A 60,948-nucleotide genomic window follows, 5' to 3' on the forward strand; every position below is an offset into this window, starting at 1 on the left:
GAGAACTTTAACATCCCCTCTATTACTAATTGACAAATACAGCAGGTAGAAAATCAGTATAATCAAATATAATTGAACTAAGAGCATCATCAATAAACCAGATCTAATTGACCTTTGTAGAATTCTTCAACAACAGCAGAATGCACATTGTTTTCAGGCTCACATGAAACATTCACTAAAACAGACTATATTCTGGGCCATAAAACACACTTCTAAATAACACATGGATCAAAGAATAAATCTCAAGAGAATTTGAAAAAATATTTTTAACTAAATGGAAATGGAAATACAACTTATCAAAATTTGGAGATGCAATGATATCAATGCATAGAGGGATATTTGTCACACTGAATGCATATGTTAGAAAAGAAGAAAAATCTAAAATTAATAATCTAAGTTTCTACCTTAGGAACCTAGAGAAAGAAGAGGAAATTAAATGCAAGTAAACAGAAAAAAAGATATTAAAAAATCAGAGCAAAAATCAAAGAAATTGAAAACAAGAAAACAATAGAGAAAATCAATGAAACCAAAAGGTGGTTATTTTGAAAGTATTGACAAAAGTAATAAGTATCTGTCCAGGCTAACCAAGAAAAAAAGAGAAGACACAAATTGCTACTATCAGAAATGAAAGGGGGCCATCATGGGGCACCTGGGTGGCTCAGTCAGTTAAGCATCCAACTTCGGCTCAGGTCATGATCTCACAGTTTGTGAGTTCAAGCCCCATGTTGGGCTCTGTGCTGACAGCTCAGAGCCTGAAGCCTGCTTTTGAGAATTCTTTCTCTCTCAAAAACTTAATAAACATTAAAAAAATTTTTGAGACAAAAAAAAGAAAGGGGGCCATCACTTCTGATTCCACTGACATTAAAAGGATAATAAAAGAATATTATGAACAACTCTATGGTCACAAATTTGATAACTTAGAAGCAATGGACCAATTCTTTGAAATACATAATCTAACAATACTCATAAAAAGAGAAATAGACTATATGAATAGGTCTATATCTATTTTAAAACTGAGCCAATAATTAGTAACCTTCCAAAACAGAAAGCAACAGGCACAAATGAGTTTACTGGGGCATTCTACCAAACATAATAAATGATACAAATTCTCTATAATCTGTTCTAGAAAATAGAAGCAGGGGGAATGCTTTCTAACTCATTCTATGAGATCAGCATCATCCTAATACTAAAACCAGACAATACATTACAAAAAAGGAAAACCAAAGACCCGTATCTCTTAATATAGATGCAAACACCATCAACCAAATATTGGCAGATCAAATACAAGTTATGAAAATAATTATATACTATGACCAACTGGGATTCATCTCAGGTACACAAGGCTGGTTCACACTCAAAAGTCAATTAATGTAATCCATCACATCAACAGGCTAAAGGAGAAAAAATGACATGATCCTATCATCAGATGCAGAAAAAAACACTTGACAAGGTCCAGCACCAATTCATGTTAAATACGCTCAGCAAACTAGGAACAAAAAGGAAGTTCCTCAACATGATAAAGGACATCTAGGGGCGCCTGGGTGGCTCAGTCGGTTGAACGGCCGACTTCGGCTCAGGTCATGATCTCACGGTCCGTGAGTTCGAGCCCCGTGTCGGGCTCTGTGCTGACCGCTCAGAGCCTGGAGCCCGTTTCAGATTCTGTGTCTCCCTCTCTCTCTGACCCTCCCCCGTTCATGCTCTGTCTCTCTCTGTCTCAAAAAAAAATAAACGTTAAAAAAAAAATTTAAAAAAAAGGACATCTATAAAAATGTCTACAGTTATCATACTTAGTGGTGAGAAATTAGATGCTTTCACCTTAAAATCAGGAAGAAAGCAGGGATGTCCCCTCTAACTACTATTATTGAACATCATACTGGTAGGCCTAACTAATGCAATAAGACAAAGTAAAATAAAAGGTATGTAGATGGGGAAGGTAGAAATAAAACTGTCTTTGTTCACAGATGACATGATTGTCTAGGTAGAAATTCCTAGGGGAATCTCCTAGGGGAGCCAGAGGGCTATAGAAAACAGGCTCCATTACTAAAGGGTCTGTGCGTGAACTCAGACCCAGCACAGAGGCAACAGTTTGAAAGGCACCTGGCCCTTACATGAAGGAGATTTATTGACTAATTTTAGGGGGTGTGCTGAGGGGCAGGAATCTGTAGGAACTTTCCTTAGGACAAAAGCACTGTAAGAGAAAATTAAAAAATAAGACAAATGAAAATGAAAATAACATTCCAAAATCTTTGGGACACAGCAAAAGCAGCTCTAGGAAGCAAGTTTATAACAATACAAGCCTACATCAAGAAACAAGAAAAATCTGAAATAATCTAACCTTACACCTAAAGGAACTAGAAAAACAACAAAGTCCAAAGTAATAAATATATAATAATAATAAGGAATAAATATCAGAGCAGAAATAAATGAAATAGAGACTAAAAAAGCAATACGAAAGGTAGTGAAATTAAGAGCTAGTTCTTTGAAAAGATAAACAAAATTGATAAATCTTTAGCCAGACTCATCAAGAAAAAAGAGAGGGGACTCAAGTGAGTAAAATCAGAAATGAAAGAGAAGTTACAAGTGACACCACAGAATCACAAAGCATCTTAAGGGAGTACTACAAAAAATATATATATGCCAAATGCCAACAAATTGGACAACCTGGAAGAATAATAAATTCCTAGAAACATACAAACCTCCAAGATTGAATCATGAATAAACAGAAAATCTGAACAGGCCACTTACTAGTAATAAAATTGAATCAATAGTCAAAAACTCTCAACAAACAAAAGTCCAGGACCAGATGGCTTCACGGGTAAATTATATTAGACACTTAAAGAGAGTCGACACCTATCCTTCTCAAACTATTTCAAAAACTTGAAGAGGAAAAAATGCTTTCAAATTCATTCCATGAGGCCAAAATTACCCTAATACCAAAACCAGAGATACTACAAAAAGGAAAATTACAGGTTAATATCCCTGATAAACATAGATGCAACAATCCTCAACAATATATTAGCGAATTAAATTCAACGATACATTAAATGGATCATACACCATGATCAAGTGGCATTTATTCCAGGGATGAAAGGATGGTTTAACATCCTTATCTCAATCAATGAGATACACCACATTAACAAAATGAAGGATAAAAATGATACGGTCATCTTCCTTAATTTTTAAGTGTTTATTTTTGAGAGAAAGAGAGCGAGCAGGGGAGGTGCAGAGAGAGAGGGACAGAGGATCCAAAGTGGCTCCACGCTGACAGCAGAGAGCCCAATGCGAGACTCGAACTCACAAACTGAGATCATGGCCTGAGACGAAGTCCTGAGCCAAAGTCTGACGCTCAACCGACTGAGCCACCCAGGCACCCATGATCATCTTAATAAATTAAGAAAAAGCATTTGACAGAATTCAAAATTCAGTTATGACAAAAACTCTCAACAAAGTGAGTATAGAGGGAACGTACCTTAACGTAATAAAGGCCACATGTGACATACTCATAGCTAGCACCATACTCAACTGTGAAAAGCCGAGAACTTAACTCTAAGATCAGGAACAAGACAAGGATGCCCATTCCCGTTCTTGCCAATTTTATTCAGCATAATACTGGAAGTTCTAGCTGTGGTGATTAACAAAAAAATAAAAATAAAAAAATAAATAAAAGGCATCCAAATTGGCAAGGAAGAAGAAAAACTGTCACTATTTGCAGGTGACATGATATACAATATATAGAAAACCCTAGACTCCACCAAAAAACTATTTGAACTAATAAATGAATTCAGTAAGTTGAAGGATACAAAATTAATACAAATAGGTTGCATTTTTCTTTTTTTTAAGCTTATTTTATTTATTTTGAGAGAGAGATAGAGAGAGTGCGCGCAGGGGAGGGGCAAAGACAGAGGGAGAGAGAGAATCCCAAATAGGCTCCACACTGTCAGCACAGAGCCCGACACAGGGCTTGACCTCATGACCTGAGCCGAAACCAAGAGTCAGACACTTAACCGACTGAGCCACCCAGGCGCCTCTCTGTTGCATTTTTCTACACTAATAACAGTCAGAAAAAGAAATTAAGAAAACAATCCCATACACAATTGCAGCAAAAAGAATAAAATACTTAGGAATAAATTTAAGGAGGTGAAAGACCTGTACTCTGAAAAGTATAAGACATTGATGAAAGAAATTGAAGATGATGCAAATATGTAGAAAAATATACTATGCTCATGGGTTAGAAAAATTAATATTCTTAAAATGTCCATACTACCCAAAGCAATCTGCAGATTCAATGCAATCCCAATCAAAATACCAATGGCATTTTTCACAGAACTGGAACAAATAATCCTAAAACTTGTATGAAATAACATGAGACCCTGAGCAGCCAAAGCAATCTTAGGAAAAAGAACAAAGCAGAAAGTATTACATTCTCAGATTTCAAACTATACTACAAAGCTGTAATAATCAAAACAGTGTGGTACGGACATAAAAATAGACAGACACATAGATCAGTAGAAGAGAATAGAGAGCCCAGAAATAAACCCACAGTTATATGGCCAATTAATCTATGCCAAAGGAGGTGAGAATATACAATGGAAAAAAGGCAGTCTCCTAAATAAATGGTATGGGGAACACTGGACAGCTACATGCAAAAGAATGAAACTGGACCACTGTTTTACACCATACACAAAAATAAACTCAAAATGGATTAAAAACCTAAATGTAAAACCTGAAACCACAAAACTCTTAAAAGAAAACATAGGCAGTGGGGTGCCTGGGTGACTCAGTCAGTTAGGTGTCCAACTTTTGATTTCAGCTCAGGTCATGAGCTCATGGTTCATGAGATCAAGCCTCACGTCAGGCCTTGCGCTGACAGCACGTAGCCTGCTTGGGATTCTCTGTTTCCCTCTGTCTCTCCGCCCCTCCCCCACTTGTGCACGTGCACTCTCTGTCTGTCTGTCTCTCTCTCAAAATAAATAAACATTAAAAAAAGAAAACTTAGGCAATAAACTCTTGAACATCAGTCTTAGCAATGTTTTTTGGACTTGTTTTCTCAGGCGAGGGCAAAAAAAGCAAAAATAAATGAATAGGACTACATCAAACTACAAAGCTTTTGCACAGCAAAGGAAGCCATCAACAAAATGAAAAGGAAATGTACTTAATGGAGAAGACGATTGCAAATGATATGTCTGATAAGGGGGTTAATATCCAGAATATCTAAGGAACCCATATAACTCAACACCAAAAAACCCCCCCCACATAACGATTTAAAAATGGGCAGAGTAGTGGAATAGACATTTTCCCAAAGAAGATACAGAGATGGCCAACAGACACATGAAAAGATACTCAACATCACCAGTTATCAGGGAAACGCAAAGCAAAACCACAGCGAGATGTGACTTTATACCTGTCAGAACGGCTAGAATCAAAAAGATAAGAAATAACAAATATTGGGAAGGATATCGAGAAAAGGGAACCCTGGTGCACTGTTGGCGTGAGTGTAAATTGGTGCAGCCACTACGGAAAACAGTATGGAGGTTCCTCAAAATGTTCAAAATAGAAATACCACACAATCCGGCAATTGCACTCCTGGGTGTTTACCCAAAGAAAACAAAAATACTAATTTGAAAAGAAATATGCACCCCATGTTTACTGTAGCAGTATTTACAATAGCTAAGATATGGAAACAACTCAAGTGTCCATCGATAGATGAGTGGATAAAGAAAATGTGGTAGGGGGCTTGGCTGGCTCAGTCGGTAGAGCATGTGACCCTTGATCTCATGGCTGTAAGTGTGAGCCCCATGTTGGGTGTAAAGAATACTTAAAAATAAAATCTTAGAGGGGCGCCTGGGTGGCTCAGTCGGTTGAGCGTCCGACTTCGGCTCAGGTCATGATCTCATGGTTTGTGGGTTCGAGCCCCGCATCGGGCTCTGTGCTGGCAGCTCGGAGCCTGAAGCCTGCTTCGGATTCTGTGTCTCCTCTCTCTGCCCCTCCCCCACTTGTGCTCTGTCTCTCAAAAATAAATAAATGTAAAAAAACAATAATAAAATCTTGGAAAAAATATGTGATATATCATCCACAAAAAAGAATGGTATCTTACCATTCATTCCCGACAAAATGGATGGACCTAGAGAGTATCATTGTAAGTTAAATAAGTTATCCATAGAAAGACAAATATTAGGGGCACCTGGATGGTTCAGTTGGTTAAGCATATGACTTTGGCTCAGGTCATGATCTCCCAGTTGGTGAGTTCAAGCCCTGCGTCAGACTCTATGCTGACAGCTCAGAGCCTGGAGCCTGCTTCAGATTCTGTGTCTCCCTCTCTCTCTGCCCCTCCTGCTGTGCTCGTGTGCTCTCTCTCTCTCTCTCTTTCTCTCTCTCTCTCAAAAATAAATAAATAAACATTTTTTAAAAAGAATGACAAATAGCATATGATTTCACTTATATGTAGACTCTTTTAAAAACCCCAACAAATGAAGAAACAAAACAAAATAGAAATAGACATAAATACAGAGGACAAACTGGTAGTTTCCAGAGGGGAGGGGGATGGGAGAACGGGTAAAATAGATGAAGGGGATTAAGAGGTACAAACTTCCAGTTATAAAATAAACAAGTCACAGGATGAAAAGTACAACATAGGGAATACAGTCAATAATATTGTAATAACTTTGTATGGTGACAGGCGGTAACTAGACTTCTTTTTAAATTTTTTCTTATTCTTTTAATGTTTATTTTTGAGAGAGAGAGAGAGAGAGAGAGAGAGAGAAAGGGAGACACAGAATTCGAAGCAGGCTCCAGGCTCTGAGCCTTCAGTACAGAGCCTGATGCAGAGCTGCAACTCACGAACTGCAAAATCATGGCCTGAGCTGAAGTCAGATGCTTAACCGACTGAGTCACCCAGGCACCCCTTTAATTTTTTTTTAAATTTTTTAATGTTTATTTATTTTTGAGAGACAGAGTGAGAGTGGGGAAGGTGCAGAGAGAGGGAGACAAAGAATCTGAAGCAGGCTCCAACTTCCGAGATGTTAGCACAGAGCCTGACGTGGGGCTCAAACTCATAAACTGTGAGAGCATGACCTGAGCCGAAGTCAGACACTCAACCAACTGAGCCACCCAGGCACCCCAAATTTTTTTTAATGTTTATTTATTTTCGAGAGAGAGAGAGCCCACGCATGAGCAGGGGGAAGGGCAGAGAGAAGGAGACAGAAGTTCAGAAGCAGGCTTCACATTGACAGCAGAGAGCCCTATGTGGGGCTCGAACTCATGGAGCCGTGAGATCATGACCCTAGCCAGAGGCTTAATCAACTTAGCCACCCACGCACCCCAGTAATTTGACTTCTCATGATGTTCATTTTGTAATGTATATAAATGTGTAATTACTATGTGGTACACCTGAAACTAATATAATATTGCATGTTGGGGAGCCTGGGTGGCTCAGTTGGTTAAGTGTCCAACTTTGGCTCAGGTCATGATCTCATGGTCTGTGAGTTGGAGCCCCATGTCAGGCTCTGTGCTGACAGCTCAGAGCCTGAAGCCTGCTTCAGATTCTGTGTCTCCCTCTCTCTCTGCCCCTCCCCTGCTCGTTCTCTCTCTCAAAAAATAAATAAACATTAAAAATATATATAATCTTGTATGTCAACTGTACTTTAATTTAAAAAATATTTACTTATGTTGATGGGGAAAAAAAAATGTGTGCCCTGCAAAAGACACTGTTAAAGAATGAAAAGACAAACCACAGACTGGGAAGAAAATGTGTGCAAAACACTTATCTGATAAAAGACTTGTGCCCACAATATAGAAAGAGCTCTTAAAACTCAACAATAAGAAAACAAACAATCCAGTTAAAAAGTAGGCAAAAGGTTTGAACAGAAACTTCACCAAAGAAGATGTAAAGTTGCTAAATAAGCATATGCAAAGATGCCTAACGTTATGTGTAATTTGGAAACAACAAGATACTGGGGCGCCTGGGTGGCTCAGTCAGTTAAATGTCTGACTCTTGATTTCAGCTCCGGTCATGATCCCACAGTTAGTGAGATTAAGCCCCACTGTGGGCTCTGCACTGACAGCACGGAGCCTGCTTGCGATTCTCTCTCCCTCTCTCTCTGCCCCTGTCCTGCTCACGCTCTCTCTCAAATTAAATAAACTAAAAGCTACAACAACAAGATACACTACCCACCTATTAGAATGGCTAAAATCCAAAACACTGACAACAGCAAATGCTGACAAGGATGTGGAGCACCAGGAACCCTCATTCCATGCTGGTGGGAATGCAAAAATGGTTCAGCCACATTGGAAGACAATTTGGCAGTTTCTTATGAAACTAAACATACTCTTATCATATGATCCAATAATCCCATCCCTAGGCATTCACCCAAGTAGCTTGACAGTATATATCTACACGAAACTTGCATGTGAATGTTTATAGTAGCTTTATTCATAATCATCGACACCTAGAAGCAACCAAGATATCCTTCAACAGGTGAATAGGTAAAGTGTGATACATTGGTACAACAGAATATTATTCAGCAATAAAAAGAAATGAGCTGTCAACCGAGGAAAAGACACAAAGGAAACTTAAGTACATATTGCTAAGCGGAAGAAGCCGGTCTGATTCCAACTATGTGACATTCTGGAAAAGGTACAGCGGTAGGAAAGTGGAAAGATCCGTGGTTTCCCAGGAAGGGGAAACCTTTTTTTTTTTTTTAGGAGGAGGGGAAGAGAGCAGGAAAGGAAGGATGAGTAGGTGGAGCACAGGGGATTTTTAGGGAAATGAAACTATTCTGTATATACAGTAGTGGTAGATACAGGACATTAAGCACTTGACAAAATTGATAGAAAACCCTACACAAAGAGTGAACCCTAATGTAAACAATAGACTTTAATTAAAATGTACCGATGCTGGTTTATCAATTGTAGCAAAGGTACCACACCCAATGCAAAATATAACAGGAACTCTCTGTACTTTCTGCTCAGTTTTTTTGTAAACCTAAAACTGCCCTAAGAAATAAAGCCTATTAATTTTTTTTTAAAAAAAGCAAGACAAGATCAAAACATGAATGCTGCTAACATCTCCATTCATATGAAGCCAATGTTTTCAAGATATGCCTATTCTAGGTTTTTGGTTTATTGGTCTGGTTTATCTGATAATAAAGAAGTACTTCATGTAGTGTTGGTTAAATTGTGCAAAACTGTGTTCTCAGGCACTCCTGTTCTTTGTTTTTTTTTTTTTTAATTCAGTGTTTATTTATTTTTGAGAAAAAGAGAGACAGAGCGTTAGCGGGGAAGGGGCAGAGAAAGAGAGAGGGAGACACAGAACCCCAGGCAGGCTCTAGGCTCTGAGCTGTCAGCACAGAGCCCGACGCGGGGCTTGAACCCACGAACAGTGAGATCATGACCTGAGCCGAAGTTGGACACTTAACTGACGGAGCCACCCAGGCGCCCTTGTTTTTTCATTTCTAAAGCAAAGGAAGGAGGAAGGAAGACCTGGGGAACTGGAGAAAGAGAACGAAGAGGAAGAGAAGAAAAAGGTGGCAGCCTGAGGAAATCAAATGCCACAGTTCCACACTTAACATTCTCTCTTAAAGAAATAGCACATGTGCAGCACGTTTCTCTCTTAATATCATCACAACAGAAGTTTTGTACTTTAAATGCCACAAATAAAGAACATCAGTGAACTGAAGGAAAGCAACGCAGGAGCAGAGGGCTGTATTATCTTTATCTCTGTATTAAACCTTCTTTCCCTTTCCTCATCTTTCATACATAGGTGTGAATCGACAGCTGTTCGATTTTCTTTGGAATCTGTGACACCATGGGCACTGGCTGCGCTTCGGGATCTGGGCTATTTGCCAAGTTCTGGAACTTCCTTACTCTCCACCCCTCTCAGATATTGACCGCGAGCTTCATTACACTCAGCATTAGCCACTGGCATAGTTGGCCAACATCGTAGTCCCATAGGGACCTAATGGGCAGCAAAGCACTCAAATTCTCCATCCAAGTCACACACTGGGCAGGGCGTCATTCACTCTTCCTTCTCCCTGTCTTGGGCCCGCGTGGGCGCGCGCACACACACCCCAGCAGAATCTTCACCTCAAATATACGCCGGAATGGTCATATCATTCCGTTTCATCCTGTGTTATTTTCAGTCATCAGAACACTCCCACAAGTCTGGCCACATTTCTACCTGTTGGCAGACACAGCTCCTCTCAGTGAGGTTAAATTAGAAATACTTGTCCATTGGTGGCTCAGTCTTTCCAATGTGAAATTCCTATGGGCTGATCCAAGAGTTGGAGAAATTTTCCATACATCTAGAGGTCTAATATCATCAAACCCCTTCCCATAAATGGAGCACCAATTCATCATCAAAGGAGAAACCCTAGTGAGCCACGAGTTTGAGGGACTGGCAAAGCCAGCACTAGAGATCACAAGTCTGTTTGAACCAGGAACAAGAAGTATTTGGGAAGAAAATTATTTTGTGAAAGTATTTAGTTCAAATCTGGGGTTGGCGTAACCATGGTGGCTCACGTCCTCTCCACTTGTGTCTATCAACTGTCCTCAGCCTTGACACCGCTGCCTGGGGGCTCTCACGCTGGCAGTGGCCTTGTCCCTCAGCATCACCCTGTGCGGCACAGGGACCTGGAGGAGGCCTGGGGCTCTGCAGCCCACCTCAGTGCTCCCGCAGGTCCCAGTTACACAAGTGTGCCACCCGCACAGTGATGCACTTTGACGTGGGAGGAAATCAAGGACCGTGTTCTTTACGTCTTGAAACTCTATGGCAAGATTGACCCAGAAAAGCTCTTGGTAAATTCCCACTTTATGAAAGACCTGGGCTTAGACAGTTTGGACAAGTGGAGATTATCATGGTCAGGGAGGATGAATTTGGGTTTGAAATTCCTGATACAGATGCGGAGAAGTTAATGTGTCCACAAGAAACTGTAGATTACATCGCAGAGAAGAAGGATGTATATGAATAAAATACTAGACCCCTTTTTTTCACTGAGAGCTCTCAAAGACTCAAAAGATGCTGGCGAGTGTCTGTAAGTGAGAACATGTTTTGGCATGATCGCTGCCTTTGACAGAGTAATTCTCTTTTTTTTTTTTTTTAATGTTTACTTTTGAGAGAGAAATGGAAAGTGTGAGTGAGGGAGGGGAAGAGAGAGAGGGAGACAGAGGATCCGAAGCGCTCTCTGTGCTGACAGCAGAGAGCCCGATGTGGGGCTCAAACTCATGAACTCTAAGATCATGACGTGAGCTGAAGTCCCACACTTAACTGACCGAGCCACCTAGGTGCCCCTTATTTTTAATTTTTTTAATGTTTATTTTATTTTTGAGAGAGAGAGAGAGAGACAGAGCTTGAGCGGGGGAGGGGCAGAGAGAGAGGGAGACACAGAATCTGAAGCAGGCTCCAGGCTCCCAGCTGTCAACACAGAGCCCAACGAGAGGCTTGAACTCGCGGACTGTGAGATCATGACCTGAGCCGAAGTCAGATGCTTAACAAACTGAGCCACCCATGTGCCTATAGACTTGTATTTAAATTATCTGTTCTGTCCTTTGAAAATAAATCTATACAACAAACAAAACAAGTATTTAGTTCAGGTTTTGAGCTCATAACTCCGTTCAAAAACAGATCGGAGATTAAAAACTTTGTTTTGGGGGCATCTGGATGGCTCAGTTGGTTAATCGTCTGACTTCAGCTCAGGTCATGATCCCCTGGCTCATGAGTTCCGGCGGCACCAGGCTCTCTGCCTGGAGCCTGCTTCAGATCCTCTGTCTCCCTCTCTCTGCCCCTCCCCCATGCTCGCTCGCGCGCTCTCTCTCTCTCTCTCTCAAAAATAAACATTAAGAAATTTTTAAAAACCCAAAACTTTGTTTCAGTCTTGCAACTTTTTTTCTTTTTCAGCTTACGTAAGTTTAAGTAATATCTACACCCAACGTGGGACTAGAACTCACGACCCCGAGATCAAGGGTCATATGTTTTTCCGACTGAGCCAGCCGGGCACCCCATAGTGCACCTTCTTTAACAATTATTGGTATAAAAGAGTCCCCCTGACTCCCACTACCTTAATGCCCATTTCCACAACCTAGTGGACTTTCATTTAAAAACAGTATAAAAGGGGCGCCTGGAAGGCTCAGTCCATTAAGCATTCGACTCTTGATTTCAGCTCAGGTCATGATCTCAAGATTGTGCGAGCGAGTCCTGAGTTGGGGTCTGCACTGATAGCACAGAGGCTGCTTGGGATTCTGTCTCCCTCTCTCTGCCCTTCCCCTCTCCCTCTCTCTCTCAAAATAAATAAGTAAGCATTAAAAAAAAAAACAGTATAAAATGAATAGAAAAAATGACCATTAACCATGTATTGCTGAGCTAGCATATGATGGGACTAGTTTATGGGGCCTGACAAGAAATGGGTTACAAATTCCTTTTGCTGGAGCACATTAGAGGAGATGAATTTCTGGGGACGAAATATGCAGTTTTCTCCAGGCTACAAACTTAACTATAGTGTATCAGGCTCAAGTAATTTTTTTTAAAAAATGTTTGTTTGTTTGTTTGTTTGTTTATCTATTTAGACAGAGAGAGAGAATGGGTGTGGGAGGGGCAGAGGGAGAGAGAGAGAGAGAGAGAGAATCCCAACTCAGGACCCGAACCGAAATCACGAGTAGGTGGCTCAACCCACTGAACCACCCGGGCACCCCCATGCTCAAGTTATTAACACAGAATTTGTGCCCTCTAAGCTAACTGGGCAAAATGGGGCTGACATCATAGCTTACCACCAATTTTGATAAACACTCCTTACTTTGTGTGAGATTAGAAAGAAAAAAACGCGTGTGGGGGTGAGTATACTCCTACATGCATGTACATAAACACAAACATATACATATAAAGTCATACTGGGTTTGTTATTCATACGGCTGCTCAGTGGACTGTCTCCTGGGGCCTCTCGCCCTTCCCTTCAAGTATTTCGATTTGAGGCTGAAGAAAGGACAAGGTCTCTAGGCCGGTTTAGATTTGAGCCGTTTCGCCCGGGACCGGAAGGATAGGTGGATCCGGTTGCCCCACCGGCTTCATTATACCTATACACACATCCTGTCCCGACGGCAGAACCACCTAGGTCGGGGGAAGGGATTTGCCGACGTACCCGGAACTGTTTCCAAGGTTTCCTCACATTCGGTGGTGGCGCGACGGCGGGCTCTGGGATCCGAAGCAACCGAGATCTCCCTTAGCTCGGGAGAGCTCTCCCTTCTCTAGCGGTTGAGGGGACCCGGCGGCTCGGGGAACCCGGCGGCGGCGATGGCTCCGGTGTCGCGTTCGCGCAGCCCGGACGGGGAGGCCTCGGGCTTTGGGGGGAAGCGTCGCAGTTTGTCCAAGAGCCCTAAGCCCAGCAAATCCGCCCGCTCCCCGCGGGGCCGCCGCTCCCGCTCGAGCTCTCGCTCGCACTCTTGCTCTCGGTCTGGGGACCGGAATGGTGTCAGCCATCAGCTAGGTGGCTTCAGCCAAGGGTCCCGAAACCAGTCTTACCGATCCCGCTCGCGGTCACGCTCCCGAGAGCGGCCCTCGGCGCCGCGGGGCAGCCTCTTCACTTCGGCCTCATCGACCGCGTATTATGGCGGCTACTCACGCCCCTACGGGAGCGACAAGCCGTGGCCTAGCCTTCTGGACAAGGAGAGGGAGGAGAGCCTGCGGCAAAAGTGAGTGACACGGGCACGCCTTCTCTTGCGGGAGCCCACCTGCCTCCGGAGTCGGACTTTCGGTTCGCCACCCCCCCTCCCCCTTCTGACTGTCCGCAGTTCGCTCTCTGCCTGCCTGGCGCCCGTTTCCGTCCCTTCTGTCCACCCACCACGACGCCTTTTTTCGCCCTTTTCTTCCCTTCGGTTTTCACCCCTCCCCGCGGCCCCTTCATTCAGCGCCCTGGTGTCTCCTACCTCTGGCTCCTGGCGTGCAGCGCTGCTGTGCAGAGCCTCAGACCTAACGGGATTACAGTATTTACTCGGTTTTGTCATTATTACGTGTAAAGCATGCTTTTTTTTTTTTTCTTTTGTAAATGTTTACTTCTGAGCCAGAGAGAAAGAGAGAGAGCGCGCGCGCGCGCGCGAGTGGAGGGAGGGGCAGAGACTGGGAGAAAGAGGACCTGAACGGGGCTCCGTGCGGGCTGACGGCAGGCGGCGGGATGCGTGGGGCTCGAACTCGCGAGCGGAGCCGAAGCCTTAACGGGCTGAGCCATCCAGGTGCCCCCGTGGAGCGGGCTTTCATTTGGCACTGGGTTGAGCTCATGGAATAGAACGGCCCCGTTTTGTTGATCACAAAGTTAGCAGAGTGCCTAGCACTTTGTAGGCGCAGAACCATTGCTCGTTGAATGATGGGACGGGTTGGAGGTGATAACGGGATGTGGAAGCGGAAACGTTTGGCGGAGAGGTGGGAAAGCTTTGAGGTCAAAGAGTTTATCTCGGAGAGGAGAAAAACCTCTGAGACTGAGACGATTGCATGTAGGGAAAGTGATCGGCGGAACTGTTGATTAGGCTGCACTGAAAAGGGTCTTGTTAAATGGTTTCTAGTTTGGCCATGAAAAACCGGGTCAGGGCGAAATCAAGTGTCCTCTCAGGAGAGTGAGTATTGGAGAGGGAAAGTGAATCGTTTGAGAAAGAGAAAGGAAAAAAGGTTATAATTATTGCTGTGTAAGTCTTCATAGCTGATGCTTATTGACTGTTAAGTTATGCCAGGCACTATATTAAGTGCTTTACCTGTACTGTGTTGGAAAGGAAATTGAAAAGTTTCACAGGCATTGAGGAGGAGGTTAAGGTTCCGACCGCGGGGAGAGGTCTCCATAAATCTTTTTCTTCCAAGAATGGGAAGTAATAAAGCATTGATGAAGAGGACAGGCTCCAGGATCAGTCTGCCTGAGTTTGAAGCTCTGCTTTATTATTATTATTATTATTATTATTATTATTATTATTAACTTTGATTATCTTTATAAGCAGTGTGCCCTTTTATCCACACACATTTTGGGGTTTTTTTTTTTTGAATTATTATTGAAGCCCCGTTTTGCTGCTTAATAGTTGTGTGACCTTGAGCACGTTTCTTAACTTCCCTGAGCTTTATTTCTTAACCATTTAAAAAAGGATAAAATTAGTGCCAAGGCTTTTAGAGTTGTTGTAATGATTTAGTGCCTGGAACCTAATAAATAGTCGTTGAGTGTTAGGTCTTAGAGCTTCCTGCATGGAAGCAGAAACGATAAAAACAGTACTGACTTAGGTTGGAGACCTACCTCTCCAAATTAAATTTGTCGGCAAGTTATCTCCTGGCTGTGTTAGTCAGAAAGCAACCAGCTTCTTACCGGACAACCCTCACCAAAAGATGTCAGAACTTCTTGGATGAAATTTGCATTTGTACACTTAGGAGATGAATAATTTATCTTAAGAGTACAGATGAAGCTGGTGGCAGTGGGGATAGAACTTGACTGTTCCTACAGCGTGTCATTCTTCCCCCTGTATGCGTATATTCCAAGTTGGTTTATATATGACCCTTTTAATTTTTTTTTTTAACGTTTATTCATTTCTGAGAGACAGAGTGAGCAGAGGAGGAGCAGAGAGAGAGGGAGACACAGAATCCGAAGTAGGCCCCAGGCTCTGAGCTGTCAGCACAGAGCCCGGTGCGGGGTTCAAACTCACTGACCGTGAGATCATGACTGAGCTGAAGTTGGATGCCCAACCGACTGAGCCACCCATGCGCCCCTAAGTATGACCCTTTTAGGCTGTTTCTTCAAAAGGGAAACCTGAGTCTAATTCTGCATGATTATAATACCTTTTCCCCTGAATAAAGATGTAAAAACTAGTATATTCAAGCAATCAAATCAATTTATTTTGTAAAAGTTTGTTTTTTGTCTTTTTTAACAAATGGAGTCACAAGCAGCTAAACTTTGAGGAATTGAGCCTTAGTTTTTTGGGTTTGTTTGTTTATGAGCAAAACTAAAAGGAACCACAACATAAAAATTTTTTTCATGTCCTCCAAGAGTAGATGGAGGATATATCCCTTTTCCAAAAAGGAACTAAAGGGAAAATAGAGAAAACAAACCCCGTATCGCATTGAGGACAGTTTTAGTCAAATAAAACTTTTCTTTCACTTTCAGAGCTCTCTTTATTTTCTACTTCTAATGCTTCATTTTTATTTTCTTTATTAATTCCTGAGTTTCTGAACATGGGTTTGATTAAATCAAAAGTAGAGACTGCTCTTTACTCTCATAAATGTGTATAAACAAAGAAGTTATTTCCAAATAGAAAACTGTTTGTGCCACTATTGCAGAAGATGAAATGAGCAGTTAGGAGCTGTGTCATACATGAGGTAGAACAGATGCACTTGACAGTCTTTTAGGCTGTCTGGCCTGGACTCTCAGGCTCTCTATAGTCTGTACCGTTTAATAGTACTGTCGAGAACATGAGATCATAAATGTTGAGTTTACACTTAATTTATTAATTTAAATTTTAAAACGTAAAGGGAAAATAGAACTTAACTGGACCCCTTTGAATTGGTTATCGATTTAGGAGACAGTTTGGCCATGGAGTTAATAATTTGTATGCCTGTATCTTCTAGGAGATTAAGTGAGAGAGAGAGGATTGGAGAATTGGGAGCTCCTGAAGTATGGGGACTTTCTCCAAAGAATCCAGAACCAGAGTAAGTGAGTTGAAAATATACTTTTAAACTGTAACATTTGTTTAAATCCAGAGACTATTGTAAAAATTTTTGTTAAGTGAAGAACTTGAAGTATAGCTCACATTTTTCATCTTGTGATTTATGCTATTCTACCCCTTAACATTTAAAAACATCGAACCTACCTAATGATTAAAATATGTTGTTAGTGGATCTTAACTTATTAATTGTTCTTTTTAAATTGTAATTCATGGGGGTGCTAAGTTCCTATTCACAGAAGGGCTCAGTATTAAAACAAATGTGTTTATATTATTTTGAATTATTTTTTCTCAGCCTAACAGCAGATTGCATGTCACATGTTAGCCTTACAAAGGGCTTTAAAAAATTTTTTTTTAATCTATTTGTGTATTTATTTATTTATTTTCAAGTTAGTTAGCATACTGTGTAGTCTTGGTTTCAGGAGTAGAACCCAGTGATTCATCACTTACATGTGACACCCAGTGCTCATCCCAACAAGTGCCCTCCTCAATGCCCATCACCCATTTACCCCACCCCCATCAACCCTCAGTTTATTCTCTTCATTTAAGAGCCTCTTATGATTTTCCTCCCTCTCTGTTTTTATCTTACTTTTCTTTCCCTTCCCCTATGATTATCTGTTAAGCTTCTCAAATTCCACTTATGAGTGAAATCATGTGATATCTGTCTTTCTAACTGACTTATTTCGTGTAACATAATACCTTCTAGTTCCATCCATGTTGTTGCAAATGGCAAGATTTCATTCTTTTCCATTGCTAAGTAGTAGTCCATTATATAAATACCACATCTTAATCCATTCATCAGTTGATGGGACATTTGGGCTCTTTCCATAATTTGGCTACTGTTGAAAGTGCTGCTATAAACATTGGGGTGCAAGTGCCCCTTCGATTCAGCACTCCTGTGTCCATTAGATAAATTCCTAGTAGTGCTATTGCTGGGTTGTAGGGTAGTTCTATTTATAATTAAAAAAATCTTTTGAACATTTATTTTTGAGAGAGAGACAGAGTGTGAGTGGGGGGGGCGGACAGAGAGAGAGGGAGACACAGAATCTGAAGCAGGCTCCAGGCTCTGAGCTGTCAGCACAGAGCCCGACATGGGGCTTGAACCCACGAATCATGAGATCATGACCTGAGCTGAAGTCGGATGCTTAACCTGCTGAGCCACGCAGGCCCCCCTCTATTTGTAATTTTTTAAAGAACCTCCACACTGTTTTTGAAAGTGGCTGCACACCAGTCTGCATTCCCACCAGCAGTGCAAGAGGGTTCCCCTTTCATCACATCCTCACCAGCATCTGTTGTTTCCTGAGTTGTTACTTTTAGCCATTCTGACAGGTGTGAGGTGATATCTCCCTGTGGTTTTGATTTGTATTTCCCTGATGATGAGTGATGTTGAGCATCTTTTCATTTGTCTGTTTGCCATCTGGATGTCTTCTTTGGAAAAATGTCTGTTCATGTCTTCTGCCCGTTTCTTCACTGGATTATTTATTTTTCGGGTGTTGAGTTTGATAAGTTCTTTATAGATTTTAGATACTACCCTTTATCCAATATGTCATTTGAAAATATCTTCTCCTATTCCATCAGATTGCCTTTTAGTTTAGTTGATTGTCCTTTGCCGAGCAGAAGTTTTTTATCTTGATGTGGTCCCAGTATTTCATTTTTGCTTTTATTTCCCTTGCCTTCTGTGACATGTCAAGTAAGAAGTTGCTGTGGCTGAGGTCAAAGAGGTGCTGCCTGTTTTCTCCTGTAGGATTTTGATGGTTTCCTGTCTCACATCTAGGTCTTTCATCCGTTTTGAATTTATTTTGGTGTATGGTGTAAGAAAAGTGGTCCAGTTTCATTCTTTTGCATGTTGCTGTCCAGTTCTCCCGGCACCATTTACTGAAGAGACTGTCTTTTTCCAGTTGGATACTCTTTTCTGCTTTGTTGTTTATCTGTCCTTCTCTTCTGAATGACAGCCTTGCTGGATGAAGGATTCTTGGCACATATTTTTCCTGTTCATCACATTGAATATTTCCTGCAACTCCCTTACGACCTGCCAAATCTCCATGGACAGGTCGGCTACTACCCTTATGTGTCTACCCTTGTAGGTTAAGGCCTGTTTGTCCCTAACTGCTTTCAGAATTCTCTAACTTTGTATTTTGCCAGATTGTCTATGATACGTCATGGTGTTTACCTGTTTTTGTTGATTTTGAAGGGAGTTCTCTGTGCCTCTTGGACTTGGATGCCTGTTCCCTTCCCCAGATTAGGGAAGTTCTCAGTTGTAATTTGTTCAATAAACCTTCTGCCCCTTTCTCTCACTCTTTTTCTTCTGGAACTCCTATGATAAGGATACTGTTTTGTTTTATGGAATCATTTAGCTCTCTAATTCTCCCCTTCATGATCTAGTAATTTCCTTTCCCTCTTTTTTTAGCTTCATCATTTTCTGTAATTTTATCTTCTTTTTCACCTATATTCTCCTCTACTCCTTCCATCCTCCATGTCACTGTATCTGGCTTCTTTTGCAACTCATGTATAGCATTTCTTAATTCATTGTAACTATTTGTTAGGTCTTTGATCTCTGCAGCAAGAGATTCTCTGCTGTCGTCTGTGTTTTTTCAAGCCCAGCTATAGTCTTAAGACTGTGATTCTAAATTCTTGTTCACATGTATTTTTTATATATGTTTTGGGCAATTCTCTGGCTGTGATTTCTTCCTGAATTTTCTTTTGAGGAGGATTCTTCTGTTTTGCCATTTTGGCTAAGTTTCTGTCTTTTGCATGTTTTTAATAGCTCATTATGTGCAAGAACTACTATATTAAAAAGGGGGTCATACACTGTCCAGGGCCTGGCATTTCACGAAGTGTTATGGAGTGTGTTGTGTGCACTCTGTTGTGTATTTCGCTGCTCTGTCCCACTGGTCAGTCCTCTGCAAAGCTCCTCCTTGCTTGTAGTGGTGGAATGTTTGGACCTTCCACCAGGTGTGTTTTCATTTGTTCATTGAAGTAACCCTGACAAAAAAGGAAAGGGGGGGAAGCCTGATCCCATTCAAAAAGAAGAATGAAAAGGGAAAAAAACCAAGCAAAGGAAAAAAACTATAAGGCTAAATCCTGAGAAAGAGAAAGGAAACTAAAGAAGAGATAGAAAAGGTGTAGAAAGAATAGAGTGAAAATGCCGGATTAAACAAACAAAACAAAAAAGTGTGTGTGTGTGTGTGTGTGTGTGTGTGTGTGTGTGTATAAAATAAGAATTGACCAAAAACAAATCAGAAACTATGAGCCTGATTCCAAAAGAAAAAAAGGAGAGGGTAGAAGGAAAAAAAGAGAAGAAAAGAACAAACAGACAAAAACAAACAAAAAAACAGTCGTCTTGTTGGTGCCTGGGACCAGTGGCTATGATGGCCTGGAAGAGAGGCCCTCTGGTTCACCCAGTGTCAGTGTTCCTCCAGTAGATAAGCAGTCACCAGACACAGAGGGGTGGGGTTTGGTGTAAGCGGGTCTCGCCTCCCCTGGGGGCCGTTGTGCTGCTCCCTGAAGCCCCAGCGTGTTGGTGTTGGGGAGAAAAATGGTGACACCCCAGTCTCTCCTCCCCAGACCCGGCGTCTCGAACCACGCTGTTCAGGCAGCCCTCACAGAGCGGCGCGGGCGGTCAGCTTGTCCTGCTCCACAGTCTCCCGCTCCTCCTAGGCGCTCGGCTGCGATTCAAAACCCGATGTCTTGAAGAATCCCGCGCCGCACGGTCCCCGTTCTGGTGTAGTGCCACTCAGCCCTGCCAGTAAAACGCCTTTGGCTGGCGCCTGCCGGGTCTTTTGCTCTCAGGGAGGCAATAAACCCTCTTCTCACGGTACTCGAGGAAGGGGACTGTTCTCTCCCGGTGCGCCCCTGGGATGGCTACAGCGCTTCGGGGCCGGCTCCTTCCCCTCCAGGTGCGTGTACACGGCTCCGGCTTCACTCTGGAAAAAGTCGGGCACTTTTGAAACCTCTGAGTTTCAGCTCCTAAGCCTGTTTGCAAAATAGAAACTGGCACTCGCCGTATTTCTCATTCCCGAGTCCATGGTCCGGAGAGGTTTCACAGCCCCTCTCTCTTTCTCTCCCCTTTGTCTCTCCACAGAAGGGGTTCCCTCCCCTCCATGCCTGTGCCATTTCGTCTCCCCCAATTCACATACACGCACCTTGATCCTGCCAAGCTGTCTCTCTCCACCCGTGGAGAGCCTTCTGCCACTCCACAGATTGATTTCCTGGGTGTGCCAAGTGATCTGGCCTCAATACAGCTGTGTTTGAAGGATGAAGAAAATCCCGGTCCCCCTGCTTCTCCCTCAGTGTATTTATTTATTTTTTTAGAGAGAGAGTGAGCAGCGGATGGGCAGAGAGAGGGAGAGAAAGAACCCCAAGCAGGCTCTGCACTGGCTGCGCAGAGCCTGATGTGGGGCTCGAACTCACCAACCAGGAGCTCATGACCTGAGCCGAAATCAAGAGTTGTACACTAAACTTACTGAGTCACCCAGGTGCCCTAAAAGGGATTTTTTTTAATGTTTATTTATTGGGGGGGGTGGAGGGCAGAGAGAGAGAGAGAGAGAGAGAGAGAGAGAGAGAGAGAATCCCAAGCAGACTCTGTGCTGTCAGTGCAGAGCCCACCATGGGGCTCAAACTCCTTTAACTGTGAGTCCAGGACCTGAGCCAAAATCAAGAATTGGATGCTTAACCCACTGAGCCAGCCAAGTGCCCACAAAGAAATTTTTTTTGAGGTACAATTGACAAACAACATGGATGGTGGAGTCTTTAGAGTTTTCTGTATATAATATGTCTTTTGCAAATAGTGACAGTTTTACTTCTTTACCAGTTTGGATGCCTTTTATTTCTTTTTCTTGTCTTCTGGCTAGGACTTCCAGTATTATGTTGAATAAAAGTGGTGAGAGTAGGCATCCTTGTCTTGCTCTTGATCTTAGGGTGAAGCTTTCAGCTTTTTCACTGTCGAGTATGATGTTCGCTGTGGGTTTGTCGTATCTGGCCTTTCTTAATTTGAGGTATATTTTTCTCTATATGCACTTTGCTGAGAGTTTGTATCTTATTTGGATGTTGAATTTTGTCAGATGGTGTTTCAGCATCTATTGAAATGATCATATGATTTTTATCCTTTATTTTGTTAATGTGGTATATCCACATTGATTTCTGGATATTGAATTATCCTCGCAATTCTGGAATAATTCCTACTTGAGTGTGGTGTATGATCTTTTTAATGTAGTATAAAGTTTGGTTTCCTAATATTTTGTTGCAGACTTTTGCATCTATATATACATGCATCAGTGATATTGGCTTCTAATTTTTTTTGTCTGTGGTGTCTTTGGCTTTGGTATCAGGTAATGCTGGCCTTGTAGTAAGTCAGTGAGTGAGTGAGTTTGTTCTTCAGTTTTTTAGAATTAAGAAGGATAGGTATTATCTCATTAAATAACTGGTAGAATTTACCTGTGAAGCCATTTGGTCCTGGAGTTTCTTTTGTTGAAAGTTTTTTTATTAATGATTCAATTTCATTAGTAGTAATCAGTCTGTATTGTAATCTTCCTCATTTGGACAATTGTTATATTTCTAGAAATTTATCTGTTTCTTCTAGTTTGTTCCATTTGTTGGCATGTAATTGTTCTTAGTAATGTCATGATTATTTTTGTATTTCTGTAGTATTGGTTGTAACTTATCCTCTTTCATTTCTTATTTTATTTATATGGGCACTCCCTTTCCTTCATCCTGAGTCTGGCTAAAGGTTTTATCAATTTTATCTTTTCAAAGAACCAACTCTTAGTTTCAGTGGTATTTTCTATTGTTTTTTTTTTTTGGGGGGGGGGGTCTGTGTTTCATTTATTTTTACTCTGATATTTTTTTAAAAAATGCTTATTTATTTATTTTGAGAGAGAGAGAGAGCATGTGCACATACGTGTGTGCTTTCACTTGGGGGAGAGGCAGAGAGAGAGAATCCCAAGCAGGCTCTGTGACAGGGCTCAATATCCTGAATCATGAGATCATGACCTGAGCCAAAATCAAGGGTCGGATGTTTAACCGACTGACCTTTATTATTTCCTTCCTTCTACTAACCTTGGGCTTTGTTCTTTTTCTAGTTCCTTTAGGTGTAAGATTAGATTGTTTATTTGATATTTTTCTTGGTTCTTGAGTTGGGCCTGTATCACTATAACCTTCTCTCTTAGAACTCCTTTTGCTGCATCCCATAGGTTTTGTACTGTTGAGTTTCCATTTTTAATTTCCTCTTTGATTTCTTCATTGATCCATTGGTTGTTTAATTCCAAGTTGTTTTGCCTTTATGTGTTTGTGTATTTCCAGCCTTTTTTTTTTTTTAAGTGTATTTATTTTTGAGAGAGAGAGAGAGTGCGCAAGCAAGGGGAGGGGCAGACAGAGGGGAACAGAGGATCTGAAACAGGCTCTGCGCTGACAACAGATTGCCCGATGTGGGGCTCAAACTCATGAACTGCAAGATCATGATCTGAGCTGAAGTCGGACATTTCACCGACGGAGCCACCCTTGTACCCCTCCGGCTTTCTTCTTATAATTGATTTCTAATTTCATACTGTTGTGGTCCGAAAAGATGCTTGATATGATTTCAGTCTTTTTAAAATTATCAAGATTTGTCTTGTGGCCTAACATGGGATCAGTCCTGGAGACTGTTCCATGTGCACTTGAAAAGAATCTGTTTTCTGCTGTTTTTGGATAGGATATTCTGTATATATATGTTAAGTCCATGTAGTCTAATGTGTTATTCAAGCCCACTGTTTCCTTATTGATTTTCTGTCTGAATGATTTATCCAGTGATGTAAGCAGGGTGTCAAGGTCCCCTGCTATTATTCTGTTACTGTCAGTTTCTCCCTTCACGTCCATTAATACTTGGTTTATGTATTTGGGTGCTTCTATGTTGGGTGCATGGATATTTACAAGTTTTATGTCTTCTTGTCGGATCGATCCCTTTATCATTATGTAATGTCCTTCTTTGTCTCTTTTTATAGAATTTGTTTTCCAGTCTATTTTGTCTGATACAACTGTTGCTACCCCAGCTTGTTGTTGTTGCCATTTGTGTGGAATATCTTTTTCCATCCCTCCACTTTCAGTCTGTATGTCTCTGAAGTGAGTCTCTTGTAGGCAGCATCTCCTGTTTTTTTAAATCTATTCAGCCACCCTATGTGTTTTAATTGGAGCATTTAATAAATTTACATTTAATGTAATTATTGATAGGTATGGACTTATTGCCATTTTGTTGACTTTTTCCTGATTATTTTTGTAGCTCTTCTCTGTTCCTTTCTTCTCTTGCTCTCTTCCTTTCTTTTTCTCTTGATCTCTTCCCTTGAGATTTGGTGACTTTCCTTAGTGTTATGTTTGTATTCTTTCATTGGTTGTGTATCTGTTTTAGGTATTTGGTCGGTGGTTACCATGAGGTTCATATATAATGTCTTAGGTATATAGTAATCTATTTTAAGTTGATGCCCACTTAAGTTCAAATGCATTCTAAAAGAACTACATCCCCCCCGCAAATTTTTATGTTTTGATATCATATTTTACATCTCATTATTTTGTTTCCATTGACTAATTATTGTAGGTCTAGCTGATTTTACTACTTTTGTCTTTTAACCTTCATACTAGCTATATAGGTGGTTGATCCACTACCTTTAATATATGTTTACCTTTACCAATGAGATTTTTCCTTTCATAATGTTCTTACTTCTAGTTATGATTTTCTGTTCTACTTAAAGAAGTCCCATTAACATTTCTTGTAAGGCTGGTTTGGTATTGATGAACTCCTTTAGCTTTTGCTTGTCTGGGAAACTCCTTATTTTTCCTTCACTTCTGAGCAAGAACCTTGCTGAGTAGAGTAATCTTGGCTGTAAGTTTTTTCCTTTCAGCACTTTGAATATATCATGCCATTCTCTTCTGATCTATAAAGTTTCTACTGAAACCAGCTTATGGGCTTACGGTTCTTATGGTTCTTTGGTATATAACTGGTTGTTTTCCTTTTGCTACTTTTAAGATTCTCTCTTTATCTCGAACTGTTGACACTGACTATAACGTGTCTTGGTGTAAGTCTCTTTGGATTCATCTTTTCTTTTTTTTAATGTATTAACATTTTTTAATGTTTATTTATTTTGAGAGAGAGGGGGGCAGAGGGGCAGAGAGAGAAAATCCCAAGCAGGCTCCATGCCCTCAGCACAGAGCCTGATGCAGGGCTTGAACCCACAAACCATGAGATCATGGCCTGAGCCAAAATCAAGAGTTGGACACTTAACCAACTGAGCCACCCAGGCATCCCTCTTTTTTTTTTTTTTAATGTTTATTTATTTTGAGGGGTGGCAGAGAGAGAGAGAGAGAGAGAGAGAGAGAGAGAGAATCCCAAGCAGGCTCCGTGCTGCCAGTGCAGAGCCTGACAGGGGGCTTGATCTCACAACTGTGAAATCAGGACCTGAGCTGATATCAATAGGCATGGGGCGCCTGGGTAGCTCAGTCGGTGAAGTGTCAGACTCTGGGTTTCAGCTCAAGTCATGATCTCATGGTTCATGAGTTCAAGCCCCGCATCAGGCTCTGCACTGACAGCACAGAGTCTGCTTGAGATTCTCTCTCTCCCCCTTCTGCCCCTCCCCGCTTATGCTGTGTCTATCTCTCTCAAACAAGTAAATAAACTTTAAAAAAATGAAGTTTATTTATTTTGATAGAGAGAGAGAAAGAGCAGGAGAGGGGCAGAGAGAGGGAGATACAGAAACCCAAGCAGACTCCACGCTACCAGCAAGGAACCTGATGTAGGGCTCAGACCCATAAATCGTGAGATTGTGACCTGAGCCGAGATCAAGAATCAGACACCCAACTGACTAAGCTACCCAAGTGCCCCCCAAGGTTTTTGTTTAATGTTTATTTTTGAAGAGGAAGAGGGACAGAGAGAGAGGGGACAGAGGATCCAACAAAGCAGGCTCTATGCTGACAGCAGACAGCCCGATGTAGGGCTTGAACTCGTGAACCGTGTGATCATGACCCAAGCCAAATTCAGACGCTTAACTGACTAAGCCACCTAGGCTCCCCCCAATATTTTATTTTTAAGAAATGTATACACCCAGGGGCACCTGGGTGGCTCAGTCGGTTAAGCATCTGACTTCGGCTCAGGTCATGATCTCGTGGTTCATGAGTTCAAGCCCCACGTCAGGCTCTGTGCTGACAGCTCAGAGCCTGGAGCCTGTTTCAGATTCTGTTTCTCCCTCTCACTCTGCCCCTCCCCCACTCACGCTTTGTCTCTGTGTCTCTCAAAAATGAATAAGTGTTTAAAAAATTAAAAAAAGAAAAGAAAAAAGAAATGTTTACACCCAGCATGGGGCTCAAACTTACAATGGCGAGATCAAAACTCTCATGTTCAACCAGCCGAGCCAGCCAGGTACCCCTAGTTAGTTTTCTTGTATTAAATAGTACCTGGGAGCACCTAGGTGGCTCCGTTGGTTGAGTGTCTGACTTTGGCTCAGATCATGATCTCACAGTTCGTGAGTTCAACCCCCTTGTTGGGCTCGCTGCTGTCAGCGCAGAGTCCACTTCAGATCCTCTGTTCCCCTCTCTCTGCCCCTCCCCTGCTTGCATGTGTGTACTCTCTCTCTCTCTCAAAAATAAAATTAAAATTAAAAAATACAATATCTGAAGGCCTAATTATTTTTTTCCTTATTTTTGTCCCCTTTGGTGCTGTTCATGAGGTTCTTCTTCCCTCTCCTCTATCTGTGTCTACTTTGAGTTGAAACAATGTGCTTGACAGGTAAACTTGTATTCTATGACAGTGGTAGCATTATTATCTGAAACTTGTTCTTATAGATACCTTGGAAAATGGTCAAAGAATCTGAACTGAAAGAATGAGTTGGAAAGAACCCTAAAAATAATTTTCCAGGCAATACCTAAATTATTCCAGATGTGATCTTCAGATTAAAAGATTATATGATAGGGACACCTGGGTAGCTCATTTGGTTAAGCATATGACTCTTGAGTTTGGCTCAGGTCATGATCTCACAGTTCGTGGGATTGAGCCCCAAGTCAGGCTCTGCACTGACAGTGTGGAGCCTGCTTGGGATCCTCTCTCTCTCTCTCTCTCTCTCTCTCTCTCTCTCTCTCTGCCCCTCCCATGCTCTCATGCTCTCTATATGTCTGTCACTCTCTCAAAATAAATAAACTTTAAAAAAATTTTTTTTAATGTTTTTTATTTATTTTTGAGACAGAGAGAGACAGAGCATGAGCAGGGGAGGGGCAGAGAGAGAGGGAGACACAGAATCCGAAGCAGGCTCCAGGCTCTGAGCTGTCAGCACAGAGCCTGATGCGGGGCTCAAACTCATGGAGTGTGAGATCATGACCTGAGCTGAACTCGGACGCTTAACTGACTAAGCCACCCAGGCGCCCCAAATAAAACTTTTTTAAAAAGATTATATGCTATGAAAACTTCTCTTCTAAACTATTATAGAATTTTAATATATTCATTTTCAGAATTATCTACAATAGAATTAAATCTCTGTATCTTGTAGTGTGTTAGGTTCTAATTGCTCTGGGGAGACAGAACGGTTGCTGTTCTACCATATGTCCTTTATGCACTGAGATTAAAATCATGAAGTCTTCCTTTAGCCTTCCTGTCTCTAGTTTTTTCCATCTTTTCTTATGGTTCCATACATTTGCCCTGTGATTTCTTCTGAAAATATAAATCGTACATATTGCTTTCAGTTTGAATAGTGTTTTGTAAACTCTAAAGCATTATGCAAATGTAAGTGATTATTATATTATTTTGAATGTGATAGACCCTCAAACTATACCCTTACCAAGTTATTTCAGTGTTTGCTTTTAATGGTTCTTGGACAATCAGTGTCATCACTGAAAAATTTTTTTTATCTCTTATTTTGACAGAGAGAGAGATAGTGAGCAGGATAGGGGCAGAGAGGGAGAGAGAGAGAATCTCAAACAGGCTCCCTGTTGTTAGCACAGAGCCCGATGCGGACTCAAACTCATGAACTGTGAGATCATGACCTGAACCGAAACCAAGAGTCAGACACTTAATGGACTGAGCCACCCAGGCACCCCCAAAATTTTTAATTCCATATTTTTATATTCCTCATTTTATCACTTTTCTGATTCTTATAACCGTCTTCTTTAAATTCAGCTCTGATGAACACACACCAGTAGAGGATGATGAGCCAAAGAAAAGCACTACTTCAGCTTCTACTTCAGAAGGTATTTTTAAAATACAGAGCTTTTTAATTGAGAAGTTGAAAAAAGTGTTTATAAATAGCTGAATATACTTCGCTTTTACTCAAATTGCCTATCATTTGTTCTTTATCAGTATTTCAAATACAATAAAATTGATAATCATAATATTTAGACGTTAATTTTATGTCCGTGTTTTATATAGAAGAAAAGAAGAAGAAGAAGAAGAGGAAGTCTAGTCATTCAAAAGAAAGGTCCAAGAAAAAGAGAAAGAAAAAATCATCTAAAAGAAAACGCAAGAAGTATTCAGACAGCGACAGTGACTCTGACTCTGAAACGGACTCCAGTGGTAAGAAGGCCGGCATCGCTCTGCAAGCCTGGCTTCACGACTCATTCTACTTAGAATTTATTTCCGAAGAAGGTTCTTAAACGCGATAACGGCAGCCAAGAGTTGTGGAACGCTCGCTGCCTCCGTGCCAGGCACCCTGCCAAGCGCTCGGTGTTCGTTGTCGCTGCTTGCCCCACGCGGTAACTGTAGAATGTGTCCTAGAGCTGGGGACGTGGGGCACAGAGCAGCTGGTAAGCGCGGCACTCAGGGTCGCACAGCTGGGATTCAAGCCTGAGCAGCGTGGCTCCTGACTGGCTGTGTGTGGCTGCACAAGGCGTGTGGCAGAGAACCGGGGCGAGGTTGGGCTGGGAGACGTGTGGCAGCGAGCAAGCCATAGGGCCGCGTCGGCCCCGAGGAGCGGCCCTTGTGTGTCATCCTCACGCTCGGTGGGCACCTCGGTGCCGTTGTCAAAAAGGCACATCATAGGGGCGCCTGGGGGGCTCAGTCGGTTAAGCGTCTGACTTCGGCCCAGGTCATGATCTCACGGTTCGTGAGTTTGAGCCCCGCATCGGGCTCTGGGCTGACAGCTCAGAGCCTGGAGCCCGCTTTAGATTCTGTGTCTCCCTCTGTCTGCCCCTCCACTGCTTGCACTCTGTCTCTCGCATTATCTCAAAAATAAATAAACATTAAAAAATATATATTTAAAAAAAAAAACAAAAAAGCACATCATAGGGGCGCCTGAGTGGCTCAGTCAGTTAAGCATCTGAGTTCGGCTCAGGTCATGATCTCATGGTTCATGAGTTCAAGCCCCGCGTTGGGCTCTGCGCTAATAGCTCGGAGCCCGGAGCCTGCTTCAGATTCCGTGTCTCCTTCTCTCTCTGCCCCTCCTCCGCTCACACTCCGTCTCTCTCTCTCTCTCTGTCTCTCAAAAATAAATAAACATTAAAAAAAATTAAAAAAAATAAATAAAAAGGCACATCATAAAGGACCCTTTCGGGCCAGCAGCTGGTTTATGGAAGACACCCCCTGTGGGGTGGTGCCTCTCAAAAAGCCACCTTTTTGTGCCCTCTCCTGGCTGATGATTGACCAGAGGGTGCCACCTCTGGGGACACATGACATGAAGGTGTCTTTTCCTCTGATGTCACCTGGGTTTCCTGGCCCCCGTTGTCACTTTTCTTCCTCACTGCTGGAAGAGCGAACTTCCTTAGAGCACAAGTGTGAGCGTGTCTGTCCCCTACTTACAATCCTTCAGTGGCTCTCTGTGGCCTTCAGGGTAAAGTTTGGACCCTGCTGGCTCCCTGTCTAATCACACGTGCCCTGTCACTCTTGCAGCGTCCTCTGTAGCCTGAGACGTGCTTTCCGTCTCCTCAGTAGTCCGTGTTCTTTCTCTCGCTTCTGTTACTTGGTACAGAAGTCCATCTGCCTGTGATGCCAGTCTCTCCCTGCGTGCGGCGTGCCTTCCTCACTTCAACAGCGGGCATGCAGTGCTTTTGTAATAAAACTGACTTTAAAAAGAACTAGCCTGGGGCATCTGGGAGGCTCAGTCGGTTGAGTGTCCGACTTTGGCTCAGGTCATGATCTCGCGGTTTGTGAGTTTGAGCCCCACGTTGGGCTCTCTGCTGTCAGTACGGAGCCTGCTTTGGATCCTCTGTCCTCCTCTCTCTGCCCCTCCTCTGCTTGCACTTTTTCTCTCTCAAAAAATAAATAAACGTTAAAAAAAAAAAAACTAGTGGGACACCCGGGTGGCTCAGTCGGTTAAGCTTCTGACTTCGGCTCAAGTCATTATCTCACGGTTCGTGGGATTAGTATTTTGACATTTGCTTTAAATATCATCTTTTTTGTTGAGATATTCAAAGTAAAGTAGAAATATCATACTGCCACCCTAAAAATTTCTGTGTACATCTCTAAAAAATGACATTTTCCTACTTATCACCATACTATTATCTCACACAGTGAAGTTAATAATAACACCTCTATCACTGAAGGCTTAGTATGACTTTAATTCCTGTGTCCCTGGTGCCTAGCACATATTTTGATGAGTAGCAATAAATTTTTGAATTGATAAATTTCTCTGTAACAGCAAATAGGGCAGCAATAGGATATTTAATCAAAATTACTAGGGTTTTAGAGTTAAGTTTTTGTTTTTAATTAAAATATGCTTTAATTTGCAGATGAAGATACAAAAAGAAGAGGAAAGAAAGCCAAGAAAAAGGAAAAGAAGAAGAAACACAGATCGTCAGTTTTTCTCTTCAATTTTTATCATGGAAAAGTTAAAATATATATAAAATTACATAAAGTTATAAGTAAATAATGATAAATAAAATAGTATAATGATACCCTGTATAATCATCACCTAGCCTTAACTCTTTGGCAGTCTCCACTGCCCACCCCCCATTATTTCAGAACCAATCCCAGATGTCATTTTGTCCATAATCTAGCATGTTTCTCTAAAAGATAGAGAAAATCATAACTACAGAGCTGTTATCATGCCTAAGAAATTTAGCAATAATTCCTCAATTCTCAGCAGATTTTTATTACAGTGTATTCATATCTGGGTCTAAATAATGCCCATAGGGGCACCCGGGTGGCTCAGTCGGTTAAGCATCCACCTTTGGCTCAGGTCATGATCTCATAGCTGGTGGGGTAAGCCCCGTGTCGGGCTCTGTGCTGACAGCTTAGAGCCTGGAGCCTGCTTCAGATTCTGTCTCTGTCTCTCTGCTGCTCCCCTGCTCGTGCACTCTCTCTCTCTCTCTCTCTTTCTCTCAAATATAAAATAAAAAAATAGAAAATAAATAAATAAATACATGATGCCCATAAATTGTGATTATCGATATGTCTCTTACACCTCTTTAAATCAATTGATTCCTCTTCCATTTTTGTTCTTTCTGTTTACTTTTTTAAAAACCAAATCATTTACCTGTAGAGTTTCCTGTAGTATGGGTTTTGCTGATTGTACTTTTAAGTATTTATTTTGAGAGAGAGAGCACAAACAGAAGCCTGGGAGGGAGCAAGAGAATCCCAAGCAGGCTCCAAGCTCAGTTTGGATGGAGCCTGACATGGGGCTTGATCTCACAAACCATGAGATCATGACTTGAGCCGAGATCAAGAGTTGGACACTTGACCAACTGAGCCACCCAGGGGCCCCTGATTCTGTTTTTTAAAATTCTTATTTTTAAAGACTTTATTTTTAACTAATTTCTATAGCCAGTGTGGGGCTCAAACTCACAACCCTGAGATCGAGTCACATGCTCCATTGACTGAGCCAGCCAGACACCCCTGATTATATTTTTAATTGTGTGCTTTGTAACATGTTCTCTGTCCTCTATATTTCATATATTTTGATAGTAAGGTCTAGAGACTTGATAAGGTTCAGATTTGAGTCTTTGGCACACATACTTCATAGGTGGTGCATACTTCATCAGGAGGCAGATAATGTCTGATTGTCTCTTTTTGTCCTATTAATAGCCATGGATGGTCATTGCGTAGATCCCTTATTTCATTAGGGATTGCAAAGTGGTGATAGTGTAATTCTGGCTTTCTTAGGTAGAATAATTTTATAAGAGAAATCAACCCTCATCAACTATTTGGTTGCCCTGAAGTACAGTTTGTATAGTAAAGGCAAGATAATTACTTTTTTAAAAAACTTCTTTTGTTTTATGAATTTTCAAAATAATGATTTGGACTTTTTTAGTATCATTATGAACCCAAGGATTCAGACATATCTGACGTATTTTAATCCATTACACTTCAAATTATTGATGCTCAAATTGGTAAGAGCTGGTTTTTAAACCGCTTTATTTGTTATCTTTCTACAACATGAGAACTGTATTTCATTGTTCCCTTGAGGGATCTTTTTTATGGTGAAACATGATTTGGTTAAATAAGTTAAGATTTTTTAATTAAAATTCCCTAAAAATTTTAATGAGCTGAAAATTTAAATATTTTCATCAGTCTTTCGTTGCCTTAAAAAATGAGATTCCCTTTAATGTGGGGCTATTAATTGTATTTGTATAAAATTATAATCATTACAGGAAGAAATACAAGAAAAAGAAGTCTAAGAAGAATAGAAAAGATTCCAGTGATTCAAGCTCTAAAGATTCCCAAGAAGAGTTTCTGGAGAATCCCTGGAAGGATCGATCAAGTAGGTTCTTCTGGTAGACTTTGACTCAGAACAGATAAAAAACATTAAATTAACATGGGGTGCCTGGATGGCTCAGTCGTGATCTCACATTTGTGAGATCGAACCCCATGTCAGTCGGTCGTGAGATCGAGCCCTGTGTTGGGCTGCTCCATGCCCAACATGATTAAGATGCTCTCCCTGTCTTTCTACCCCTTCCCTGCTCATGCACGCATGCGTTCTCTCTCTCTCCAAAAAAAACAAAAAACAAAAAACACATTAAATTAACTGATTAGTCAAAATGTGAATCTGTTTCTGAACATCTTTCCTGCAGAGCCTGAAGAACCCTCAGACTTAATTGGCCCAGAGGCTCCAAAAACACTTGCCTCTCAGGATGATAAACCTTTGAAGTAAGTGTGTATTTAAAATAACTAAAGTCCCTTCATCAAAGTATGGCCCTAACTTACCTTTCCAACCCTATCACCCTCTACTCCTTTATTTACACCCCAGGTTCCAAGTGAGCGGAACTAAAACTTCCTACATTTGCTGTGCACTTTTCCACATCATGCCTTGTTTACCTTATGCTTCCCCCAACATGCCTTCCCTTTTTTTCCCAGCCCTAGTTTCTTTACTACTTCCAATTTCTTCCTGTCAAAATCCTTACCATCTTTTAAAACCCCTTTCAAAAGGAGGGATCATGTGCTGATTCCCAGTACCTTCCCTCCACAAGTAGATATGATTCCTACCCTTCTTTAACCCTTTCGTCCTCAAAGTATTTTCTGTTTCTTTTGTGTGTTGTTTTATGTGTTCTACCTTGTATTGCAGTTATGTCCTTGTTGGGATGTAAATTCCACAAGAACAGAAATTATTTTTGTATTCTAAGCTTTGAGTTTAATTATTATTTTTTTAATATACCAAATTTATTGTCAAACTGCTTTGCATACAACACCCAGTGCTCATCCCAAAAGATGCCCTCCTCAATACCCATCACCCACCCTGCCCTCCCTCCCACCCTGCCCTCCCTCCCACCCCCCATCAACCCTCAGTTTGTTCTCAGTTTTTAAGAGTCTCTTATGATTTGGCTCTCTCCGGGATGGTAGTTTTTAAAGTCCCCTCAAATAAAAGTTAATAGATAATAGTTACTGGATAGCATTATTACTGGTTATAAGCCTAAAAAGTATGTTAATTTGAGATATTTCTCTTTTTTTTCTTTAAAGGGAAAGAAGGGGAAAGGAATTAGCTGGGGGCAGAAGCTGTAAAGGCAGTGCTTGTAGACATAAATTGATCCATAATTGTAAACCATGAATCTGTACTCATTCATTTCAGTTCTTTTGTTCTTCCAAAGCATGTCTTTATTTCTGGGTTAGTTATGTAGGTCAGAGGGCAAAGTTCACTAATTAAAGTAATTCACATTGGGCTTCCCAGCCTGCTGCTGCCCAGCAACTGTTATTTTTGTGCTGTTTTCTGAGAGATGTTTTTGTGCTCTCTTTAGATGATGAGTTTTTTATAATGAACTTTTCTGAATTCTGAATCACTTTGTAGCTATGGCCATGCACTGTTGCCTGGTGAGGGTGCAGCTATGGCTGAATACGTAAAAGCTGGGAAACGTATCCCAAGAAGAGGTGAAATTGGCTTGACAAGTGAAGAAATTGCATCATTTGAATGCTCGGGTTATGTAATGAGTGGTAGCAGGTAAGTTATTGGCATCGAGGTCAGTTTCCATGATTAGATCTTTTCCTTTCTCACTATCATAATTGTATTTTGGTAATTGATTTTCATTAAGTGATCATTCCTAATGAAAAGTAGAGTATACATTTTGGTTTAATACTGGTTTTATTTGGTTTACATAAACCATTTTGGTTTAATACTGGTTTTATTTGGTTTATATAATACTGGTTTTACTGGTTTATTGGCATAAACATGGTTGTCTAAAGTTGCAACTATGTGTGCAACTCAGCCTCAAAATCAGCTATCTCTCCAACTTCAAATAATCAGTCTTTCCAGTGTCCTTTCCTAGTCTGTATTTTGGTACAGATAGTTTTGTTTTCTAGAGGATATAGTTAATTCAGTCACTTAACACTGCTCCATGAAGAATGTGGCATTCTGGTAGGAGGAAATCATTTTCGTGAGACAGTGTTTCCTGTTTTCTGAGTTTGCCTCTAGTTCTCTGTAGAGTCAGAGGATGTGGAGTCTCTAATTCTCTGTGGACTCTGAGAATGAAGAGCAGAAAACGATTATGACAGACATCAGGTTCAGCATAGGGAAATGAAAATAAAATCACGGAAGAAAAAGCAAAGTACGAAGAAGAATGATTCGAGTGAACTAACAGGGCATCAGTACCAAGATCAACCTGAATTTCGGATTTTTAAAAACTTTATAAACTTTTAAAAATAGTTAAATATTTTAAAATAAAGTTGGAGGCAAATATTTGCAGAACACCTGAAGCTACTCCAGAATCTTGGAATTCTGAGGACTAGCACAGTAAGACAGAAAGAAATGAGTCATAAGCATTGGAAAGGAGGATATAACTGTCATTTTTTGTGAATGATATGACTTTTTTTCCATAGCAAATCCTTAAGAATCCAGATGATTCTAAATAATAGGAGGGTTTAATAAATGGTTCAATGTAAGGTTAATACATAAAAATGAATTGCATTCCTATGTACCAGGAAACAATTAGAGAATGTAATTAAATAAAAAGAAACCAACATTATAATAGTATCAGAGAACATTAAGGATTTAGGAATAAATGTTAACAAAAGATGTCTAAGACATCTATAGAGAAAACTATAAAACATTATTAAGAGACATTAAAGAGGAAGGCATTATATAAAGTTGTCAGTTCTTCCCAAACTGATCTGTAGATTCAGTACAGTTCTAGTCAAAATCACAACAGAGTTTTATGTGAAACTTAATGTTTTATAAGTTAGACTAGAGGGCTGAGAATAGCCCAGTCACCTTTGAAGAAGCAGAACAGGAAGATAAGATGTGCCATCCCAGATATGAGGACTTAAGAAATTTACAGAACTTTAGAAAGCACAGGGGAACAAATGAATTGTTCAGTGGAATAAAATACAGAGCCCAGAGGCAGAGCCATACATGTGTGGAACTTAAGTGATATGAAAGAGATGGTATGTCAAATCATTGGGGAAAGAAAGAACTGTCAGTAAATGGAGCAGGAGAAAAATGGTTATCCATTTGGAAAAAGATGAAAGTAGAACCCTGCATCACCATATTTAAAAATCAGTGCAGGGGCGCCTGGGTGGCTCAGTTTGCTGAGCGTCCGACTCTTGCTTTCAGCTCAGGTCATGATCTCACAGTTTGCGGGATGTAGCCCCGTGTCAGCTTTGTGCTGACAGCATGGAGCATGCTTGGGGTTCTACCTCTTACCCTCCCTCCCTATGTCTCTCTCTCTCTCTCAAAAATAAATAAATAAACTTTAAAAAAAGTGCAGCTAGATAAAGGACTTAAATGTCAAAACAACTTAACACTTAGTATAAAATAGGAGTAGATATCTAATAGATCTTGGGGTGGGAAAGTGCTTCTTAAACATAAAATAAAATAGTGATAAATTTGCCTAGGTTAAAAGTAACAACTTTTGTTCATCAAAAGACACCACTTAAGGAAAAAGACAAGTTTCAAGCTGGGAGAAGATCTTAGAACTGATAGTATTGAGACTATTTAAATACCTATAAACAACCCAAAAGAAAAATGGGAAAATGACACAAACAAGCATTTGTTAGAAGAAGAAAAATATATGGCTTACACATACATAAAAAGATGTTCGTTATCATTGGAAACAGACATCAAGAACATACCGAAATACCATTTTACATCTATCTGATAGACGAAAGTTCAAAGTTCTAACAATACCAAGCACTGGAGAAGATGTGGATCTACAGGATCTCTTAAATATTGCTAGTGGTAATATAAATTGGTACCACCACTTTGGAAAAGTCTCCTATCATCTTGGGAAGTTGAACATTCATATACTTTATGACCTGACAACTCTATTCCTAGATACCCAAGAGAACATCTTTCCCATGTACTAGGAGACGGGTACATAGATGTTTTATAGCATTGTTCACATAGCACTTTGTGTTCCAAATAAACTCACCGTACCCTGAGCGACCTTGAATACATTGTCATCTCCTTGTCTTTCCATCCTGCTGCTCCCCCACCTTCACACTAACCTGAAATGGTTCTCCCCTTTTCCTTACTCAGTTTTCTCTACTTTTCTAGACATAGCTCAAGCCTGATCGCAAACCGATTGTGTAGGGTTCGTTTACATATACATAAAAGAGTTTCTTGAAGTTTTCTCTCTAAGCAAGGAGACCTTTTGAAGACGATACAATAGTTTCCCTCAGCCCCGGCCCCCCATGTTCCTTATTTGGCCCTTGTGCTAAATCCCTTCTTTTCTTTGAGCTGCTACTGGATTCTAAGGAAGTTATTAAATCCACTCACGAAATTCCTCAAATTCTATTGTAGTATTAGACCTGGTTCTTTTGATTGTGTGATAAATTAGAACCCTGAGGAAGTTCCACCTGATTGGTGACAAGTTAAATCTTTCTTCTGTCTTACTGTCAGTTCCCCAAAGGTAAATTCCACATATCACATAGGAAGTTTAATAGTTTGCTAGTCTTGGTTGTTTTTACGCCCTTAGTATTTGAAGTTGATAACCTTCGTGATGTTGACAGAGCATCAGATCATTATTTGAATACTACAAATGAATCAAAGGACACATCGGCAGATAAAATGAATGATCTTTTGAATATCCGACCCATGACCAAAACAATTTCTGTCGGTCAGTTTTTTAACTAGGCCTCTCTGTATTGAGACAGGATTAGTGGGGAAGTACTATAAGAATAATTACTGAGAAATTAAGCCAAAAATAAAATTATCTCCAGGCATCGCCGAATGGAGGCCGTGCGACTGCGGAAAGAGAACCAGATCTATAGTGCTGATGAGAAGAGAGCCCTGGCGTCCTTTAACCAAGAAGAGAGGCGAAAGAGAGAAAACAAGATTCTGGCCAGTTTTCGAGAGATGGTATACCGAAAAACTAAAGGGAAAGATGACAAATAAGGATTTTCTGATTGTTCAGCAGACATTTTTAACAACAAAAAAAAGTCTGGGTTCCACATATACATACAAAAAGATTATTATGATCTGAAAAATGAAAAAGCTTTACAGTGCTACTGTGCCTTCTATTTAATTCTTTTAGTCCTTCAATAAAAAGCTGCTTATTGATATAATTTTAGCAAGATCTTTGGGTTATTTTTGGATTGACCGTAATAACTTTCTGATTTAAAAATCCAAATTACGAATGAGATCATACTGTATTCGGGGAGGTGGCATTGAGAGGAAGTGTCAATAAGACAAGAAACTTAACTCTCACACCATGGGCCAGTGCTACTCTTAGCTCTATATCGTGCCCACCCTCCACCCTTACCCCTACCCCCACTCCAACTGAACTTGTGGGAAATTAATCATTTCTCTCTGTTGAATGTGTTATAAATGGTCTTGATAGAAACATACGGGAGGCCACTTGTGTTAATAAGATGAAGGCATTGCTGAAAAGAGGAAACCTGGAATTCGAAAATTGACCTGTATAATACATAGTCCGCCCTGGAAATAATGTATTTTGTTTTCAGTCCCTACCTCTCTATCCCCAAATCCAATAAACAAGCCAAAAAGCAAACTAACCCACAGACGTACTGAGTTGAAGACGTGAACATTAGTGTTTTAAATTCTTAAAGGTTTACTTAAAAATGGTTCTTCCGAGTATAAAATGTTAGGAAGTCTACTGTTGTGCCAGTGTGAGTACATTATTTCCATCTAAGTTGTGCTTAGGTCATTATTTGAATACTGGAAATGAATGGGAGTCCACTGCAGTTAGGAGTTTCATAGGAAAAAATTTAACGAAGTATTGTTTTTAACATCGTTGTTTCGTAAGGATGAAGCTAAAATGATAGTAAACGTATTTTAAGTCTGTCCTTTGTGTAATAAGCATATTTTATTTGAAACATTGTTAAACCTTTCAGTTTATTTTTTACATCTGTCATTCAGTTTAACTTTGTATATAGAACTCCTCACTTTATCACTTTTTATGGCTACTGTTGACTTTTAAGTTTGGGAGAAATGGAAAATTCTGGGACTAGTTCATGATCTTTTTCTTCCGTTATTTTGTTCAGTTTGAGTTGTTAGGTCACAAGAGTGAAGGGGGAAGGGGACAAGGGAAGTTTTGGCTGTTTTTGTTAAGTTTGTTTTGAGCTGTGTTGTTACGTGTCTAGGATAAATCTAAATTACCTGGGGGATGGGGAAGTTCTAACTCTGAGCTTATAAAATGCCCTTTCTCCTTGTAATAGTTGAAAGTGTTTTTTTCCAAAGTTTTAAAATAAGGCAGTCGTATTTCAAAGTATAGATAAAAAGTTTTACTATCTAACATATATTCTAGGAAAGTGTCTGCCTTTAACCCACAGCTAAACCATTTGGCGTGTAGCAACATTTATGACCCCTGAATCTGAAGTGATTTCTGTTTATCGTTGTTGCCGCTGCCTAACCTAGTAAATCTCTTCCTTCCAAAAGACAAAAGGAAACTAAGTTTCCAAATTTATGAGTTGTAATCCATTTACTTCCTGTGTAATAAAACCGAAATTTATAATCCCTACTCAAGAATTTTGTTCTCTAAGAACATTATTTTTTATTACTGGTTCCTAGAGACTGAATGAGTTGACACTCTTATTTTCAGTAGGCAAGGTAGTTTAAATGCAACAGCTCTGATCTAGGATTATTGTGGATTTTTATTGGATTCTCCTGTCTCCTCCACAGACTAGATAGTCAACAAATGCTTGTTGACTAAATGAAAAAAATATACTAATGTATTTCAGAACTTTTCATTTCTTTCACCAGGGGTTTGTTCAGGAAAGATCTACCAAAGAACAGCTTCAGTAGCGTGTTCTTTGGGGAAGAGGGAAGAAGAAAAGGGCTAAAAGTATTTTATTTTGAGCTCATGAGAGTTACTGCTTCAAACTGTGCTTAGTCATCTGAGCCATAAATCAAATAGGAGGGGTGTTGTGTTTGAAATTTATGTTTTATTCTTCAGGGAGACTTATCTAGTTTTCCACCTCCTTGCCTGTTGTTCTGATCAGATCTTCCCTCCTTTTGTATCTGTTGCACAAATGTAAGAGTTAAAAAAAGAAGAAAAATATTACCCACAGTCTTACCACATCAATTGCCTTTAGTATTCTGTATTCCCTTCCAGTGCTTATCTACGTAAATACGTATTCTGACGTACTTGTAAGTAATCACCTGTCATGCTATCTTGTCTTTGGTGTTTTAAAACTTTACAGCCAGGTAAGACAGCCTCATAGGGATGGTAAGAACAAGTGATGATCTGGTGTTAGGCTGGGAAGAAGACAAAGTAAGGGTGGCTATCGAACATTCCCTGTTTTATTGCCTCCTGTCCTCAGGCCACCCTGTTGCCGTCACGGTTGTGATGCTGTATTGCGGTAGGTGGCATGCCCGGTTTCAGAGTTTCCGAATGTATTATTTAACTTACTCACAGTAAGTGAAGGAAGGGGTCTGTGAGTAGGGAAATATTATGAGCTGCAGAACTACCACCACTTTTCTTTTCCCCAGTTATGCCCATAAAGAGGTATGTGTGCACTAGAGAATTGGGCTCATGGGGGAACAAGCAGCCAAGTGTCCATCTCAGTTTAGTCTGACAGGTGAATTTTACAAATCTCTAAACTCGGCTTCTATACCTGTTAAGACTAAGTGATACAGGTAGTGATGGGAAAAACCATTTAGAAAATGGAAAACAACTTACTGGTTACTCTGCTAATGTGATGGAAGTTGCCAAATGGAAAATGAATGAATGCAAAAAAAAAAAAAAAAAAAAATACAGTTGGATTGTTTGCCAAAAGTTTATTATTCAATAAACATTCTGTGGTTTGATGTGCAGTATCGTATTTTTAATACATTGTGATTAGAAATCCAATCCTAAAACATTCTATAGGAATTAGACACCATTGAATTAGAAGGCAATTGACTCCATTAAAATACTTTTGGCCTCAATAATGTCCCTCAGCCATTTTTCTTGAAAGCGAGTCATTCCTGGTCTGCAGAGGAAGAAAAACAAACATACTAAAACCTTTTAAAATAAAACAAAACATTGAGACAGGGATTCCCTGTTTATTCTGTTACATTCCTAGTAAGCAAAAAGTCTTTTGGGGGTGGGGAGTGAAGGTTGTCTCTATTCCATAGACCCAATCAATAAAAGCATTGAGTTGATATGGAAAGATTCTTTAAAAGAGGTCCTGTACAAATAAAAGATTATTATATAGGACTTAACTTCCATGTGATTGTGAAGTTTCCCATAGAAACAACAGGCATGACCCACTTTGTTCCCACCCTACTTCAGCAACTAGTCCTCAAGTTTCTAATTACTGAAAACCAAGCCATTAAAAAAGTTTTTCTAGAACAAGGGCAGAATCCTACTTTTAGCCCATCGTAATGGGGTAGGTGGTTCAAAGAAGAAAAGTAACCATTACATGAGTTATCTGTGGCTATGGGCCTGCTAAGTTCCTGGGGTGTGATGACCTTTTCCCACCACCTTTTTAAAAATAAGTGTCTAGGGGCGCCTAGGTGGCTCAGTCAGTAGAGCATGCGACTCTTGATCTCGAGATGTTGAGTTCTAGCTTCGTTGGGGGTAGAGATTATGAGAAAAAAAAAAAAAAAGCCTCCAACTGTTCGTTACCTGTGAACTAACGAATGGCCCTCAAAGATGTAAGAGACCTCAATGGGCATATCCTAAGAGAGAAAAGGGCAACTGTTAGCCTAGACCAATCATACCAACTCATAATTCCTTCCATCCCTACCCTTGTCCATATATGTATACTCTTAAGTTTCTAGAATTTACCCTCCTTATCGGGATGTCTATCGGTTCTTTGTCACTTCAAATCTCTGTTCCCCAAAAGATCTTTTTGGCAACAAATAACCTAAAGAATCTCCATAAAAATTGAAAACAAGTCAGGACAGGCTTGTGTTCTTCATGAATAGTCATTTACCTTCTTTACATGTTCCACTTTACTCAGTTGGCCGTATTTCCCTCTTAGGAATAGAGTAAGAACGAAGTAATATAGGTAAACAAGTTTGAAAACGTTTTTAAAGCCACATAAAAATGTAGGGTGTAAAATCGTCTCAGGGGCCCCCACCCATTCTCCCTTCCAAAATTATACTTGGAATTCTAATCAAGAGCCCTTCTCCTAAGCACTCGGTGCATGGGCACTGATCATGGTCTTACCTCCACCAGCCTTCCTTTCCAATCTCCAACCTTGCCACTTAGCAAGACAGCTGATGGCAGGATATATGACCAGGGGAAGGGAGAGCTCCACCTACTTTACCTTTTTACATTACTGCAGGTTCAAATAGGTAAGTTTGTACTAGGCTGGGATAAACATAAGACATAGTTGGCTCACTGTGTAGCCATATATAAAGCTCGAGGGTCAGACGAAGCCTCAGATAACTTCTGTGAAAGGATGGAAGACAAGGGGAGAAATGACATTTTTATGTGTGCTGTGTTCCGGGCATTAGGCTTGGTACCAGCCCTGCTCCTCTGATGACCCGAGCCCTAGATTCATGGGTGTTATTTTAACTCCTTTCACACTAGCTATCAATATTTCATATTCATCGTCTACATGGTGGCTACAGGCAGTCATTCCTTCAAGTATTTACTGAGTGCCTACTGTTTGCCAGGCCTCGTTTTACAGCAAGACAAACATTCCTGCCTTTGTGGAACTCACATTCTGGTAGGGGGAGCAGGCCATAACAAGATAAGCAATTACGTAGACTATCAGAAGGTAATAAAGTGTTACAAAGTGTGGTCTAGGAGGTGAGAGCAGGATATGCACATACCAAGGGGAGAGCGGTCCAGTCGGAGGGAACAGCAAATGCAGAGGCGCAGAGGTGGGACTATACCTGGATTGTTAAAGAATAGCAAGATCACAGTAGCTAGAGGAGAGTAACTGAGGGAGGAGGAGGAGGAGAGGGAAAAAAGCAGAAATAACAAGGGACTAGGTCACGCAAGGCCTTGTAGGCCCTCAATACTCAAATTGTGCTCTGTGGACCTGTGGCATCAGCACCGCCTAGGATCTTGTTAGTAATCTCCGGCCCTACCCCAGACCTGCTGAATCGGAACCTTCTTTCGACAAGATCCCCCATTAATTTGCATGTGCTTGGAAGTTTGAGAAACACATTGTAAACAGAGGAGTGACATAAATTCATTTCACAAGGCTCACTCTGGCGGCCGCTGGGTTGAAAAGATCCACGACGAGGGCAAGGGTGGAAGCAGAGAGACCAGTTAGAAGGCCATTGAAATAATCTTGGTAAGAGTCGATGGGGTCTTGCACCAAGGTGGTAAAAGTGGAGTGGTAAGAAATTGTTGGATTCAGGACCTGTTTCTGAAGATAGGGCCAACAGGACTTCCTAGTGTGTTGCATCAGGGATGTGAAAGTCAAAGGTGATGCCAAGGATGTGGGCCGTGAACCGAGATGAGATGTCTGCAGGTAGGTCAGGTTGGGAAGGGAAAATGGCAAGTTCAGTTTGGGATACAAGAAGTGAGATGTGTATTAAATAGTGGCAGAGGTCTGGGCTGGAGATACAAATTTGGGAATCGTAAGCCAGAGGTGGCATTTGGAGCCCGGAGACCATAAGATCCCCAAGGAAATGAGTCTAGAGGAGAGGCTCGAGGCCAGGAGAGACTGAGAAGGAATGGTCGGTGAGGCGGGCGCAAGGCCAGGATAGTATGGTGTTCTAGCAGCCAAATGGAACACTTCCTGAAGAAGGGAGTACGCAGCCGGGGCAAGTGCTACAGACTGGCCAAGCAAGATGAGGACAGAAGGAACCGTTGAGAACTAGTTTGTAAAACCATTAAGTTGTACCGAAAAGAAAAAAAAAAAAAGAGGTCATCGATGACCTTGACAAGAGAGGTCTCTGTTCTCATTGGAGTCTCATCGACGTGAACAGGGCAGAAAAGGAAGAGCTTACTGGAGGTTTGTTTTTGGTGATCTTGACGGTGAAGTAGGCAGAGGCGGAGACTTGTGGCATGGGTCTCACAGCGGTCGGGATGCTCCAGCGTACGCAGTAGAGGTAGTAGTAGCTGTGAACCACGTCTTTCCTCTCTATGAACTGTGTGTGGCGCACCCAGTGTTCTTGATACTCCCAAGTCTGTTTCACGGGAAAAAGAGCACTCAGAACGAAAAGCACGCTTCTATGCAAGTCCTCTAGGCAAAGGCCGCGCACAACAGTAGGGGGTCACAGCCCCGCTTCTGTCATCCGTTCTTAACATTGTCTGTTAAGACTCACACCGGAGTCAACTCCACACGGGAGGAGGGAAACAGGGAAGCGGACACGAAATGAGTCAATAACGCGACATCGCCTAAGAGCGGGCTCTGGAACACAGAGAGGCACACGCTCAGATGCGTAGGTGTACGTGCCCGCCACACACGGCGTGGGCACTGACCGTCCAGACCCTGGCTTGGGAGGCAAGTTTGGCTCCTTGGAGAATAATTAGAAAGTGGTTCGAACATGTGTTCTGCCCACTCCGCGTAAAGGTATGACTAGAGGGTAATGAGGCCGCAAGGTGCCTGGGTGGCTCAGTCGGTTAAGCCTCCGACTCTTGATTTGGGCTCAGGTCGTGATCTTACGGTCGTGAGATCGAACCCCCGAATCAGGCTCCACGCTAGGCATGGAGTCTCTTAGGATTCTCTCTCTCCCTCTCCCTCGGCCCCTCCCCGGCTCTCAGTCTCTCTGTCTCTCAAAAAGAAAAACAAAATGTAATGAGGCTGATTTCACAAGCTGTTTCTGAAAAGCAGACTCGCCTCACGGCAGCCATCGGTGGTATAGAAAGTGAGTTCAGAAGAGGAACGGGTCAGGCACGAGGATCATCCGACCCCTCAGATCCCTATGTACCCTCTCGGAGATGTTTCTGTCCCCAAGCATGCATCTTACTAGCGCCTCGGGCCCATAGAAGTCATAACGCAGCCCTGCTTCGCTGTACGGGGCCTCGAATGCTGTTGGTATTCGACAAGTTCAATTCAACTGAGTCCCCTTGGCTTGGCTATTGGGGCACAGGAAGCTTCCAAATCAAAATAAAAAAAAATTTTTAAAAGATCCTGAATTAAGATGAAGGTCCACAGAAGGAAGGGAGTGAGATAGTTTAACAGTCTCAGTGATGTGAGGAGGGACAGTAGGAGGCTGATGGCAAAAAGATTTCTGGCGCTCCTTTAAAAAAAAAAAAAGAAGGCTGGGTGGGGGGGGTTGGCTTACTTTATTTCAGACTTAGACCCAGCCGATTGTTTCAGTCAGCCAGACAAGAGCACCAGGCACTAGATTCCTTGAGATCAGGGACTGTGTTTTACACAGATTATCGTTCCTCTTAATGAAGGGGCCCGACAGGTCACCCTTTGTGGCCCCACTGGAGCAATGCCTTTCTTTCCAACCTTTCTATGTTATTCTATGTTATTCTATTTCTTCAGCCCTAATGTTTCCTCTGGCACACAAAGACTTTGTACCATCGGAAGGTCCCTAGACCTCATTTAAGGAGGCCCCTTTGCAGATGAGCATATTGGGGCCTAGAAACGGGAAGGGACGGCCCACAACAGCTGGGACTGGGACCCGGGGCTCCCAAGCGGCCGGCCCAGTGCTCTCACCACCCGACCAGACGTCTCAATTCTAAGATTTTCTTCCCCTCCGTGTGGCGTCGCAGTGGTTGGTCTTGTTTTCTTTTCTTTTTCCTTTTGTGAACTCAGGCAGCCTTAGACGCATTAAATTTTTTTTTAATTTTTTTTTGAGAGAAAGAGACACAGAGTGAGCAGGGGAGGGGCAGAGACAGAGAGACAGACAGACAGACAGACAGACAGAATCCGAAGCAGGCTCCAGGCTCCGAGCTGTCAGCACAGAGCCCGACGCGGGGCTCGAACTCACAAACCGTGAGGTCATGACCTGAGCCGAAGTCGGATGCTCAACCGACTGAGCCTCCCAGGCGCCCCAGCCTTAGACACATTAAATTCAGCCATCTCCATCAGGCCAATCTCTTCCCATTTTTATCAGGGTTCAGGCAGCTGATTTTGTGTAGCTCCCGTGAGTGTGTGTTGTCCTTGTATTTTGTAATTTTTACATAACGTTGCTTCATATACTCGCTTCCAGGGAACAATATCTCGTTGTGCTACTCTACCATGGATGGCTTAGCCAATTACATATTATTGGACACTCAAAATCAACAGGCACCCGGAAGTATATGCACAAAACTGTTATCAATGGTAAGTGACCTCTGAGGGAGTAGAACTGGGTATTGTGGGGGCGGAAGGGGAACCTTCATTTTCTACTCTGTCCTTTTGCTCACTGGGGCTTTTTTATAATGACGTCTTATTTCTATTATAACAATAATTTTTAACTGTACGTTAGGCATTGGGGATTTTCCAACTCTTGTTTTTTTTTTTTAATGGTTTTTATTTTTTTCCAACTTTTCTCTTAGAAAGAACTTATTTGTAATATTCCTGTTTCCAGATTGTGTTTCTTCAAAGAATAAGCTACTTGTGCTCATTGGCAATGTAGGAGTATACCTGTTCCCTCCCCAAAACACACAAGACTTCGGATACCAGGTTTAACCATTCTTATTCACGTTGCAGTACCTTAAAATCCTTTGAATTTGCATTTTTCACTCATAGTAAAACTCTGCATTATTTCTGTCATCAAAAAGAACTGTTCTTACTATCTGGTAGCAAAAATGTACCAGACCTGTGATCCAGAACTTTAGTTTGCTGCTTAATCAGAAAAACCTTGGGCAAATTGTCCAACCTGTCTGAGCCTCAGGGTTTCTCATCCGCAAAATGGGCACACTGATGTACCTACATACAGATTTGTTGTGGGGATTAGATGAGATCGTGCACGTGACGTGCTTAGCAGTGCTTGGCATGTGGTAACGCGCAGCAAACGGTAACTACTAGTTTGCCATCCCCTGGTGTCTGGGGGATTCTGGGAAATCTGCAGTAAGCTTGAGAAAGCTCCTCATCAGAAATAGCTGACACTTAGGGGCGCCTGGGTGGCTCCAGTCGGTTAAGCATCCAACTTCAGCTGAGGTCATGATCTCGCGGTTCATGGGTTCGAGCCCTGCGTCGGGTTCTGTGCTGGCAGCTCAGAGCCTGGAGCCTGCTTCGGATTTTGTGTCCCCCACCCCTGTCTCTCGGCCCCTCTCTGCTCGTGGTCTGTCTGTCTGTCTCTCTCTCTCTCTCTCTCAAAAATAAATAAACATTAACAAAAAAGAAATATCTGACACTTAGACGGGAGACTCTACTTGTAGGACTCATTTCATTAGCAGGGTTGGGAACAAGGTGATTTTATGTCAGTAGCTATATAGGGCTTTCAGCTTTTTAGTCACCTTCTACTTTTCCTTTTTTAATTTAAAAAGCATTTTCTAATGTTTATTTCTTTTTGAGAGTGAGTGCAAGTAGGGGAGGGGCAGAGAGAGGGGGAGACAGAGACACAGGTCTCCAACTCACGAATCATGACATCGTGACCTGAGCCAGTCGGATGTTCAACCGACTGGGCCACCCAGGCGCCCCATCACCTTCTACTTTCTAATTGTCTTATCTTCATAACAGTCCTACAAAGTAGGTAAGCTCTTCATCTGTGAACAAATAATGGTATGGAGAGAAGAAATCTGTTCATGTAGTCAACATCTCTGCGTACCTGACCTTTCTAGGGGCTGAGGGCAGAGAAAGGGACAAAAGCCTCTCCTTCATGGACCATATGATCCAGAGGTAGAAGAAAAGCAAAGAGTGAATAAGTAAAATCTAGTGTCTTAGGTAGAGCTGAATGCTAAGTGGAAAAGTAAATCAGAGAAGGAGAAAGGGTTGTAATTTTAACGTTTTTTTTTTGGTTTTTTTTGGTTGTTTTTTTTTTTTTTTGAGACAGAGAAAGACAGAGCATGAACGGGGGAGGGGCAGAGAGAGAGGGAGACACAGAATCGGAAGCAGGCTCCAGGCTCTGAGCCATCAGCCCAGAGCCCGACGCGGGGCTCGAACTCACGGACCGCGAGATCGTGACCTGAGCTGAAGTCGGCCGCTTAACCGACTGAGCCACCCAGGCGCCCCGAAAGGGTTGTAATTTTAGATGAGATGGCCAGGAAAGGCCTCGGTGAGCAGGTGCCATCTTTTTTAAATCGAACTATAGTTGCCATTCAGTCTTATATTAGTTCCAGGCATAAAACATGGTAATTGAACATTTATATACATTATAAAATGATCACGGTGGGTCTGTCCCCATCCAAAGTTACTACAATATCAATGACTGTATTTTCTCTGCCATGTTTTTCTTCCCCGTGACTAGTTTATTTGGTAACTGGAAACTTGTCCCTCTTAATCCCTTTCACCTGTTTCACCCAAATCATACCCCTCTCCCCTCTGAAATCCTATGTTATTTGCCTTTGACTTACTTCATTTAGCATAATACGCTCTCAGTCCATCCATGTTGGCACAGGTGGCAAGATTTCAGTTTTATTTATGGCTGAATAATATTCCATTGTATATTCATACCACATCTTTGTTATCCACTCATCTATTGATGGGCACTTAAGTTGCGTCCACATCTCGGCTGTGGTAAAGAATGCTGCCATGAACAGAGGGTGCGTGTATCTTTCCACGTTCGTGCTTTTGTTCTCTTCGGATACATAAGCAGAACTGGAATTGCCGGATCATACAGTGTTTCTATTTTAAATTGTTTGAGGAACCTCCGTCCTGTTTTCCATAATGGCTGCCCCAACTTACATGCCCGCCAACAGTGCCCCGGGGGTTCTTCTTTCTCCTCATTCTCACCAACATTTGTTATTTCTTGTTTTTGTGATACCAGCCACTCTGACTGGCGTGAGGTGGCATCTCGCTGTGGTTATGATTCGCATTTCCCCGATCAGTGATGTTGAGCATCTTTTCACGTGTCTCTTGGCCGTCTGTATGTCTTCTTTGGAAAATTTCCATTCAAACCCTCTGCCCGTTTTTTAAGTGGATTGTCGTTTTGGTATTGAGTTACAGGAGTTCTTTATATATTTTGGATAGTAACCCTTTATCAGACATATCATGTGTAAAATATCTTCTCGCATTCAGTAGGTTGCCTTTCATTTTGCTGGCTTCCTTCACTGTGTGAAAGTTTTTTTAGTTTGATGTAGTTGCAATTGTTTATCTTTGGTTTTGTTCCCCTTACCTGAGGAGACAGACCCGGAAAAATATTGCTGAGGCTGATGTCCAAGAGTTTATTTCCTGTGCTTTCTTCTGGGGGTTTTATGGCTTCAGGTCTCACATTTAGGTCTTTAATCCATTTTGACTTTATTTTCATGTCTGGTGTTAGAAAGGGGTCCAGTTTCCTTCTTTTGCAGGTCGCTGTCCACTTTTCTCAACACCTTTTATTAAAGAGACTGTCTTTTCCCCATTGGACGGACATTCTTGCCTCCTTTGGCGTAGATTCATTGACCATCTAAGTGTAGGTTTATTTCTGGACTCTGTTCTGTTCCACTGATCTATGTGTCTGTTTTTGTGCCGGTACCATACTGTTTTGACTACTGTAGCTTCGTAGTATAGTTTGAAATCTGGGAGCATGATACTTCCTGCTTTGGTCTTCTTTCCCAAGATTACTGTAACGAATCGGGGTTTTATGTTGTTCCATATAAATGTTAGGATTATTTGTTCTAAAATATTAAAAATGCCATTGGTATTTTTATTGGGATTGTATTGAATTCTGTAGATTGCTTTGGGTAGTTTGGACTTTTTTTTTAAGTTTACTTACTTATTTAGAGAGAGTGTGTGTGTGTAAGTGTGGGAGAGGCAGAGAGAGAGGGGGAGAGAGAGAGAGAACCCCAAGCAGGCTCTGCACCACCGGCGCAGAGCCCGATGCGAGGCTCGAACCCATGAACCACGAGATCATGACCTGAGCTGAAGTCTGATGCGTAACCGACTAAGCCACCCCCGGCACCCCAGTAGGGTGGACATTTTAACAATATTAATTCGTCCAATCCATGAGCATGGTATATTTTTCCATGTAGTTGTCATCTTCAGTTTCTTTCATCATTGTCTTCTAGTTTTCAGAGTATATGTCTTTCAACCCCCTGGTTAAATTTATTTTATTCCTTTTGATGCAATTATATGTGGGATTGCTTTTTCAGTTTCTCTTTCTGATAGTTTGTTTTAGTGTATAGACAGATTGCTATATATTTTGTATCCTGCAATTTCACTGAATTCATTTATTAATTCTAATAGTTTTTTGGTGGAGTTTTTAGGGTTTTCTATATATAGTATCATGTCACCTGTAAATCATGACAGTTTTACTTCTTCTTTACTAATTTTGATGCCTTTTATTTCTTTTTCTTGTAACATTGCTGCAGCTAGGCCTTGCACTATATGTTGAATAAAAGTGGCGAGAGTAGGGGCACCTGGGTGGCTCAGTCGGTCAAGTGTCCGACTTCTGCTTAGGTCACGATCTCGTGGTTCACGAGTTCGAGCCCCGCATTGGGCTTGCTGCTGTCAGCACAGAGCCCACTTTGGATCCTCTGTCCCCTTCTCTCTCTCTCTGCCCCTACCTGGTTGCTCTCTCTCTCTCTCAAAAGTAAACATTTAAGGGGTGCCTGGGTGGCCCAGTCAATTAAGCATCCAACTCTTGATTTCAGCTCAGGTAATGATATCATGGTTCATGAGTTTGAGCCCCACATCTGTGCTGTGAGCGCAGAGCCTGCTTGGGATTCTCTTTCTCCACCCCCTCCCCCTCTCTGCCTCTCCCCTGCTCTCTCACTTTTTCTCTCAAAAATAAATTTTAAAATGAGCATTAAAAAAAAAAAGTGATGGGGCACCTGGGTGGCTCAGTCGGTTAAGCGGCTGACATCGGCTCAGGTCATGATCTCACAGCTCATGAGTTCAAGGCCTGTGTCGGGCTCCGTGCTGACAGCTCAGAGCCTGGAGCCTGCTTCAGATTCTGTGTGTCCCTCTCGCTTTGCACTTCCCTCACTCACACTCTCTCTCAAAAAACAAATAAACGTTAAAAAAATTTCTTTTAAGTGGCAAGAGTAGACATTCTAGTCTTGTTCCTGATCTTAGAGGGAAAGCTTTCAGCCTTTCATTCTTGAGCATGATGTTAGCTCTGGGTTTGTCATATCTGGCCTCTCTTATGTGCTGGTATGTTTCCTCTGTGCCCACTTTGTTGAGCTTTTTTATCATATTTGGATGTTGAATTGTGTCAAATGCTTTTTCTGCATTTACTGAGGTGGTCATATGATTTTTATCCTTTATTTTTTTAACACGGTGTATAACATTGATTAATTTGTGGATATTAAATTATCCCTGCATCCTTGGAATAAATCCTACTTGATCATGGTATATGATCCTTTTAAGGTATTGTTGAATTCAGTTTATTAATATATCGTTGAGGATGTTTTCATCTATGTTCATCAGGGATATTGACCTGGAATTTTCTTTTTTGTAGTGTCTGTCTGGTTTTGGTATAAGGGTAATGCTGGTCTTAGTGATTTGGAAGCCTTCCTTCTTTAATGTTTTGGAATAGTTTGAGGAGGATAGGTATCAACTCTTTGAAATGTTTGGTGAAATTCACATGTGAAGCCATCTAGTCCCAGACTTTTGTTTGTTGGGAATTTTTTGAGTACTGATTCGATTTCATTATTAGCAATTTGTTTTTCAGATTTTCCATTTCTTCTTCTTTAAAAAAAATTAAGTTTACTTATTAATTTATCTTGAGAGAGAGAAAGCAAGAGTCAGGGAGGGCAGAGAGGGAGGGAGGGAGAGAGAGAGAATCCCAAGCAGGCCCCACACTGTCAGCACGGAGCCTGACACAGGGCTCAAATCCATGAACCGTGAGATCATGACCTGAGCCGAGGTTGGATGCTTAACTGACTGAGCCACCCAGGCGCCCCCATTTCTTCTTGATTCCAGTCTTGGAAGATTGTTTCTAGGAATTTATCCATTTTTTCTAGGTTGTTTAAAATGTTTGCAAGAAATAATTTTTCACAGTAGTGTCTTATAATCATTTGTATTTCTGTGGTGTCATTTGTAACTTTCATTGATCATATTCTTCATTCCAGTCCTCTCTCGTTTTTTCTTGATGAGTCTTGCTAAAAGTTTTCCAATTTTATCTTTTCAAAGAACCAGCTCTTAGTTTCATTGACCTTTGCTAATGTCTTCTTTTAAGTTTCGGTTTCATTTTTCTCTCCGATATTTATTATTTCCTTTCTTCTACTAATTTTGGGCTTTGTTCTTTTTCTCATTCCTTTAGGTGTAAGATTAAATTGTTTATTTGAGATTTTCTTGTCTCTTGAGTTGGGCCTGTATCACTGTAAACCTCCCTCTTAGAACTGCTTCTGCTGCATTGCATAAATTTTTTACTGTTGTGTTTCCATTTCTATCTGTCTCAAGGTATATTTTTATTTCCTCTTTTTGAGTTCTTTGTTCACCCACTGGTTGTTTAGTATCACGTTTAGCCTCCAGGTGTTTGTGGTTTTTTTCTAGTTTTCTTCTCGTAACTGGGTTCTATTTTCATACCATTGTGGTAAGAAAAGATGCTTGATATGATTTCAGTCTTCTTAAGTTTATTGAGACTTGTTTTCTGGCCTAACATGTGATCTGTCCTGGAGAATGTTCCATGTCCATTTGAAAAGAATGTGTGTTCTGTTTTGGGATGGAATGTTCTGTTAAGTCCATCTGGTCTAATGCGTCATTCAAAGTCACTGTTTCCGTATTTTCTGTGGTGTCTTACTGTCAATTTCTCCCTTTATATTTGTCAGTATTTTCTTTACACGTTTAGGTGTTTCTGTGTTGGGTGCATAGATATTTACAAGTGTTATATCTTCTTGTTGGATCGATCCCTTTATCATTATGTAATGTCCTTCTTTGTCTCTTGTTATAGGCTGTGTTTTAAAGACTACTTTATCTGGCGTAAGTATTGCTACCCCAGTTTTCCTCCCCCTCCCCCATGTGTTTGGAATCTCTTTTCCCATTCCTTCCCTTTCAGCCTGTATGTGTCTTGAGGTCTGAAAGTGTGTCTCTTATAGGCAGCATATAGGTGGGTTTTGGTTTTTTATCCATTCGATCACCCTGTGTCTTATGATTGAAACATTTAGTCTGTTTACAGTGAAAGTACTGCTGGGCATGTACTTATTATTTTGTTAATTGTTTTCAGGTTGTTCTTGTTGTTCTTCCCTGTTCCTTCTCTTGCTCTCTTCCCTTGTGATTTGATGACTTTCTTTAGCGTTCAGTTTGGATTCCTGGATCTTTCATGTGTCTAGCATAGGTTCTTGGATTGTGGTTACCATTAGGTTTATATGCAACACATGATATACATATATATACATATATATACATATATACATATATATACATATATACATATATATACATATATACATATACACGTATAATATATATGTTATATATATACATACATATATACGTGTATATATATATATGTATATATATATATACATATATATATATATCGGCATATTTTAAGTTGACGGTCACTTAATTTTGAACACACTCTAAAAGCGCTTACGTTTTTACTCCCTCCTATTTTATGTAGACATCATATTTTACATCTTTTTGTGTACCACCTTAACTAATTATTGTAGCTATACTTGATCTTACTACTTTTGTCTTTTAACCTTCATACTAGCTTTATAAGTGATTGGTCTCCTACCTTTACTGTATGTTTGCTTTTACCAGTGAAATTTTTTCTTTCTTAATTTTCTCACTTCTAGTTCTAGCCTTTTCTTTTCTACTTAAACCAGTCCCTCTAACATTTTTTGTGAGGCTGGTTTAGTGGTGATGAACTCTTTTAACTTTTATCTAGGAGCTCTTTATCTCTCCTTCAATTCTGAATGATGACCTTGCTGGGTAGAGTATTCTTGGTTGTAGGTTTTTCCTTTCAGCACTTTGAATGTATTGTGCCGCTCCCTTCTGGCCTGCAAACTGCTGAAAAAGCAGCCGATCGATCGCCTTCTGGGGGTTCTCTTATACGTAACTATTTGTATTCTCTTGCTGCTTTTAAGATTCTGTCTTTATCTTTAATTTTTGCCATTTTAATTATTATGTGTCTTGATGTAGACCTCCTTCGGTTCCTCTTATCTGGAGGTCTCCGTCTCTGTGCCCCCTGGACCTGGATGTCTGTTTCTTTCCCCAGGCTAGGGAAGCTTTTAGCAATTATGTCTTCAAATAGGTTTTCTGCCCCTTTCTCTCCTTTTTTTTCTGAGACCCCTATAATGCAAATGTTAGGATGCCTGACGTTGTTCCAGTGGTACCTTATCCTACCCTCATTTCTTAAGAATTCCTTTTTGGTTTTGCTGTTCAGCTTGGATGATTTCCACTACCCTGGCTTCCAGATCACTGATTTGTTTTTCTGCGTCTCCTAATCTGCTGTTGATCCCATCTTGTGTATTTTTTATTTCAGTTATTGTATTCTTCAGCTCTGATTTTTTTTAAGTTTGTTTATATTGAGAGAGAGAGCATGAGCAGGGGAGGGGCAGAGAGAGAGAGAGAAAATTCCAAGCAGGCTCCGTGCTGTCCGCACAGAGCCGGACACGGGGCTTGATCCCACAAACCGTGAGATCATGACCTGAGCCGAAATCAAGAGCGGGACACTTAACTGACTGAGCCACCCAGGCGCCCCATTAAGCTTCAATTCTAAAAACTATTTTCTATCTCTGCGTTGAAGTTCTCACAGAGTTCATTCATTCTTCTCCCAACTCTTATGAGCACCTTTATGACCATTACTGTGAACTCTTTATCAGGTAAATTGCTTATCTCTGTTTTCTTTGAGGTCTTTTTCTGTGCTTTCGTCTTGTTCTTTTGTTTAGAACATATTCCTCCGTCTCCTCATTTTGTCTGATTCCGTGTGTTCGTCTCTATGTATCAGGTACGTCAGCTCCGTCTCCTGCTCTTGAAAGTAGTGGCCTTATGTAGAAGGGCCCTGTGGGGCCCAGTAGTGTAATCGCCCCTCGTCACCAGAACGACAGACACTCCAGGGGGGTGTCCCACGACAGACACTCCAGGGGGGTGTCCCACGTGTGGGCTGTGTGCACGGTCCTGTTGTGACTCAGCTGTGACTGCTGTGGAGGCGCTGGTGAGCGGGGCTGGCCCTCGGCCCTGCTGGCTGCCAGGCCTGGCAGTGACTATTGTGAGTGTGCTAGTGGATGGGGCTAGGCGCCCCCTCCCCGGGGCACGAGTTGCTTTGGAGGGGACACCGATCTTGGCCAGTGCTCCCCACCCGGTGTGGCAGGGTGGTAATTGCTTTGGGGGGCTGCTGGTCCCGCGTGAGGCTGCCTGCCACTTGTGGTGGGGCAGGAGCCGCTTTAGAGGGGCGGCTGCCAGGGTCTGTCTGCAGGGCAATGCCAGGGTGGGGTCAGCAGTGCTAGCAAGGTAGATAGAGAGTGGCAGAACTCGTACCCGCCCATACTTTTCATTCCCGGAGGAAGTTCCTACAGATCCCGCCCCTCTGGCACATAACCCTAGAATTAGTCGATAAAGGTTCACCTATAGCCCAGGCACCACTCAAATCACCGCCTCTGTGCTTGGTCTTAGGGTGATTGTGTATGGGCCCTTTAAGAACAGAGTCTTGGTTTCCTACAACACTCTGGCTCTCCCACAGTTAAGCAGCCCCATTGATTTTCAAAGCTCCTGGGATTAAACCCTGCTGGTTTTCAGGGCCGGATGCTATGGGGCCTCATCTTCCTGGTGCAGATCTCCAGGGTGGATAGTGGTGCCCGATGTGGGGCTTGAACCCCCCCCCAGCCCCCCCCAGGCCAGGGAGGACCTGCACGCCTGTGCTGTCCCTCCCATTTGTGGGTTTAGTTCCCGACTTTGCCTCTGTCCCTGCTACCCTTCTTCATATGGCTTTTTCTTTATATATTTAGCTGTGGAAGAGCTCTTCTACTAGTCCTCAGGTCGTTCTCAGAGTGAGCGAAGAGAGGTAAGGCATGAACCATGAGAATAGTCGCAGGGGAGAGGGTTCCGGGCAGAGAGCACTGCAAGTGCAAAGGCCCTGGGGTGGGAGCATGCGTGGCAGTTGAACGGGAAGGAGACGGGTGTGGCTGGAGTGAGAAAGGTGAAAGGACAGTAGGTCATAGGTGATGAGTCTGAGCAATAAGTTGGGAGGGAGAAGGGGACTCAGATCCCATCAAGCTCTCTAGGCCATTGTCAGGACTGTGTTTGCCTTTTACTCAGAGTGACCGGTGGCATTTTGGGGGGAAGTGTTTCTGCCTGTTCTGTGTCCCATTCCAGCCCGATTCACAAACCCCGGGTGCAGTAGGCGGAAGGCTTTTGCCCAACTCCAAATGGAGACGTTCTCCAGAGCAAGAAGGTCCAAGAGTAAGTAGTACTTTGCACCACACATCATCACTGTGCTCTAAATACCCCTTGTCATTGGAAGGGTGAGTTGTGCCTGCTGGGACATAAGAGGGTGTGGAGCCACCTCGTTTCCACCTGACCAGGCCTTCCTGGGGCCTAGGAAACTGCCCTTGGGGGCTGTAGGCTTAGATGGAGCCGGCCAGAGGAACAGAGACAGTGGGGAGTCTCCTCCGAGGGCTGGGGAGCTTGCCTCCATCTATTTCGACTTGTCTCTCTTCTGAGAAAATACAGTGAGTAGGGATTTCAAGCCATTTTTTATTCCACCCTGCCAGTTAGGCAAAGCAGCCCAGGGCCTTCTCTCCAAAGCTGCCAGGATAAGCCACACGAACTGGCTCTGGTTCAGAGCCAGGCACAGGCGGAAAAGAAAAAGGAATTCACAGGCAGGTACATCATAGCGTGCGGGCAGTATGTTCCCAAACTAAATCTAAAAGTTCCATCGGCAGCCCCTTTGCTAACGAGGCGATTTCTAAGGTTGGTGACGGAGAACTCCTGTTTTGGAAGAGCAGCTCCCTCCTTAGGTCACTAGGCCCCCATTTAGAGCACCAGCATGGGAAAATTGCTTAACTGGGAGTATCAGACTTTCCTGGTCGGAAATGTAAGGTTAGGACGATAAAAACAGGGCAATACGATTGTGCCTTTCACCTTCAAAGACTATCCCATGTTGGTTTTGGAACCCAGATGGGGACAGTGCTTATGTATTTAGCGACCTTTGAGATCATCTAGGGGTCCTGGATTTCAAACTTTTCATCAAACACTCCTTTTCCTTGTTCTTTGCCCTCGTATGCCAACCTGGAGTGGTCAACTAACTTACCAAAACAAACTTCTCAATTTGTCTATGGCCTTTCTCTGCTGTGAATTCACCATGGGTGAGCCACTGGATGTTCTTGATGGGGTTTTTAGTTTCTGCGAAATAAAGGGGAGAGTCTGTCAGTTGCCTGGTAGTGTGCCATTGTAGAATGAGACATTCCTCCAAATAGCCAAACAGGATTACTACCTTCCACAAACTTAATAGCAGCAGCAATGGCACGCTTAACTATCTCCAGAGCTAGTTCATTCACATTGCTGCTGTCTTCTGTGTCCGTCTTCTGGCGCCTGGAACTTTCAGTCACATCCGTTTTCTCCTGGATTGTGACTCTTTTAGTCCCAACCATTTTCTTTTGCCTGCAAAAAAGGAACTCAAGTAGATACCTTTTACGCATGTGCGCATGAACCCACTCCTTTAAATACGGACCATCACGTGAAGAATAACAAGACATAGGAAAAGGTTGTTGCCTCTAGGGGGCAACAGGGACTTAAGGCTCAGGATAGGACCCTGAATAAGGCATTGTGGTTTATCCTTTGTGCCTGGCTTCAGAGATCTATTTTTCCTGAAAACCAAGGATTTTCAGATTCCCATAATCATGAACACCTTCATCAGGACGTAGTAAAGGGGCTCCTGGGTGGCTCAGTCGACTAAGCGTCTGACTCTTGATGTCGGCTCAGGTTATGATCTCACGGTTTCTTGAGTTCGAGCCCCATGTTGGGCTTTGCACTGACCCTGCGGAGCCTGCTTGGGATTCTCTCTCTCCCTCTCTGTCTCTGCCCTCTCCCTGCCCCCCGCTCACATTCTGTCTCTCTCAAAACAAATAAACTTTAAAAAATTATATATATATATATATATATATATATATATATATATATATGTAGTAGAATGAGTCCTAACTTCTTTGGAGTTCTAACAATATTGATTTCTAGTTGAGTCTCAATCCCTACTTAGGTGACTCAGGGCATGTGGCTCTTTAAAGTGAATTAGGGGCTCTTGGGTGGCTCAGTTGGTTAAGTGTCTGGCTCTTGAGTTCTGCTCGGCTTCTGATCTCCTGATCGTGAGATCGAGCCCCATGTCAGACTCTGAGCTGGGTGTGGAGCCTGCTTGAGATTCTCTCTCTCCCTCTCTCTGCCCGCCCCCCACCGTCAAAATAAATAAACATTAAAAAAATGAAGTGAATTAAAGTCATTAGAGGCAATATAGCCTAGGAGGGGTGGATTTTCAGTTTTTTCTCTTGGATTTTCCAGGTGTATGAATTATACCATCCATCAGGAACTATCATTTTTTACCATCTTTTTTTCCTGACACGTATACCTCTCCTAAGTATTCGCTTTGGTTAACACTACCAGACAAATGTTAAGTGAAAGCAGAGACAATGTGCATCCTTCTTTTGCGTCTGACTTCAGAAGGCGTGCTTTCTGCTGCTACATCACAAAGTATGTTGCTGGTTTATGGCTGGAGATTTATCACATCAAGAAATTATGTTTGCTCCTGTTTTTGTACAATGTTTGCCATAGATGATCGCTAAAATTTTCCATATGTCTTTAACATCCGTGGAGATTGTGAAAGTTATAGTTATTAGGCCTGCGAACAAGGCTTCCCCACAGCGCTAGGAACTTCTGCACATTTTCCATCTTTTTCACATCTTTTCTTCTGTCTTCCCTGGCTACCACTTAAGTCTCTCCAGTTATGAGAAATCAGTTCTAGCACAGTTAAACATCCCTGCAGGCAGTCCTTACATGGTGGGGTGCTGCGTAAACGTGGATCTCTCCAGGGGCCCCTGGGTGGCTCAGTCGGTTAAGTGTCTGACTTCGGCTCAGGTCATGATTTCACGGTTCATGAGTTCGAGCCCCGCGTCAGGCTTTGTGCTGACGGGCTCAGAGCCTGGAGCCCGCTTCGGATTCTGTGTCCCTTTTTCTCTGCCCCTCTCCTTCTCACTCGCTCACTCTCTCTCTCTCTCAAATATAAACATTTTTAAAAAATTTGTTTTAATTTAAAAAAAGTAGATCTCTCTCTCCCTTTATTTTTCTATAAATAGCAACTCCCAATTTTGGGTGTTTAATGTACGTTTCGTTTAACTCACCCCCGGCCCCATGACATTGTGCACTGGCCACCTTTCATTTGCCCCTTTCAGATCCACTCCTCCCCGTGCACCCTGCTCTCTGCCTTGGAAGGCTGACCTCACTGGACTGCATCTGTGGGCTCTCCCATGTCCTCTGGCTTCCAGGAGATTCTGCACAATGTGGAGACCAGGATGAGAGAGGAGAGTGCGGGCAAGTTATATATTCCCAGGGTAGCTGTCTCACTTCTCAGTCCCGGAAAGGAGTTTATCCTCACCACCCCCCCCCCCCCCGGCCCAGTGGGTCCCCCGTTCTAGCCCCGGGGAGCTGCACTTGCCCTTGTCTCCCTAGTTCTGCCCACGCCTTTGTAAACACTCCCTCTACTTAACCCTTCTCTACCTGCCCTACTTTTAGTACGCCAAGTTCCCTGCTGGGACCCTGAGTCATAAAGAGACAGACTCTCGTTACCACAAGAAAAGAAGAAGGCCAAGTTCACACCCAGACTATCTGGCTCCACAGTCCTAGAGAGTGAGAGTGAGAGCGAGAGCGCTTAGCCACCGGGCTCTCCTCCCTCCAGGATTCACAAAGGGTTGTGGGGCCCTGTTCTCACATTTCCATCTGAAGTCCAAAATGGGCTCAGTTGCTTTCTGTGGGCCTCTTTCAAGAAGGGTCACTCTTTGTTCCCTTTCTCAGTGTCATCGTTGGTTCCGGGGTGTGGCGGGTGCTGTGTGGGGCAGCCCGGTTGCTGTGGCCATCAGCCCAGGAATGGATTGAGCGGCCTTTTAAACATTCAGTAATAATGCTGACTCGTGTGCATTTGAGTCTTCACATTAGCATTTGGAGCTCCGTTTGCATCTGCCTCGGTGCCCTGTTGCTGCATCCAGCGGGTGGACAAGGCCGTGTGCTGGGGGAACGGAGTCTCCCCAGGCTGTCCGTCCCAGAGTGAGGAGAGACTAGAGGCTGGCAGACGAGGGGATCTGAAGGCCCTTAACCCTGGAGAGCTGGCTCTCCCCAGCCTAAGGGCTGTGCCAATGCGGCCACAGCAATTTGCTATAAACTCCGCAGTTAAAGACAACAACGGAGTTTTTTGGTAAACCGGTAAATTTAATCTGTTAATGCTTATGTATTTATTTTTGAGAGAGAGAGAGAGACAGGGAGACAGAATCCCGAGCAGGGTGTGCACTGTCAGCACAGAGCCCGATGTGGGGCTCGAACTCCCAAACCGCGAGGTCATGATCTGAGCCACGACCGAAAGTTGGACACTTAACCGACTGAGCCACCCAGGAGCCCCTGGGCACAAATCATTCTTAAGCATCCCTCCCACTGGCCTGTCCTCGTTCTTTCTCCCCTCTTCCCTTCCTAACGAGAGGCCAGATGCGCAAGCGTGGGTGAAAAGGGCCAGGGTGTGGTCAAGTCTGGGGTCTGGGTGATGACTGGGGACGCCCCATTGCAAGGCCCTCCCACCCTTAACAACAGCAGGTACCTGAGTGACCATATCCTTGTTTGGAACAGTACTGGCCAAGGAAGCCTCAGAAAGAGATTCCCAGCTGCTTTTCCCCTGGGTTCCCGGGCAGAATGTTTACAAATGCTGCCAGGGCAACACTAGTTTCCACCAATGAGAAACAATTTCTGGCTGTTTCTGTTAGTGAAGGAGGGGGACAGTCGGTCCCGCAACAGCATGACCTCCAGAGCAGGCCCACACAGTAGAATCTGTGCCCAGTACTTCTTACGGGGCTGTGCCAGGAGGAACAGCGACGATAAGCCTCACGGCTGGTAACTACAGGGGTCCTTTTTATGTGCCAGCTGCTGTGCAAAGGGGCTCTGGATGTGTGAAGTCTTTTATTTCTCTCAACAACCCATAAGGCAAGTGTTAATATTTTCATTACAGGGGAACAGACTGAGGCACAGAGAGGGTTCAACCCAGTGCTGCCTGACTACACTGACTGAGTTCCTTATGTCTTCTTTTATGTATTTATTTTGAGAGAGAGAGCGAGCGGGGGAGGGGCAGAGAAATGGGGGAGAGAGGATCCCAAGCAGGGGCCGCACTGTCAGCACAGAGCCCGATGTGGGGCTCGAACCCACGAACTGTGAGATCATGACCTGAGCTGAAGTCAGACGCCTAACCGACTGAGCCACCCGGGTGCCTTCTTACTTCTTTATACCCAAATTCTGAGGTGGTGACCTCCCTTGTGTGCTTGATTGTTTTCAAAGATGCCCTTTATGAATCCAGGATGAGCTTCTGCCATAATGGTTATCAGCATAGACCCAGGAGCAATTGACGTAACATTTCTTAGTTTTCTCATCGACAAAATGCCTATGGAGTAAGGTTTTTTATGGGGATCATATCAGACAATTCATGT

At 42.2% G+C, this 60,948-nt stretch overlaps 2 protein-coding genes and 1 pseudogene across 3 annotated transcripts; 2 read left to right on the top strand and 1 right to left on the bottom strand.

Moving 5' to 3' along the window:
- Window positions 1-10,503: 10,503 nt before the first annotated feature.
- LOC145714133 (acyl carrier protein, mitochondrial pseudogene) lies at window positions 10,504-10,978 on the top strand (annotated as a pseudogene).
- A 2,133-nt stretch (window positions 10,979-13,111) lies between these two features.
- NKAP (NFKB activating protein) lies at window positions 13,112-40,238 on the top strand. Its single transcript, XM_081794146.1, has 9 exons — window positions 13,112-13,674; window positions 16,571-16,651; window positions 27,788-27,858; window positions 28,037-28,180; window positions 30,331-30,394; window positions 32,191-32,300; window positions 32,611-32,686; window positions 33,819-33,968; window positions 37,184-40,238. The coding sequence occupies exons 1-9, from the start codon at window positions 13,277-13,279 to the stop codon at window positions 37,356-37,358; spliced, it is 1,269 nt and encodes a 422-aa protein (XP_081650272.1). The 5' UTR covers window positions 13,112-13,276; the 3' UTR covers window positions 37,359-40,238.
- AKAP14 (A-kinase anchoring protein 14) lies at window positions 40,183-60,173 on the bottom strand. 2 transcript variants are annotated; one of them, XM_081794152.1, is made up of 6 exons: window positions 60,072-60,173; window positions 56,718-56,884; window positions 56,535-56,626; window positions 43,323-43,502; window positions 41,035-41,087; window positions 40,183-40,396 (listed from the first exon to the last, which is right to left on the bottom strand). In XM_081794152.1, the coding sequence occupies exons 2-6, from the start codon at window positions 56,872-56,874 to the stop codon at window positions 40,312-40,314; spliced, it is 567 nt and encodes a 188-aa protein (XP_081650278.1). In that variant the 5' UTR covers window positions 56,875-56,884; window positions 60,072-60,173; the 3' UTR covers window positions 40,183-40,311. The 2 variants fall into 2 exon arrangements, with proteins under 2 accessions (XP_081650278.1, XP_081650277.1); XM_081794151.1 differs by lacking the exon at window positions 60,072-60,173 and adding an exon at window positions 59,199-59,316.
- Window positions 60,174-60,948: the final 775 nt, after the last annotated feature.

This window comes from Panthera onca, chromosome X (assembly GCF_046562875.1).
Source record: "Panthera onca isolate mPanOnc1 chromosome X, mPanOnc1 haplotype 2, whole genome shotgun sequence".
NCBI classification, from domain to species: domain Eukaryota; kingdom Metazoa; phylum Chordata; class Mammalia; order Carnivora; family Felidae; genus Panthera; species Panthera onca.

Bases quoted from the DNA above. Each gene is read 5' to 3' on its own strand.
- NKAP (XM_081794146.1), top strand. From the start codon at position 13,277: ATGGCTCCGGTGTCGCGTTCGCGCAGCCCGGACGGGGAGGCCTCGGGC. The intron at 27,859-28,036 runs GTATTTTTAAAA...TGTTTTATATAG, and splicing joins TTCAGCTTCTACTTCAGAAG to AAGAAAAGAAGAAGAAGAAG. The intron at 28,181-30,330 runs GTAAGAAGGCCG...TTTAATTTGCAG, and splicing joins CTCTGAAACGGACTCCAGTG to ATGAAGATACAAAAAGAAGA.
- AKAP14 (XM_081794151.1), bottom strand. The intron at 43,503-56,534 runs GTAAGTTAGTTG...CCCGTGAAACAG, and splicing joins AAATTGAGAAGTTTGTTTTG to ACTTGGGAGTATCAAGAACA. The intron at 40,397-41,034 runs GTAACGAACAGT...CTTCCTCTGCAG, and splicing joins GGCCATTCGTTAGTTCACAG to ACCAGGAATGACTCGCTTTC.